The sequence below is a fragment of the Crinia signifera genome, chromosome 8 (assembly GCF_055691185.1).
Source record: "Crinia signifera chromosome 8, ASM5569118v1, whole genome shotgun sequence".
In the NCBI taxonomy this organism is placed as follows: Eukaryota; Metazoa; Chordata; class Amphibia; order Anura; family Myobatrachidae; genus Crinia; species Crinia signifera.
This window is the reverse complement of record NC_139224.1, coordinates 176,846,266-176,907,213: the sequence shown is the minus strand read 5'-3', so window position 1 is coordinate 176,907,213 and position 60,948 is coordinate 176,846,266. Positions and strand designations below refer to the sequence as shown.

The window sequence follows — 60,948 nt, the reverse complement described above, 5'->3', positions numbered from 1 at the left end:
GGGGGTGCGGGAGTCGGAATGTCTGACTGTGGACTGTGGAGCCAGGGCGGTCGGGAGACATTCCGGTCAGCCAGGCTCTGGGGACAGAACGTTACGCCCCATTTAAGAGGATCCTGAAATTTGTTAATTTTTTATCTCCCAGCTAAACAAAGATTGACCCCAACAGGTTACACTTCAGCCAACAAACAGAAGCTGATTGGCTGGGATCCCCTGTCCACTATCCGCCCTCCAGGCAAACCCCCCTCAGTCACCTGCAAAAAGAAACAGGTATTCATTATTTTATATCTGCAGAGGATGGCGGAACATATCAAGGTAGGACCCAACCAATCTACATACAGAAGAGGACACGTGTTATATAATTACTAGCAACTTTATATACTGGAAATAGCAAGTCCACCCTGTGTGGTACAACAATGTGCGCTTCACTGTAATACCTGTAACTGCAGCAATGATTCCATCGCTAGTCCTGTAATATCACTGATACATACATACATTATTTATTTACTTATTTATTATTTATAAATGCTTCATACATACATACATACATACATACATGACACGTGACTGATACATACATACATTATTTATTTACTTATTTATTATTTATAAATGCTTTATACATACATACATACATACATGACACGTGACTCATACATACATACATGATACGTGACTGATACATACATGATACGTGACTCATACATACATACATGATACGTGACTCATATATACATGCATGATACGTGATTGATACATACATACATGATACATGACTGATACATACATACATGATACGTGACTGATACATACATACATGATATGTGACTGATACATATATACATACATGATACGTGGCTGATACATACATACATACATGATACGTGACTGAAACATACACACATACATAATACGTGACTAATTCATACACACATACATACAAGATACGTGACTGATACACACATACATGGTACGTGACTCATACATACATACATACATGATATGTGACTGATACATACATACATGATACGTGACTGATACATACATGATACGTGACTGATAGATACATACATACATGATACGTGACTGATACATACATACATGATACGTGACTGATACATACATACATACATGATATGTGACTGATCTCTTATATATTTATAAGACTCCCCTGTGTATATAACGTTCCCGCCCAGCGGGATACACAAACCCGCCCCCTTAGGGAAAAGTGTTCTATGTGTATAACGTTCTACACACCCCACCCCCTTGACATCACCTCCCCCCACCCAGCCAGGGCTACAGTACACGCCCATCATCCACTATTACTCCACAGCCACCATCCACCATTACTCCCGAACCCCCCCTCCCTCTGCCAGCAAACCCACACCCCCCCGGACACCCGCGACCCCCCCCCCCGCGCGATTCACGGCACGCCCGCGGACCCCCCTCCGGCGATTCGCGGGCCCCCTGTGACCCCCCCTCTCGCAATTCACGGCGACCCCCCGTCCTGCAATTCGCGGCGACCCCCCCCCCCCTGCGACCCCCCCCTCCTGCGATTCGCGAGCCCCCCTGCCGCGATTTGCGGCACTCCCCAGACCCCCCTCCCACGATTTGTGTACCCAAGCCCCCTCCCGCGATTTGCGGGACCCCCCCCCCCCGCTATTCATGGCCCCCCCCTCCCGCAATTCACGGCACCCCGCGCCCCCCCTCCCGCAATTCACGGCACCCCGCGCCCTCTCCCGTGATTCGCCGCAACCCCCTCCCGTAATTCACTGCGCCCCTCCCGCAATTTGCAAACCCCCGCCCCCTCCCGCGATTCAGGGCACCCCCCTCCCGCGATTCTAGTCCCCCTGCACCCCCTCTCTCGCAATTCACTGGAATTTGCGCCCCCTCCCGTGATTTGCAGACCACCGCCCCCTCCCACGATTCAAGGCACCCCCCCTCCTGCGATTTGCGCCCCCCTCCCGCGTATCACATGCATGATACGTGACTGATACATACATACATACATGATACGTGACTGATACATACATACATGATACGTGACTGATACATACATACATACATGATACGTGACTGATACATACTGATACATGATACGTGACATACATACATACATGATACATGACTGATACATACATACATGATACGTGACTGATACATACATACATACATACATGATACGTGACATACATACATGATACGTGACTGATACAGCAGACAATGTACACATGGATACTTTTACAGGACCCCGCTCACTCGGCTGTCTGCTGCTGATACTGGGAGGGGAGTTCATAAATGAAGAGCGGGGTGCTGGGGAGACGGGTTCGGACAAATGGGGAGGACACAAAGGAGACCAATATTGGTTCTCAAGGGAAATTGGAGTGAGGTAGGTGTCTGTGGTGTATGTGTGTGGGTGTATGTGTCTGTGGTGTATGTGTGTGTGGGGTGGTGTATGTGTGTGTCTGTGGGGGTGTATGTGTGTGTGTGTGTGTGTGGGGGTGTATCTGTGTGTGTGGGGTGGTGTGTGTGTGTGTGGGGGGGTGTATGTGTGTGTGTATGGGGTGGTGTATGTGTGTGTCTGTGGGGGGGGGTGTATGTGTGTGTGTGTCTGTGGGGGGGGGGGTGTATGTGTGTGTGTGTGGGGGGGTGTATGTGTGTGTGTGTGTGTGGGGGGGGTGTTTCAGGGACATTGAGTTCAGCAGAACTGTGTCCTCCTCACGTGGTGCCCGTGGTATATGGTCATTAGGTTGACATGCACTTGGTCGACAGGGTTTAGGTCGACATCTGAAATAGGATTGACATAGCGAAGGCCAACAGGGTCGGAAGGTCGACACAAGCATTAGGTTGACATGAGTTTTTTTCATTTTTTTTTTTTTTTTTTAGCCGACATGTGCCGGCAGGTGGTATTTCATGCACTGGGGCGTGGTGAGAGAATATAACAGTGTGCCGAGCGCAGCGAGCCGTGTGAGGGGACGCCGTGTGAGGGGACGCCGTGCGAGGGGACGCCGTACACTTAGACGGTGTCAATGTTAACTTTTGGTATTAATTTTTTTTTTTAAACTCATGTCGACCTTCCCATTGTCGACCTAATGCTGGCGTCGTCCTTCTGATCCTGTCGACCTATTTCGGGTGTCCACCTATGCCCTGTCGCCCAGTGAGCATAGACCCGTGCCCAGATAATGAAGCAGTTCCTTGTTAGTGATGCATTGCAGGATCCTCAGCTCTATGGGGGGGTGTAATACGAAGCCGCTGTTCCTGTGCGTTGTATTAGCTGCTCTCCTCCGCTGACCGATATCATACGATGACATTAGTGGGTGCAGGTGCGCCTGGTACGTGTTATATGTGTCTCATGCGCCTGGTACGTGTTATATGTGTCTCATGCGCCTGGTACGTGTTATATGTGTCTCATGCGCCTGGTACGTGTTATATGTGTCTCATGCGCCTGGTACGTGTTATATGTGTCTCATGCGCCTGGTACGTGTTATATGTGTCTCATGCGCCTGGTACGTGTTATATGTGTCTCATGCGCCTGGTACGTGTTATATGTGTCTCATGCGCCTGGTACGTGTTATATGTGTCTCATGCGCCTGGTACGTGTTATATGTGTCTCATGCTGGCCGCTATTATATAGCATGTAGTCCTCCTCACAGCTGGGTCACCTATTAGGCAGCCTTGGCCCTTGCTTGGGGCCCACGTTGCAGAACATATTTGTTTTTGTCGGTATTGTGACTGCCGACATCCCATCCGTCGGGAGGCTAAGCTCAAACTTGGGAAGGTGGGAAGGGTCCGAACCAGGGCTGGCTAATTTAAACCAATTTTTTTTTTATATGCTGTGACTACAGGCACAACACATTGACTTCATTTAAAAAAACCTATTATTAGGGAATCCCTGGCAATGTCCCACACTCTTGTTGCTTGTGGTCTTCATCTAAGTAACCTGAACTAAAGCAGTAAATCACACACACAACAAAGATATAGGGAGGCAAATCCAATAAGAGAGGTGCTAAATCTGCCTAGCATCAAGCTTCTCCCCCAACATTCCTATAGTACAGGAAAAAACCACACACATTAAACAGGCGTGTTTACTTAAAATCAAAACCTTGTGATATACCCAGTGCTAATGCTTAGCTCCTCTTTTTTTGTGTTTGTGTTCCTCTGAAAAGTACATTAATTATGTTTAGTCTAAAGGGGCATACACATGTAGAGATGTGTGCTAAGCTATTTAGGGTAGGCGATTTTCCTGTGCCCAGATCACCCATGGTGACCACATACACATGCAGAGATTTTGCTAAGCAAAAAAAGGCCGGGTACTGGTTCAGAATGGGGAATTGTGATCAGTATCTCCCATTCTGTACACACAGAGAGATTTGCAGTCACATGCTCAGCAATTTGACTAGATTTGGACTGCATGCACTAGTCCTGGGGTAGCCAACCCTAGTCCTCGAGAGCTACCAACAGTGCATGTTTTGCAGGTCTCCTCACAGAATCACAAGTGAGCTAATTAGCTCCATCTGTGTATCTTTTAAAATGTGTCAGTGATTAATGAGTGCAGCTGTGCAGCAGCTAGGTTGTCTGGAAAATGTGAACTGTTGGTAGCTCTCGAGGGCTAGGGTTGGCTACCACTGAGTAGTCAGATTGCTTAGAAAATAGCACAAAATCTCTCCGTGTGTATGCCCCTTAAAATAGGTTTTATTGGAAGATATTAAATAAATCTTATCAAAGCCTAATAAGTTTGTATTATATAGCGATGTCTCACTGTATTATTATCATAAACCGATTTACATTTTTCTTTTATTAAATAGTTAATGAATAAAAATTGGTTTTAAACCAAAAAGAGCATTTTTTTTGTTATATATTTTTTAAAAAAGCTCTGGTGCAAACCAATATACTGCCACGGGGCCTTCGTCCGATTCTTCCTCCTGTCACCGGGAGATTGGGCCTGGCTGATTTATGGAAGCAAAGCAGCTCATTTGCACATTAACAACAACATTCAGTACCATGGACTTCGGGGGCAGGGGTGGTCATCGGTGATGAGCGATATTGAATCACCCCCAAAGTCTTAGCTCTGCTAATTGGAATAAAACATGTCTACAACTAAGGAGGAATTGTACAGCAAGACGGGCCAGGGCTCGTCCCAATGACAGAATTGTCCTGCCAACTGTGGAGATGCTGCCGACGCAGCGTGCTACCGACTGACGCAACCCTGCTTTCTCTGCTCATATGTCGTGCTATAGAATCTTTATATTATTATGTTATTTGTTTCAGGACGCAGGTGCAGAGTTTGTGCGCACGGGCTATGGGAAGAACGCAGTGAAAGTCCTGCAGATTACAAGAGATGGCAAACAGCATTACATCAAGGAGATTGAAGCCTCCGTCCAGCTCACCCTGAGATCAAAGAAAGATTATTTGTCTGGGGATAATTCTGACATAATCCCCACAGACACCATGAAGAATACGGTCTATGCCCTGGCGAAACTGAAAGGGGTAAGGCCTGGTTATTTATACAATACACAATAAAAATAAAACTTTAATACATCCAAAGCCCACACATACTGATACTTACCTATCTTGAGCCCGTCGGTAGGTCCCTGGGTCCGCTGCCGGTGTCTTGGTTCCGGGCTGGTCCGGGGCTCCAGGGCTGAAGAGTCCTGGGTCCTGGATCCGAAGAAATCCATGGGGGACCTGTGGAAGGAAATCCTACTCACCCAGGTCCTCTGGCGACGATCTCATTTTCTCCGTTTCTGCCGCATCAGCCGCCGGTACCCATCAGACTTTGAGAGGCGCAGAGATGTTTCATTTTCCACGCCTCTCATCTAGGGAAGCCAATCCCGGGGCACTTTTTCAATCCCGGGTATCGGGATTGAAAAATGCTCAATCCCGGGATTCCCAGGATTGGCTTCCCTGATTAAAAAAAAATGCCCCGGCCGCCCCGCATATTCACTTACATGTGTGGCGGGTGAGGCCGGGTAGGGTGGGCTGCTGCTCCGGGAGCTGGGCAGGCGACGGGTAGGGTGGGCTGCTTCTCCGGGAGCTGGGCAGGTGGCGGGTAGGGTGGGCTGCTCCTCCGGGAGCTGGGCAACCGTGCGATCAGCGTGGTGGGCTGTGCGACCTGCGCAGCGTGACCTCTGACATAGTCACGCTGCGCAGAGACGCTCTGCCGGGCACGGGAGAAGCCGGGCAGCGTCTGAGCAGGGTCTCAGACGCTGCCCGGCATTAGACTGCGCATGCGCAGTCTAATACCGAAATCCCGGGATTGGAGAGTCCAATCCCGGTGTTTTTAGGGCCAAATCCCGGGATCCCGCCGATCCCGATCCCGGGATTGGCCACCCTACTCTCATCCGAATGATTCTATTGGCCACCTAGCGACCTTCTCGGCTCCTGATTGGCCGCTAGGCGGCCAATAGAATCATTCGGATGATAGGCGTGGAAGATGAAACATCTCTGCACCTCTCAAAGTCCATCGTGTACTGGCGGCTGATGCGGCAGAGACGGAGAATACGTAGAAGATGAGGGGATCTTCGCCAGAGGACCTGGGTGAGTAGGATTTCCTTTCACAGGTCCCCCATGGATTTCTTCGGATCCAGGACTCCGGACTCTTCAGCCCTGGAACCAAGGCACCGGCAGCGGACCCAGGGACCTACCGAAGGGCTCAAGATAGGTAAGTATCAGTATGTGTGGGCTTTAGATGTATTCAAGTTTTATTTTTCGTGTGTGTCAGTGTGTTTTATTTGACTATTTTTTTTCTGTGGAACTACAAGTGCCAGCGGGCCCTTTAATGCCCCGCATGCTGGGACTTGTAGTTCTCCAAGTCCCAGCATGCAAGGGCGGCTTGCTGGGACTCATAGTTCCACAGTAAAACACAATAGTTTTTATTCTATTTTTTTTTTACACTTTAATCAGCCCGGTGACCACCGCACAGGGCCACCGGGGACAGCACCAGGCTTCAGCCTGGTCAGGTAAGTCCTGGAGGGGGGGACCCCTTTATTGTGGGGGTCCCCACTTCCCCAGGACCCCTGACCGGTCAGAGGGCTGAATGCTTTGGCCGGGGGGACTTGTATAAAAAGTCTCCCCCCGGCTGTGGCATTACCCTGCTGGCTGGTTTGGCCTGGGGCTGGTTCTCAAAATACGGGGGACCCCTAGTCAATTTTCCCCCCCGTATTTTGGGAACCAGTCCCGGACCTGGAGCCTGGGGCTGGTTTTAAAAAATCAGCGAAGCCCTATTTGTCGGGTTTCCTGATTTTTTTAATACCAGCCCCGGCTCTTCAGCCTGGTGCTGGTTACAGCTGTGGGGGGGACCCCACATCGTTTTTTTTTTTTTAATGGGTAAGAGGGTGACTAAAATGTAGATGCATAACCCGTCTATATAGAAGTTTAGTCACCCTGCCGGCTGACTAATTTCGCGTATATAGCAGTTTGTTATAATTATGCCCTAACCCAGCCCATTATGATCATTTTGTTCACATATGACGTGTTAATAGCCCAAATCGAGACAGTGTGTACGGCGGTACAATCTTTTTCTTGCGTCTGTTTGGACGGGAGTACATCGGACGTCGCAAGTAAAATTGTACAGGTGTGTACGCGCCTATCGGCTGTTGTTTGTGGACGGGTCTACGGTCGGTCAGACGGTCAGAAGAAAACAGGGATTTTATAGATGTGTACCCAGCTTAACTCCGCCCTCTAGTCCCTGCATCCTTCCATATGCCCGCTGCAATGCCATCTGCCGGGCAGGCCTATAGGACAGAGATGGCCAACTGGCGGCCCTAAGGGCACTCAGCCCCTCCTGACCCCACATTCTTCCTGTGCTATTATCTGATCTGTGATTTATACACTTACCTGATAGGTATTACAGATAGGTGTCCCCTGCTGTGATTGATGTTCTAATTACTGAGCTTAAGGTAACGTGCGCCCCCTTTGGTGGTTATACGTCTACTAGGTAAAAGCACATCAAAATGACAGCTTCTGCAATATAAAGTACTTTCATTTTGAGCTGTGACAGTTTTTAGCCCACAAACTCTCCACCCTCAGTCCCTTTCTGCTCCTACCTCCAATCAGTCTCTGTCTTCACAGATATATATATATATATTGTGTGTATATGTGGCTTTCTGTTCACCGCTACAGTCCGCAGATACCCGGTAACCCCGCTGCCCTGTAGCCCCCAGCTCACTGTGACATCACTGATACATTGTATAACGCATCACTCCCCTTTATCTCATTTTATTTATTCGCTCATTTTGTGTTTTTTTAGGTAAAAACCATTGAGGACTTCTCTGTGGAGATCTGTAATCATTTCCTTAAAACGTTCCACCATGTGATGGAGGCCAACATTCATATTCAGGAGGCTCCCTGGAGACGTTTCGAGAAGGTACCCGGCCGCCATGTTCTCATTATCAGACTTATTATCAATGTGCGGTGATAGGAAATCCAAGCTTTATCATAACACCAGTAAATAAAAGAAGCGGAGTGATCGCGCCCAGCTTGTGGCGTAGCCGGGCCAGGCGCGGGGGATGTGCCGGTTTGTGAACAGCTTTCTTATACGCAGTTCAGAGCTCAGGCTTTAAAAAACATAATTTATTTATTAAGAAATGTGAAAAAAGTATAAAATGTATATTTATCAATTATATATTTTTTATATTATGTCTATTTGCAATAGAAATAGGTGCACTATTCAGTAAGGTATTTTATTATTATTTGTATCCATGATTACTCTTGTTGTGTAGGGTTCCAGATACGTCCTTGGTGACGCTTATCATTGTTGGGGTTACTAATAATAATAATAGTTACAACCCATTGACAGATACATATATCACATATTTGCTTTTATACCAGTGTTCTTAAACTCAGAATAAAGTTCCCAACACACTCAGCCCACTCAACTCCTAATTAATCCAATTGGTACTCCGAATGCAGGAGCCGGCACTCAGGGCCCAGTAACTGATACTCAGAATGTAGGAGTCGGCACTCAGGGCCCAGTAACTGATACTCAGAATGTAGGAGCCAGCACTCAGGGCCCAGTAACTTATACTCAGAATGTAGGAAACGGCACTCAGGGCCCAGTAACGGATACTCAGAATGTAGGAGCTGGCACTCGGATTCCAGTAACTGATACTCAGAATGTAGGAGCTGGCACTCAGGGCCCAGTAACTTATACTCAAAATGTAGGAAACGGCACTCAGGGCCAAGTAACTTATACTCATAATACTGGAGCCAGCACTCTGAGCCCAGTAACTGGTACTCAGAATGAAGGAGCCGGCACTCGGAGCTCAGTGAATGGTACTTACAATGTAGGAGCCGGCACTTGTAGCCCAGTGACGTACTCAGAATGTAGGAGCCGGCACTCTGAGCCCAGTGACTGGTACTCAGAATGTAGAAGCTGGCACTCGGAGCTCAGTGAATGGTACTTAGAATGTAGGAGCCGGCACTTGTAGCCCAGTGACGTACTCAGAATGTAGGAGCCGGCACTCGGAGCCCAGTGACTGGTACTCAGAATGTAGAAGCTGGCACTCGGAGCTCAGTGAATGGTACTTAGAATGTAGGAGCCGGCACTTGTAGCCCAGTGACGTACTCAGAATGTAGGAGCCGGCACTCGGAGCCCAGTGACTGGTACTCAGAATGTAGAAGCTGGCACTCGGAGCTCAGTGAATGGTACTTAGAATGTAGGCGCCGGCACTTGTAGCCCAGTGACGTACTCAGAATGTAGGAGCCGGCACTCAGAGCTCAGTGAATGGTACTTAGAATGTAGGAGCTGGCACTCGTAGCCCAGTGACGTACTCAGAATGTAGAAGCTGGCACTCGGAGCTCAGTCAATGGTACTTAGAATGTAGGAGCTGGCACTTGTAGCCCAGTGACGTACTCAGAATGTAGGAGCCGGCACTCAGAGCTCAGTGAATGGTACTTAGAATGTAGGAGCCGGCACTCGTAGCCCAGTGACATACTCAGAATATAGGAGCCGGCACTCAGAGCTCAGTGAATGGTACTTAGAATGTAGGAGCCGGCACTCGTAGCCCAGTGACGTACTCAGAATGTAGGAGCCGGCACTCGGAGCTCAGTGACTGGTACTCAGAATGTAGAAGCTGGCACTCGGAGCTCAGTGAATGGTACTTAGAATGTAGGAGCCGGCACTTGGTGCTCAGTGAATGGTACTTAGAATGTAGGAGCCGGCACTTGTAGCCCAGTGACGTACTCAGAATGTAGGAGCCGGCACTCAGAGCTCAGTGAATAGTACTTAGAATGTAGGAGCCGGCACTCGTAGCCCAGTGACGTACTTAGAATGTAGGAGCCGGCACTCAGAGCTCAGTGAATGGTACTTAGAATGTAGGAGCCGGCACTCAGGGCTCAATGAATGGTACTTAGAATGTAGGAGCCGGCACTCGGAGCCCAGTGACTGGTACTCAGAATGTAGGAGCCGGCACTCAGAGCCCAGTGACTGGTACTTAGAATGTAGGAGCCGGCACTCGGAGCCCAGTGACTGGTACTCAGAATGTAGGAGCCGGCACTCTGAGCCCAGTGACTGGTACTTAGAATGTAGGAGCTGGCACTCGTAGCCCAGTGACGTACTCAGAATGTAGGAGCCGGCACTCAGAGCTCAGTGAATGGTACTTAGAATGTAGGAGCCGGCACTCGTAGCCCAGTGACGTACTCAGAATGTAGGAGCCGGCACTCGGAGCTCAGTGACTGGTACTCCAGAATGTAGAAGCTGGCACTCGGAGCTCAGTGAATGGTACTTAGAATGTAGGAGCCGGCACTTGGTGCTCAGTGAATGGTACTTAGAATGTAGGAGCTGGCACTTGTAGCCCAGTGACGTACTCAAAATGTAGGAGCCGGCACTCAGAGTTCAGTGAATGGTACTTAGAATGTAGGAGCTGGCACTCGTAGCCCAGTGACGTACTCAGAATGTAGGAGCTGACACTCAGAGCTCAGTGAATGGTACTTAGAATGTAGGAGCTGGCACTCGTAGCCCAGTGACGTACTCAGAATGTAGGAGCCGGCACTCAGAGCTCAGTGAATGGTACTTAGAATGTAGGAGCCGGCACTCGGAGCCCAGTGACTGGTACTCAGAATGTAGGAGCTGACACTCAGTCAACAGGTTGACACCAAGTGGTCGACGAAAGCTTGATGCATGAAAAGGTGAATTTATAAAAGTTTTTTTGTTGGCCAAAAAAAGTTCAAAACTCGTGTTTCCCTTGTCACGTGTCAATCTTTTTCATGTCGACCTTTTGTCAATGTCGACATATTTGCAAAAGTGCGGAACGCTTAACCCTGGGTACCGTCAGGAGCAAAACCCGGGTTTGCCCAATGTTACTGCTGTAAACATGATCCGCTTCCATCTCTTTGTCCTAGGATGGGGTGCCGCATGTCCATGCCTTTGTCTACTCACCGGAGGGGCTTCACTACTGTGACGTCAGCCAGCAGCGAGGAGGTAATGGCTGGATTCTGGTTCTGTGCATACATTCACTTTGTATTTATTAGTGCTCCCGGTCAGTCACACAATAGTACAAACATCACAATTATTGTGTAACCGACTTTTCCTCGCCAGGGACGGGGCCATGCAGGGATTTCTGATAATTCCGACACAACAGCAGAAACGACGTGTAGATTATTCTCTAAGTAGACAGAAGCTGTTCTGACATTCTAGGAAATGTAGATTAACACATATAGTGACCGTCTTAGAGTTACAGCGGCTTCTATAAGTACAGGGTGCGCAATCCGTGGTGCGCTGTGTCTAGTGGACAATCAGATATTGACCAGTAACCGTCACTTTACATATGGTTACTATTAAATGGTCCCCTACAGCAACATTCGCCTGAAATAAAATTATAATATAAATGTTACTGCGCAGACATTCTTATCGCACAATGGTGGCTCCGCCCTCTCTACTCTCCGAACATCCCGAGATGTCGGGCCTAGCCAAGGTGGTGTTGGCACGGTCTCCCGCCTCATACCGACAAAGGCGGCCATCTTGTAAATACTAATTTCATCCTGTTTTGAAATCCGAAACGTCAGAGATTCTGCTGTTTTCAACATATAGTTTTAAATTAATTGTGGATCCCAGATTCCCCTATAGATAACTAACTTAAAAAAATACATACTTTTTAAAACCCATGTATAGTGTTAGAAAAAAACAGGCAAGGCTGACAATCCTGTCCTGTTTTCTATTTATCCATAGACCGGGCCAAAAGGTAAGCAACTAATGGCTCTTCATTTAATGATACCTCCCAACTGTCCCGATTTTTGCGGGACAATAACTTTTTCAGGGGGGGGGGGGGGGGGGGGGGCGACAGACAATACCGGTCTCCTCTGTCTATTCCCAGACAGAGGAGACAGGGAGAATCCAGAAGCTCACAGATCACTGGCCAACCGCAGCGAGACGGGGGCACGGCCTATCACTGCCGACAATCATGTGAAGCCACACCCCCCTTTTTTCCACTACCACAGCCTTTTTTCAGGAGCTTGCCTGGCTTTACCGCCAAAAACCTGGGAGATATGCTTTAATGCTGGTTGTATACTACACTATGGCCCTTATTCTGATTCACTCGCAACAGCAAATTCCTTCTCAAATGGACAGAACCATGTGCACTGCAGGTGGGGCAGATGTAACGTGCAGAGTTAGATTTGGGTGAGTTATTTTGTTTCTGTGCAGGGTAAATACTGGCTGCTTTATTTCTACACTGCAACATAGATCTCATTTTGAAGTAAAACCCCACCAAATCTAACTCTCTCTGCACAAGTTGCATCTGCCCCACCTGCAGTGCACATGGTTTTGTCCATTTGAGAAGGAATTTGCTGTTGCGAGTGAATCAGAATAACCACCTAGGTGCACCCAGTGCGACATCGCAGCAATGGAAGCCAGTGAGGAGCCAGCAGGGATGAAGCGTTCCCTCAGGAGGTGAGAGGGGACTTTGCTCAGGGCGATTTCTAGCCAATTTGTCTCACAGTGCGACCACTAAAAAACACCACCAACACAATATTCTGCCCCCCCCCCCCCCACAGTAATACTGCTCCTAACTAATTATACCACATTACCCGCCGCCGGCCTATCTCTTCTTAGGCAGTGCCCATTTTGGGAGAGACATTTGTGACTTAGTTGATGGCTGCCTTGCTGTCACTCCATGATTTCACCTAAGGCAATATATTGGTCTGTCATCCTTCAGTGACGACTCAATGGTCAACCTAGTGATCGTGTTATGCCCCAATTCCTTCTCCCCCTACAAGGCCGGCAGTAAGTTCCCCAGCACACACGTCCCCATTATCTATATAACTACAATCCCGGCCTTCGTCAGACTGGAGTTTGCAGATTGTAACTAACGCCAATTTACCCCAAATAATATCCAAGCAGTTCTGCTCCAGTAACATTTGCCTGGTGCTAGCTCCTGATACCCGTGTCCCCTCTGCAGGCCGGCCGCTCATTTACTCTGGAATCAAAGAGCTCAGAGTCCTGAAAACGACGCAGTCTGGATTTGAGGGGTTTGTGAAGGACCGCTACACGACGCTGCCAGAGGTGAAGGACCGCTGCTTCTCTACCGTGGTCAACTGCAGGTGGCGCTACAGCACCGCTCAGGGGATTGACTTTGACTCCACGTGGTGAGTGTGTATACCAGCGCCATGCAGCCAGTGAGAACCCTGACACTAAGAGAAAAATTGTGTGTTGCGCAATTAGCAGCAGCTGGCACCGGGTAGTCGCTCCCCAAATTTAGCTAATAAGAAATAATGGTGTAGGGGCCAGCGCTGGCTGAATTATTTGCAAGACGGTTGGTTAAAAATTCATAATTTTAATAACTAGACATGAACCACATAAGACAAACACATTAAGAAAGTGCACAGAAATAAACCACAACATGTGTGGCCTCTGCTTAAATAGGGAGGCCGATAATAGATCCCAATGTTCCAACTGGTTTTATAATGATAATGATATTACCAATCCACAGGTGAAGTGCGTTGCTGGATTTCTTTGGAATAGATGAAAGATGATAATGGAGGAGATGGGAGATGGGCAATTATCCCTTATAAACTAACCCCCAACAGGAAGGGGGGTACTTACTAAAGTTCTGGTTTATACAAGGAGAGATGTTGCCTAGAACAACCAATCCGATACTATAGATTGTAAGCTTGCGAGCAGGGCCCTGCTACCTGTGACTGTCTAGAAATACCCAATTTGTTTTATCACTGTCTCCTATTGTAAAGTACAACAGAATATGCTGCGCTATATAAGAAACTGTCACTAAATCATTTAACTAGCACCTTCTAGAAGATCTTATAGCCAGATTCTGTTTGGTTGCTACTGGCAACAGCTTCTGGTGGCAATGGATCATATATCTCCCTCCCCCATTATACAATGCTTCCATCCCCCCATTTTACAATGCTTCCCTCCCCCCATTGTACAATGCTTCCCTCCCCCCATTGTACAATGCTTCCCTCCCCCCATTGTACAATGCTTCCATCCCCCATTGTACAATGCTTCCCTCCCCCCATTATACAATGCTTCCCTCCCCCCATTGTATCCCCCATTGTACAATGCTTCCCTCCCCCATTATACAATGCTTCCCTCCCCCCATTGTATCCCCCATTGTACAATGCTTCCCTCCCCACATTGTACGATGCTTCCATCCCCCCATTGTACAATGCTTCCCTCCCCCCATTGTGCAATGCTTCCCTCCCCCCATTATATGATGCTTCGTTCCCTCCCCCAATTGTACAATGCTTCCCTCCCCCCATTGTGCGATGCTTCCCTCCCCCCATTGTGTCCCCCATTATACAATGCTTCCCTCCCCCATTGTACGATGCTTCCCTCCCCCCATTGTACGATGCTTCCCTCCCCCCATTGTACGATGCTTCCCTCCCCCCATTGTACAATGCTTCCCTCCCCCCATTGTATCCCCCATTGTACGATGCTTCCCTCCCCCCCCATTGTACGATGCTTCCCTCCCCACATTGTACGATGCTTCCCTCCCCCATTGTACGATGCTTCCCTCCCCCCATTGTACAATGCTTCCCTCCCCCCATTGTACGATGCTTCCCTCCCCCCATTGTACGATGCTTCCCTCCCCCGATTGTACAATGCTTCTGAGGCACAGATGTTTTGCTAGCGCGCAATGGGCGGGTTGTACTAAGCAGCACATCCCGACACTTACTGGCCACATACTGGCATCAATCACGCCAGTCCTGTAATTACCCACAAATGCCGGCTCTCCCAGTATCAGCTCCTGTCAGTTTTCAAACACAGCCTGTAACATGGCAGCTTTGTACATATAAAAGTGTTACGATAAAATTCCCATGTTGGCGATGTTGGTGGCGCCGTGATGGCACAGCACTGTCTTCTGCTTGTACAGCTGACACAGCCAGCCAGGCTGTACAGGGGAAGCCACTTACTTCCTAGGCATTTCCAGACCCCCTGTGCCACCTACCCATCCCGTGATGGTCTCAGTCAGTGAGTGGGTGTCACGTTTAGCTGAGCAGAACGCAGCACATTGCAGAATCAGGAGAAATGTCACCTGTGCGGACCGGGACATAGTACATCTCGTCCCTGTCCCTAAGTGGGGACATCGGTCACTGTGATCAGCACAGAATAAGTAACTGAAGGAATGAGAAGAATCCGTGTCCCCGTGACCTAACAGTCTAAGCTGTAGAATACCCCGGGATATATAGGATTACATGATCCGGAATAGCATTATATGAATCACACGTTTCCCCAACGTTTAAATATTGCTTTGTTTTGTTGCTAAGGAGAATCATGCGGGACATTATCCTTGAGAAGTTTGCTGGTCCCTGCGATAAAGGAGAATATTCCCCGTCCGTTCAGAAGACCCTGTATGACATCCAGTTGTTGGGTCTGAGCAAGATTCCCCAGGTATTGTATCCACAGCATCGACGCGTTACGCACGCGTTTCGCAAAATATGATAAATGCAAATAATGAAACGCGTTGCTCCATTTTTTGAACACGCTTTTGGTACTTGTGTACAATCACAGCTACCATGATGTCCATCGCATAGAAAAAAATCTGATCGCATGCGATTTTTAACAGAAATGCATCCAAATGCATTGCAATTAGTATCAAACATGTTCAATGGCCCCCAAATGTCATTTTTCAGGCAGTACCACCCCCACTATCAACGCGAACCTGAAGCGTGGCGAGCGCAGCGAGCCCGCGAGGGGCGGCGGTACGCGTCCTATGACCTTTTTCATACCTCCACTATCCACGTCGGCGTGGAGTTGAGAATAGAAAGTGTGGCGAGTGCAGTGAACCCCGCGAGGGGACACGGATACCTTCACAGGTATACGCTTCCCCTCGCGGGCTTCACAGGTGTCCGCGTCCCCTTGCTGCGCTCGCCACACTTTCTATTCTCAACTCCACGCCGACGTAAATAGTGGGGGTATTAAAAGGTCGTAGGACGCGTACCGCCGCCCCGCGCAGGCTCGCTGCGCTCGCAACGCTTCGGGTTCGCATTGATAGTGGGGGTGGTACAGCCTGAAAAATGACATTTGGGGGCCATTGAACATGTTTGGTACTCATTTCAATGCATTTGGATGCATTTCTGTTAAAAATCGCATGCGATGCGATAGCATGCGATTTTTTTAAAAAAATGCTTAAAAACGGCAAAAATCGCATCCCATCGCATGCCACTACATATGGCATGCGATGGGAGCCGTGAAAGTACACAAGTACCACGCTTTTTATACTACTGTGATTCTTAATAAATGGGCCCCTAGGTGCTGCCTGAATGGGGAGATGGGGAACCCCATTGCGATTACTCCAATTAATAGGCATCTCTTTGGGTCCCACCCATATCTGAATATTGGTGGAATGAGGCGCTTGCCCTCTGCATGCCTAATGTTCCTGTGGAGGATGAGTCCCACGCACCATCTGCATCAGGCGGGATACAATGTATGCATTTCTAATCTGTCACCCTCTATAATGCCCCCTCAATGATTAGGGTCTTTGTTTTCTAGTTATTTTTCTGCTGCACGTTGTATAATCTCCATGTGATAATGTCGTTGTGCCATTTGTGTATGTGTAGACTAATGGGTTGGATGCTGGTTCCGGTCCCAGATACATCCAGTTGTGTTTTCTCTTGCAGCGGTCGCATCTTGTTCCTCTTTAAGGCCAAAAGTTCCAGTTCCTTCCTCTTTCTGTGGCCGCATATAGATAACCCAGGGCTGCTTCCGTATACTGTATCTCTGTGTCCATAATGTCAGCTTCTGGGAGTTCCTATACTTTCTTGTAGTGTGCAACAGTGTCATGCAGCATATGGGGGGATGCAGCCATGTGGAAGTGGAATGCAGCACATGGGGGGTGCAGTGTGCAGAGGAGTGCAGCGCGTGGGGGATGCAGTGTACAGAAGGATGCAGCATTTGCTTTGATGCTGATTCAGCGGGAATGCAGAAATGTCCCCCTACTGCTGAATCAGCCCCACTAGCAGACTGCATAAGAGGTGTAACGGTATGAAATCAGATGCTGTATTCTAACTTGTACCTGGGCTGCCATGTTTTCTGATGTCTTATGCGCACTGTCCATGCATTTCAGATTGAAGAAATCACCATTGCTTTGCCAAACAAGCATTACTTTACTGTGGACATGAGCAGGTTCGGCCTCAGCAACCAGGACGAGGTAATGATAATCCCGGCTACGCTATACGCAGGGACTATGAGGCACATTTACTATTACTCACGTTTCGGCTCATGTACTAAGCTCCCGTGTTTGCTGGATTGTGGTTTCCACTGGTGAGGTCCTGTGTATTTGGCTGCGGGGTTTGCCGAACATGAAGTCCTCGCGGACCAGTGACATCCATATGGGGCTTCTGTGTGTAACAGTTACAGAAAGGGTCAATTGTAAAAAAAACACAAAGCAGTAAATTTATTAAGATGGGAGTTCTATTGTAGATGTTTTACAGGTCGAACTACAGGTCCCAGCAAGCCTCTGCTGCATGCAAGTACCAGCATGTGGGGCACTATGTACTTGTAGTCCCGCCAGCAAAACAATTTACACGCACTGTGAAAAGTATACTCACCTATATTCCCATGTCGCCATTGGTCCTCAACATACACACCTAATCCAGTGTAGGATTGGTTCTTTGTTCCATGTAGGAATCACCAGCTCACTGTATTCCCATTAGGAACCTTGGGCCTTATTCTAGTTCACTCTTTCTGACAAAATCCTTCTTAGATGGCCAAAACCATGTGCACTGCAGGTGGGGCAGATGTTACTTGTGCAGAGAGAGTTAGATTTGGGTGGGGTTTTACTTCAAAGTGACATCTATATTGCAGTGTAAAAATAAAGCAGTCAGTATTTACCCTGCACAGAAACAAAATAACTCACCCAAATCTAATTCTCTGCACATTTTGCATCTGCCCCACCTGCAGTGCACATGGTTTTGTCCATCTAAGAAGGATTTTGTCAGAAAGAGTGAACTAGAATAAGGCCCCTTATTCTTATTGAGGTAGTGCAGCGCAAATTAAAGCCTTGATTTAAGTTTCTCCTGGAATCAAACAGCATCTATGAGACAGTGTTGGTCGCTGCAGTGTCATTACCGTGCGCTGGATTCAGAGCTGGACTCCTTTGCTACAACAGGTGCGATGATTGAGAAATCCTACACACTACAACATGTGCACAATATCCGCCTCAGGATTGTGTAGCAGGTCACACACAGGGACTGCGCACACCACAGTGATTCCCGACAGTCCAGGTTTTAGGGATATCCCTGCTGGTGCACAGATAGTATGATCAAACTGACTGCGGGACTCATTTAGTCACCTGTGCCTAAGCATGGAATTGATTAATAATTGGACTGTTGGGTGGCTAGAGGACTGGGAACCACTTACATGTAGACTAATACCCCACTTAGGGGTCTTAGCCTCGACTCTGGGAATGAAAAATGTCAAGGAGCTGATTCAGACCTCTTAGCAAGATGGACAAAACCATGCTGCACTGCAGGTGGGGCAGATGTAACAGGCGCAGAGAGAGTTACATTTGGGTGCATTATATTGTTTCTGTGCACGGTAAATACTGGCTGCTTTATACTTAAGGCCCATACACACTGGGCGACTTTGAGCTGAAAGTCGCTCAAAACACCCAGTTTGAGCGGCTTTCAGCTCAAAGCCGCCCAGTGTGTATGGCCCGGCGATGAGCGCTGCTGCGCACTCCTGCATCATCGCTGGGAATGCCGTTCATCTGCTGGTTATACCAGCAGATAAGCAGCTTTCAGGACGGCTTTGCATAGCGCTGCGCTATGCAACGCCGTCCTCTCCCCTCCGTCGGCGCCGGGCAGGGGGAAAGTCGCTCAGTGTGTATGCACTGAGCGGCTTTCCCCGCAGCGATGATAAGCATCATCGCTGTCCATACACGCTGGGCATAGTCGCCCAGTGTGTATGGACCTTTACACTGCAGTTTAGATTTCAGTTTGAACACCGCCCACTCAAATCTAACTCTCTCTGCACATGTTACATCTGCCCCATCTGCAATTCAGCATGGTTTTTTCCATCTGCAAAAATTGCAGCCTTGCTAACAGGTGTGAATGAGGCCCTCAGTCCCAGGTCCTTTGCATTCACACAAAGTGAAATCCCGGGGCTTTTGTGCTAGTTTGACAGCAGTTCTGTGTTTATTGGCTGCGCTCTTACACATTTGTGTTGTGCGTTAATCTAGCTTTAATGCTAGTAATCTAGTATTTCTGCATGGCGTTCCTGAGTGATTTTACTGATGGTAGATGGTGAATATTAGCGCACCCTATAGCCGCCATACATGGCGAATTACCTGCGATATAAGAGGGGAGCGATGTGCTCACTCCGTGTTTATAATACAGCACACGGCCGTAACTAACGGATACCACAATCTCCCTGACAGATCCTGCTGCCGGCAGACAAGCCGTATGGAAACATCACCGGTACCGTGCGGAGAAGAACCACATCCAAGCTGTGATCTAACATAACGGAGAAGAAGCGAAGAGTCAGCCCCGCCTGTCCATAATCTGAATTATTGATTATAGGAGATAAATAAAGGAGGTGTAATAGTAACTGACCCGTGATCCCTGTCTGTCACACTATATTGCCTTTGTTGCTGGTTTGTATTTATTAAACCCACTGGACGTGTCTGATTGGTTATATGGAGACGACTGTGTGACGATTGGTTGCATCACATCATGTGACACGCTTCGGACACATCGGTTTCTCAGTTTTCTGCACATTGATGCCTCAGCCGATGATGGATTTCACTTGTGTGACTTTAGTTGACAGATGTTAGTGACGCAGATGATTTGTTGGGAGAATAGCAACAGCTAGACCATGTAAACCTCCATATTGTTGCATTTTAGCTAAATAGCGATTTGAACAGGTGGTCGGAGGTATACAGCTTCCAGGATACTGATTGGTGCTTGACCCCCGCGTAATGGATGCTGATTGGTGCTTGACCCCCGCGTAATGGATGCTGATTGGTGCATGACCCCCCGCGTAATGGATGGTGATTATTAAGCTGGTCACATTTTACCAAAGCTGCTGATTGTGTAGGTGCGTCACACAATGGTTCTACATTTCACTGGCTGATGGCCACTCTGTCCGCCATGGGCTGGGTAAGGTAACACTGGCGCTGTGACAGCGGTGGCACAAGGAATGTTGCATATTATATGTTGTATATAGGGAATTGACATCACCAGTAACCACACAACACAGGGCGGTGGTGCCATAATATCCATTTATTTAGCGGCAGTAACAGGATCCTGCACACATCACTATACATCTATATCCTCAGCACCGGTATCCAGGAAGTGATGGGAATGACGCGAGGCAGCTGATTGTCACGGGAACGGTTCCGGTTACATGTGTTACAAAGCAATCTGTATTATCGCCCTCTCAGGGCCACGTGGCTGGTACACCCTTCTCCCTCGTAATGTGGCATCACTGGCACCTACTCACAATGGAAGACAATCCGCTAACTCTGCCGCATATGCCAAGTGCACGGAACAGACGCCAGATGCCGCACATACCAGTGGCTGTGGGTGTAGATGCAGCGGGTAATGCCCTCACAGGGATGGATCTCCGCGTGTATATGCAATAACTAATAGTAATCATTGTACGGGCAGCACACGGGAATGGCGTAATGGCAGGAAACCAGGTAATAGGCCTATAGAGGGTCGTTTTAGGCTTATTGGTTGTAACATTTTACTATTTAAGGTGGTCCAATAAAGGTATCGGGTCTGGGAGTCTCATCTCGCCCCAGACCCCTCAGTGCTCGTTGTATAATAATCCTCTGTACAAGACCATGTACAATGGTAGAATATCGTCAGAGGCGCATTATCTGGTGCAGAGCAATTAGCAGGAGCATGCAGAGCGCCATACAAAGCTGCTCTGCAATGGGATCTGCAGGTGCTGTGTTCTACCCCTGGGGCAGGCGTTGGCAACCTGCGGCTTTCCAGATGTTGTGAAACTACAAGTCCCAGCCAAAGTTTTAGCATTGCCTAATAGCAACATTGTGGCAAGGCATGCTGGGACTTGTAGTTTAACAACTGGAGAGCCGCAGGTTGCCGTCGCCTGCCCTGGGTCATGAGACCCAAACGAATAGATTGCCGTATAGCTCAGGTGCTGCTCACTATGCACAAATCAGATAATCATCAGTGAACAATGCCTATTCTGTTGTCGATGCCCCTCCCCCTGCGCTTCCTATCCACTGCAGCTGCCATTTTTGCCCTCTACTAGCAAATGAATGAATGCTGCCTCCTAATTAGAGGTCAGAAACGTACTGTACTGCACTCGTGTATGACTCCATCAATCACAGCTAGTATATACACTTATATCGTCTGAGAGCACCCGCTGCCCATGCCCTGTGCCAAGATGGCCGTCACATCCAAGCCCAGCCTACATAGGGACTAATGATATCGCTGCACATGGTGCCCCAGCCGGGAATACTGAATGACTGACACCAGTCCCTGTCCAGAGGGGCTAACAATCTAATCTCGGCAGACAGAGATGGCAATGCTAACCCTGGTGACGCTTACAGGACGTATCTGCATGAACACAAAATGGCCCCCGGTGCGCTCGCCGTAATATCTGGAGTGATTGTCACACTTCTCCAGCGCATTAGCCAGATACCCTGGAAGTAAAACGTGCCGCACTCACGCCACCAGCAATAGCCGGGAGCTGAGCGCCAACCACTCCCACTATAAAGTCATTCTTAGATATTTGAGGGAAAAATATATCTATATTTAGCATTACATAGAAACCAATAAACAAGTCTCTGCCCTGCAAAAATAAATGTCTCTCATTGAGAAGTTCAGAATGCTCATACAGCCTAGAAACACATGTTAGGGTGCAGCCACAACATTGCAACCAATCAGTCCACTGGAGGCAAAGGACACCATGATGTCACATGCTCCCTCTCCACAAAATGGCCGCCTCAGCTATGCCTGACAAGCAGAAAATAATGTTTACGTTTAGACTGTGTATTTTACTCAGTCAAAAATTAACTGTACAAATGTTTTGTAGGTCACACGATTGTCTTCTTGAAAGTCCTTAGAGAGCAAAATAGATTTATAGCTAAAAGAAATATGTACAAAGGGCCCAATTCAGCCCTGACCAAAGGTCCGCTGCTGCATGCACATTCCCGGTGATCAGGAGTCTGTGGCTGTGCAAGAGGTCGCCCACACTTCCCCCCTGCCCATCAGTGGCATTGAGAGGGTAAGGGGAGGTCTGCATACCCAGAAATGGGGAAGCAAAGACACATTGCAGGCATATACGTGGGACGGGCCCTGGGGTTCCTCAGTGCGCAGTCTGTGGAGATCATTCCCCACAATTCCTTGCGTGGTAACGTCTTGTCCCTTCATTATAAACAGGACACAACTTTTGAGAAGTGGAACCAATACCAAAATACTCAGATTGATGGAATGGTCACCGTCACACACTAAAGGCGGCCATTTTGTGTAGTGATTCCGTACTCCAGTCAGTCAATATGCGAGGAGCTAGCGACATCACCAGGCCAAAATGAAGCCCAATAATTTGCTAGACACAGAGGCACAAGGCCCTGAACATGGCGCAGCCCACAAAATGGTTTCCTCCGCTGTCTATTGCTGGGCCCTATTAAAGCTGTACAGTGCAGTGGTGGCGGCATTTAATTGGCGCATGTTCCTTAATCTGAGTAGACTGGGGCCATTGCTGTCTACTATGCCTATGCCCCTATCGTACAGTGCACATTTGCCAATACCTGACGTTCCCAGTTTATTTGCCCATAGGAGAAGTTCTTTCGATTGCGGCTGATTCATTATCAGGAATATTTAGGATATTTTGTACATAATGACTGAGTTCTCACTTTCCTGCAAATCATACAGAAGAGTCCTGCCCTCCGCCTATTGTGTAACCCGTCACAAGGACCCTCGCAGGCCGCCATGATCTGTCCCTCGGTCAGCGTATCGTTCATATTTGGCTTGGACTGTTTAACGAATCGGCATAGTGGCGGTCAAACAAAACGCGCCGCGGCCACATAAGAGGCGGCTGCTGGCTGCGTTATGGGGGGCTGCTCTTCAGGTGTTGCGTCTGCAGAACCTTCACGTGATATTCGTAGATCTTCAGCGCCGGGCCCAGCTTTAGTGACAGTCCGGTCAGTACATCATTTCTGGTCATAAGCAGAAGAGATTTCCCATCAATTTCCTGATAATAATAACAAGAGACGGAGAGAGGCGTCAGCGTTACCTGTATGCCGACACAGAGTGATGATCGCAGTATTACACACCAGCTGGGAATTAATTAATCATTAATGAACCAGCAGTGACACAGCGTTACCCTTAGTAACAAGGATAAAAGCCTGCAGCCCGTGGTCCACATATGGTCTCCTAGTCTGTAATCCAACCCCCCCTGTCCCAGCAACACAGTGCCCAGGACATTGGGGATTACTCTAGGAAATGATAGCGTACAAAGCTAAAAAGCACGCGAATGGGCAAAACCATACTGCACTGCAGGTGGGGCAGATGTAACATGTGCAGAGAGTTAAGCTGCCATACCCAGGTCCGACTTGTCTGAGGCACGTTACACCAGCTCCCTGGGAGGGCTCTATCTGATTTGGAACTTGATGTGTGTATAATAGATACATGCGATTTATCCCGGGGCGCTGCCGGGGGGAGTACAAGGGAAATCCGAAGTGCCAAATAGCCCCCGCAATGTGCTGCTCATGGTCCGATTCCAATTGATCTTATAGGATCCGATCCGCTGGGCACAGGAACGCACATCGGATCCGATCACATGGCAAGAACCTCTGATTTTGGCCGAATTCACCCGATATATTGGTCGGATCCGTCGGAATTGGCCCAAATCAGACCTGTGTATGGGCACCTTTAGATTTAGGAGGGGTGTTCAAACTGAAATGTAAATGATAGTCTAATAATAAAGTGGTACAACATCTGTGGGCTACATGCAGAAGCAGACAGTATTTACGCTGCACAGAAGTAATATCAATGTATTTGCTCCCCTGGCATTGCAGCAAGGCAGAGACTGAATAGGGCCCAATAACGTTCAGGATTCCCTCAGTGTAAAACTCAATGTCAGCACTTAATAATAATAGTTACTCAGGATGAGAGCGCCCTCTAGGGGGGAAATAACCTAGCACTGAGTTGTATGCTGGCTGCTTATATGACATTCAGCTCCAAGAAATGAGGTTATATTTTATTTATTACTCCTAAACAATGTGGATGATTCAGGTTGGTTTGAAAAAAGCAAACTCCTTTAACCCCTTCAGTGGTGTTTTTTTTTTTTGGGAACGCTCCCCACTGAGCGAGTTTTTTATGGGGAGCGCTCCCTTAAAAAAAATCTAACACTACCTCCCTGGGTCCGTGCAGCGCCGCTGCGCTGTCAATCAGCGGCTGCCCGGACCTGCTCCGCCGCACTGCGTACCTGTCCCCGGCAGCCGGCTTGTCATAAGCCGGTGTTGGGGACTTCAATAGAAAACCCGGAGGGGAAGGGGGAGCAGGCGGCGCCACAGAGGGGAGGGAGCCGGGCTGCAAACAGTGGCAATCCTGAGAATTTTCCGGCCTTGGCAGACTGGGCACTGAGACACAGCCTGGAAAATTCTCGGGATTGCCACTGAAGGGGTTAAAGGACAAAACCATGCTGCACTGCAGTGGGGCAGATGTAATATGTGCAGAGATAGTTACATTTGGGTGGGGTGTTTTCAAGCTGATATCTATATGGATAAAGGTGTCAGTATTTACTCTGCACATAAACACAATGAATCCCCCAAATCTAATGGGCAGAGATTTGTGCCAGAGATTCATAACGGGAGATTCAGAACGGGAGATTTCAAATCTGTCACAACTGTCACAGAAAGTGACGTCAAAAACTGCACATCATCACAAATATAATGTTATATGGTATAGACAGTAATTACCTAAATAAACTTATAAGTAAATAAAATAAATTTCCTTAATAAATAAACATTAGTGGCATAGTGCCCCCCCTCACCCCAAACAACTAAACATTGGTGCCTCCCCCCCTGAAGAGGGCAGGTGCGGTGGACAGGAGGCAGTGTCAGCCGGTACTCACTTCAGATAGCCATCGGCGGCGGGCTTGATGGCGGCGTTCTGCGGCATCTTCAGTTAAGGACAGCTCATCTGCCCGGGGCCACACATGCGGGACAACTGCTCTGCAATCTCCGGCGGGTCCGATCTGAATCTTGGGCAGATTCAGAACGGCGGGGGCGCGCATGTAAATCGCTGTGTGGGCTACACACATACACACACGCGCAGCGATTTACATGCATTCTCAGGTATTTTCTGAGTGATTTGTTAAAGAAAATGGCTGAATATCGCGCTGTGTGTGGGGCCCATAACTCTCTCTGCACATGTTACTTAGACAACAAACCCCACACACATGGATGATAGAACGCAGTTCACACTGGTACCACAACACAGCGCAGTCTGGGCCCGATTCAGACATGATCGCTGCTGTGCGAATCAACAGCGACCAACGGTCAGATCAGAATCAGGCCCATATACGTGTTTGCAGAAGGACGCAGGAAATCAGTTGCTATAATAAGTGTGGTGTAGAGAAAAGGGCAATGGGGCATCTCCCACCCTGCGAACAGCCCCGGCCTACACCTACCTGATCCCTAAATGCGCTGGCTTGTTCTTCAAATCCGGCAGCTTGGAAGTAATTGACGACGTCATCCACAGCCCAGTGCGCGGGGTCCGGCGGCCGACCGTTCGCCACCGATCTGCAGATAGAAGCAGGGAACAGTCACACACCATTCTATACTGTATTATGTGCAGGTCCCATAAATACACAGGCCGGACATATAACCAGTAACATCATATAGAACGTATACCCACAATGCACCTTGCCCTCCTGGGTTCTGTCAGCGTTGGTCTTGTTATCACATTTATCTGGTTTCTGCTGGGAACCGCCACAGGCCGCGTCTCCTCCACACACGCTACTGCCGCGGCCAGGTATGTGCAGCAGAATAACACACTGGTTTGGGCCTCTAGCTCCCTTCTGTCAGGAAATATCACATAAACGCAGACATGGGGAACCTGGGCTCCTCAGGGCATTACTTTGTCCTAGATTCTTACCCCGCGCAGTCCACAACCTGCGACAGCTTTACTCTACACTGCGCAGAGTCGTTTCCAAATACAGGTGCTGATTGGACAATTGTGGCTGGTGACATCACAGCACTGGCTGGTGACATCACAGCACTGGTGGCGGGGGGCAGTTCTCTGCATATGACCAATTTCACAGCTCTGCAAGTCAGTGTAGGAGGATGTTAGAGGATAAAACTATTTTGTGTGTTGCCGATAACCGTAATAATAATGCAGGAATTGTTCTCTGTTACTGGGTCACATCCAGCCCTTGGTGCGACGAAGGTCCCTGACATGTTGCTGGCTAAATGAATAGAACGTTCCCTACCACAGGTGTATCCACAGGGGTAGCACCCAGTCTGCACTGGTGTAAATCACAAGGGATTACTGTACAGGTGTGTGAACGAGAACAAAACAATCAGAACTCACTTCATGGCGTCCACAGACCCATTCTCCTTGCTCTCCATAGTTCCTGGATCCCGGAGTTGGCTGGGGAGGTCTTTGGTTTCTATACCTGTTGTACAGGAGAATACAGTAGGTGACTTGGATGTTGCCGGCTGAATGGATGACGTACCGGGGTATACTAGCATGAGACCCCACTACACACTGTGCCCCACCGCACACTGTGCCCCGCCACACACTGAGCCCCGCCACACACTGTGCCCCCACCACACACTGTGCCCCCACCACACACTGAGCCCCCACCACACACTGTGCCCCACCACACACTGAGCCCCACCACACACTGAGCCCCACCACACACTGAGCCCCAGCACACACTGTGCCCCGCCACACACTGAGCCCCGCCACACACTGAGCCCCAGCACACACTGAGCCCCGCCACACACTGAGCCCCAGCACACACTGAGCCCCGCCACACACTGAGCCCCAGCACACACTGAGCCCTGCCACACACTGAGCCCCGCCACACACTGAGCCCCGCCACACACTGAGCCCCGCCACACACTGAGCCCCGCAGTAACGATGATACAGTCAGTGCCTTGTGTCTTATTACAAATGACAGCTAAACAAATCCTGAGTGTAACTGAGGGGGAGGGAGTCACGCTTACATACAACGTCACATAAATGGATTATTAATGTTCCACTATATTGTTGGCAGAGAACATGAATGGAGAGCAGAATGGTACCCTGCTGCCAGTAATGTGGGCACCCCGGGCATAAATCATCTCTGCAGTCACGCCAAGCCGCCTGTATCAGCACAGAAAGTCCCGTGCGACTCTGCTGGCGCTGGTCATCTTTTTTGCCTTTCTACCTAAAACGCGTGATGTGATTAGGATGCACCAGGAGGCTGTACGGAGTCATATCATGTGCAACTGAGTCTGCATCTGTTCACGGATATAAGACCGGCACAGTCTCCTGGCGCCCACCGGCATTATGACTGAGAGGAGTTTTAGGCGCAAAGATGCATGGCGCCAGCAGAGTTGCCCGGGAGACGGCGGCTCATTTGCACCAGGTGTCTCGCGTCACATGGCGTATTGAGGACACATCATTGAGTTGTTAGAGGACACATCTACAATGTGATCCCATTCTTATATTCCGCAGCGCTCTACAGAGAATTTATAGTTGAACCCTCACATCAGTCCCTGCCCCAGTGGTGCTTACACTGTATATTCCCTATCACATGTACACACATTACAGAGAGCGTATCAGTCCCATCAGTCCCTGCCCCAGTGCTGCTTACACTCTATATTCCCTATCACATGTACACACACATTACAGAGAGCGTATCAGTCACATCAGCCCCTGCCCCAGTGCTGCTTACACTCTATATTCCCTATCACATGTACACACACATTACAGAGAGCGTATCAGTCACATCAGCCCCTGCCCCAGTGCTGCTTACACTCTATATTCCCTATCACATGTACACACACATTACAGAGAGCGTATCAGTCACATCAGCCCCTGCCCCAGTGGTGCATACACTCTATATTCCCTATCACATGTACACACACATTACAGAGAGCGTATCAGTCACATCAGCCCCTGCCCCAGTGCTGCTTACACTCTATATTCCCTATCACATGCACACACATTACAGAGAGCGTATCAGTCACATCAGCCCCTGCCCCAGTGCTGCTTACACTCTATATTCCCTATCACATGTACACACACATTACAGAGAGCGTATCAGTCACATCAGCCCCTGCCCCAGTGGTGCTTACACTCTATATTCCCTATCACATGTACACACACATTACAGAGAGCGTATCAGTCACATCAGCCCCTGCCCCAGTGCTGCTTACACTCTATATTCCCTATCACATGTACACACACATTACAGAGAGCGTATCAGTCACATCAGCCCCTGCCCCAGTGCTGCTTACACTCTATATTCCCTATCACATGTACACACACATTACAGAGAGCGTATCGGTCACATCAGCCCCTGCCCCAGTGCTGCTTACACTCTATATTCCCTATCACATGTACACACACATTACAGAGAGCGTATCGGTCACATCAGCCCCTGCCCCAGTGCTGCTTACACTCTATATTCCCTATCACATGTACACACACATTACAGAGAGCGTATCAGTCACATCAGTCCCTGCCCCAGTGCTGCTTACACTCTATATTCCCTATCACATGTACACACACATTACAGAGAGCGTATCAGTCACATCAGTCCCTGCCCCAGTGCTGCTTACACTCTATATTCCCTATCACATGTACACACATTACAGAGAGCGTATCAGTCACATCAGCCCCTGCTCCAGTGCTGCTTACACTCTATATTCCCTATCACATGTACACACACATTACAGAGAGCGTATCAGTCACATCAGTCCCTGCCCCAGTGCTGCTTACACTCTATATTCCCTATCACATGTACACACATTACAGAGAGCGTATCAGTCACATCAGTCCCTGCCCCAGTGCTGCTTACACTCTGTATTCCCTATCACATGTACACACATTACAGAGAGCGTATCAGTCACATCAGCCCCTGCCCCAGTGCTGCTTACACTCTATATTCCCTATCACATGTATACACATTACAGAGAGCGTATCAGTCACATCAGCCCCTGCCCCAGTGCTGCTTACACTCTGTATTCCCTATCACATGTACACACATTACAGAGAGCGTATCAGTCACATCAGCCCCTGCCCCAGTGCTGCTTACACTCTATATTCCCTATCACATGTATACACATTACAGAGAGTGTATCAGTCACATCAGCCCCTGCCCCAGTGGTGCTTACACTCTATATTCTCTATCACATGTATACACATTACAGTCACATCAGTCCCTGCCCCAGTGCTGCTTACACTCTATATTCCCTATCACATGTACACACATTACAGAGAGCGTATCAGTCACATCAGCCCCTGCCCCAGTGCTGCTTACACTGTATATTCCCTATCACATGTACACACATTACAGAGAGCGTATCAGTCACATCACTCCCTGCCCCAGTGGTGCTTACACTGTATATTCCCTATCACATGTACACACATTACAGAGAGCGTATCAGTCACATCAGTCCCTGCCCCAGTGCTGCTTACACTCTATATTCCCTACCACATGCACACACATTACAGAGAACGTATCAGTCACATCAGTCCCTGCCCCAGTGCTGCTTACACTCTATATTCCCTATCACATGTACACACACATTACAGAGAGCGTATCAGTCACATCAGTCCCTGCCCCAGTGCTGCTTACACTCTATATTCCCTATCACATGTACACACATTACAGAGAGCGTATCAGTCACATCAGCCCCTGCCCCAGTGGTGCTTACACTGTATATTCCCTATCACATGTACACACATTACAGAGAGCGTATCAGTCACATCAGTCCCTGCCCCAGTGCTGCTTACACTCTATATTCCCTACCACATGCACACACATTACAGAGAACGTATCAGTCACATCAGTCCCTGCCCCAGTGCTGCTTACACTCTATATTCCCTATCACATGTACACACATTACAGAGAGCGTATCAGTCACATCAGCCCCTGCCCCAGTGCTGCTTACACTCTATATTCCCTATCACATGTACACACATTACAGAGAGCGTATCAGTCACATCACTCCCTGCCCCAGTGGTGCTTATACTGTATATTCCCTATCACATGTACACACATTACAGAGAGCGTATCAGTCACATCAGCCCCTGCCCCAGTGGTGCTTACACTCTATATTCCCTATCACATGTACACACATTACAGAGAGCGTATCAGTCACATCAGCCCCTGCCCCAGTGCTGCTTACACTCTATATTCCCTATCACATGTACACACATTACAGAGAGCGTATCAGTCACATCAGCCCCTGCCCCAGTGCTGCTTACACTCTATATACCCTATCACATATACACACATTACAGAGAGCGTATCAGTCACATCAGCCCCTGCCCCAGTGCTGCTTACACTCTATATACCCTATCACATATACACACATTACAGAGAGCGTATCAGTCACATCAGCCCCTGCCCCAGTGCTGCTTACACTCTATATTCCCTATCACATGTACACACACATTACAGAGAGCGTATCGGTCACATCAGCCCCTGCCCCAGTGCTGCTTACACTCTATATACCCTATCACATATACACACATTACAGAGAGCGTATCAGTCACATCAGCCCCTGCCCCAGTGCTGCTTACACTCTATATTCCCTATCACATGTACACACACATTACAGAGAGCGTATCAGTCACATCAGTCCCTGCCCCAGTGCTGCTTACACTCTATATTCCCGATCACATGTACACACATTACAGAGAGCGTATCGGTCACATCAGCCCCTGCCCCAGTGGAGCTTACACTTTATATTCCCTATCACATGTACACACATAACAGAGAACATATCAGTCACATCAGCCCCTGCCCCAGTGCTGCTTACACACACATTACGGAGAGCGTATGGGTCACATCAGCCCCTGCCCCAGTGGTGCTTACACTCTATATTCTTTACCACATGTACACACATTACAGAGAGCGTATCAGTCACATCAGCCCCTGCCCCAGTGGTGCTTACACTCTATATTCCCTATCACATGTACACACATAACAGAGAGCGTATCAGTCACATCAGCCCCTGCCCCAGTGCTGCTTACACTCTATATTCCCTATCACATGTACACACACATTACAGAGAGCGTATCAGTCACATCAGTCCCTGCCCCAGTGCTGCTTACACTGTATATTCCCTATCACATGTACACACATTACAGAGAGCGTATCGGTCACATCAGCCCCTGCCCCAGTGCTGCTTACACTCTATATTCCCTATCACATGTACACACATTACAGAGAGCGTATCGGTCACATCAGCCCCTGCCCCAGTGCTGCTTACACTCTATATTTCCTATCACATGTACACACATTACAGAGAGCGTATCGGTCACATCAGCCCCTGCCCCAGTGGTGCTTACACTCTATATTCCCTATCACATGTACACACACATTACAGAGAGTGTATCAGTCACATCAGTCCCTGCCCCAGTGGTGCTTACACTCTATATTCTTTACCACATGTACACACATTACAGAGAGCGTATCAGTCACATCAGCCCCTGCCCCAGTGCTGCTTACACTCTATATTCCCTATCACATGTACACACATTACAGAGAGCGCATCAGTCACATCAGCCCCTGCCCCAGTGCTGCTTACACTCTATATTCCCTATCACATGTACACACATTACAGAGAGCGTACCAGTCACATCAGTCCCTGCCCCAGTGAGCTTACACTCTATATTCCCTATCACATGTACACACACATTACAGAGAGCGTATCGGTCACATCAGTCCCTGCCCCAGTGAAGCTTACACTCTATATTCCCTACCACATGTACACACACACAGAGACATTCTAGGGTTAATTTTTGTTGGGAGCCAAGTAGCCTATCAGTATATTTTTGGAATGTTGGAGGAAACCAGAGTACCCGGAGGAAACCCACGCAAGTACGGGGAGAATATACAAACTCCACACAGTTAGGACATTACTTGATTATAGCAGCCTGGGAAAATGTAGGGATCATCTCCCTTTAGCTTCAATTTAAAAACTAAGAAAACTGAATTTTAGGGTATTATCTCAAACGCTGTTTTTTTTTTTTTTTTTAACCCTTTTCAGTTTTTGTACATTATATATAATGTCAGTAGTGCTAGGGTATACATACATTACAGGCAGGCAGTAAAGTGGATATATATACACACACATACATTACAGTGGGGGCAATACTGGGGATATATATATATATATATATATATATATATATATATATATATATATATATATATATATATATATATCAGGGTTGCCGACTTTTTAATGCTCCTCTCCGGGAGAAGCCCGGAGAGGAGACTTTCCTTACCCGATCGGGGGCGGGGCTTGATGGTGACGTCATTAAGCCCCGCCCCACACTACGGGAAAATAGTAGAAATGACTGATATCCATGGAGGGGGCGGGGCTAAAATGACGCGATTGTGCCATTTTAGCTCCGCCCCCTCCCCTGAGACCCGCGGATTGTGGCATTCACATGCCGCGATTCGGGGGGTTCAGGGGGGTCCCCCAGGTTCCGGGAGGGTTGCCCACCTTTCCGGGGGGCCGGGAGGGGGACACGATTTTCGGGAGACTCACGGGAATTCCGGGAGGGTCGGCAACCCTGATATATATATATATATATATGAGTCAGTAATACCAGGGTATACATACATTACAGGCAGGCAGTACTGTGGATATATATATATATATATACACACACATACATTACAGTGGGGCAGTACTGGGGATATATATATATATATATATATATATATATATATATATATATCTCAATCAGAGTCAGTAATACCAGGGTATATCACAGACAGGCAGTACTGTGGATATATATACACACACATACATTACAGTGGTGCAGTACTGGGGATATATATATATATATATATATATATATATATATATATATATATATATATATATATATATATATATATATATATATGTATATCGGAGTCAGTAATACCAGGGTATATTACAAGCAGGCAGAGGAGGAGGCACAGAGCAGGGGGAGGCTGCAGTGCTCAGTATTGGGGCATCACTTGGGATAATGCAGGTGAAGCTCACCCCTCTTCATAGCTGCTGCTGCATATCAGGGGCCAGTGCTGCATACCAGGGGCCAGTGCTGCATACCAGGGGCCAGTGCTGCTGCTGCTGCTGAGCTTCCTCTCTCACATGCACAGTCCATAGGCAAGCTGCGATCCGGCCAATCAGAGGCCGCCCTTTGCCGCACAGCATGCCGGGAGTTGTAGTTTATAGCAGCATAGTGGTGGGGAATGGAATGATCCGTAGTAATAAGAACTACACACTGATCCCAGCAGCCGGCTGTCCCTCACCTGTGTCAGCTCCTCTCCTCCAGCATGTTCCCCCTGTCATCTATGCTCTGTGTGATCACATGTGACATGTATGTAGCTACAGATACAGCAGTCTGTGTGTGTGTGATCATTACATGGGCAGTGACATGTAACATGTATGTAGCTACAGATACAGCAGTGTGTGTGTGAGATATCATTACATGGGCAGTGATATGTAACATGTATGTAGCTACAGATACAGCAGTGTGTGTGTGTGTGATCATTACATGGGCAGTGATATGTAACATGTATGTAGCTACAGATACAGCAGTCTGTGTGTGTGATCATTACATGGGCAGTGACATGTAACATGTATGTAGCTACAGATACAGCAGTGTGTGTGATCATTACATGGGCAGTGACATGTAACATGTATGTAGCTACAGATACAGCAGTGTGTGTGATCATCACATGGGCAGTGATATGTAACATGTATGTAGCTACAGATACAGCAGTGTGTGTGTGTGTGATCATTACATGGGCAGTGACATGTAACATGTATGCAGATACAGCAGTGTGTGTGTGTGTGTGTGTGTGTGTGTGTGTGATCATGTAACGTATGTAGCTACAGATACAGCAGTGTGTGTGATCATCACATGGACAGTGATATGTAACATGTATGTAGCTACAGATACAGCAGTGTGTGTGATCATCACATGGGCAGTGATATGTAACATGTATGTAGCTACAGATACAGCAGTGTGTGTGTGTGTGTGTGTGTGTGTGTGTGTGTGATCATTACATGGGCAGTGACATGTAACATGTATGTAGCTACAAATACAGCAGTGTGTGTGTGATCATTACATGGGCAGTGACATGTAACATGTATGTAGCTACAGATACAGCAGTGTGTGATCATCACATGGGCAGTGACATGTAACATGTATGTAGCTACTGACCAGGTACAGCAGGGAGTGTGATTATTACATGGGCAGTGACATGTAACACTGTCAGGGGTGGATTTAGGGATGAGGGCGCCCCTAGGCACAACAATAATGTTCGCCCCCCCCCCCCCACACCCGCCCCACGCCTAATTGCATTATTTTTATTGATTACTTATAAGCCCTCATTTGATAACAGCCAATATAATGATTTATAAAAAAAAGCCACTAACGGTGACGTGTTCTTTATTATGAATACATATTACTACGTAGGACAGGTTGCAGGGGCAGTGTCTGCATGTCCTGTCCATTTACACTCTATTTAAGATGGAATCTGGAATACAGTACAGTACAGTGGGTATTTTGCAGTTATTGGTACATTTTGGGCTGACAGTACTATCACAGGCATCCAAGTGCCGCCCCCAAACATGTGCCGCCCCTAGGCCGGTGCCTCACGTGCCTAATGGGAAATTCGGCTTTGAACACTGTACATCTACTGTACACTGCATCGGCCTTATGACGCTGCCGGAAGGTCACCTGTACATCGTCCTTATGTCGCTGCCGGAAGGTCACCTGAACATCGGCCTTATGACGCTGCCGGAAGGTCACCTGTACATCGTCCTTATGTCGCTGCCGGAAGGTCACCTGAACATCGGCCTTATGACGCTGCCGGTAGGTCACCTGTACATCGGCCTTATGACGCTGCCGGTAGGTCACCTGTACATCGGCCTTATGACGCTTCCGGTAGGTCACCTGTACATCGGCCTCATGACGCTGCCGGAAGGTCACCTGTACATCGGCCTTATGCCGCTGCCGGAAGGTCACCTGTACATCGGCCTCATGACTCTGCCGGAAGGTCACCTGTCCATCGGCCTTATGCCGCTGCCGGTAGGTCACCTGTACATCGGCCTTATGACGTTGCCGGAAGGTCACCTGTACATCGGCCTTATGACGTTGCCGGAAGGTCACCTGTACATCGGCCTTATGCCGCTGCCGGAAGGTCACCTGTACATCGGCCTTATGACGTTGCCGGAAGGTCACCTGTACATCGGCCTTATGACGCTGCCGGAAGGTCACCTGTCCATCGGCCTTATGACGCTGCCGGAAGGTCACCTGTACATCGGCCTTATGACGCTGCCGGAAGGTCACCTGTACATCGGCCTTATGACGCTTCCGGTAGGTCACCTCTACATCGGCCTCATGACGCTGCCGGAAGGTCACCTGTACATCGGCCTTATGACGCTGCCGGAAGGTCACCTGTACATCGGCCTCATGGCGCTGCCGGAAGGTCATCTGAACATCGGCCTTATGACGCTGCCGGTAGGTCACCTGTACATCGGCCTTATGACGCTGCCGGTAGGTCACCTGTACATCGGCCTTATGACGCTGCCGGTAGGTCACCTGTACATCGGCCTTATGACGCTTCCGGTAGGTCACCTGTACATCGGCCTTATGGCGCTGCCGGAAGGTCACCTGTCCATCGGCCTCATGACGCTTCCGGAAGGTCACCTGTACATCGGCCTTATGACGCTGCCGGAAGGTCACCTGTCCATCGGCCTCATGACGCTGCCAGAAGGTCACCTGTACATCGTCCTTATGTCGCTGCCGGAAGGTCACCTGAACATCGGCCTTATGATGCTGCCGGAAGGTCACCTGTACATCGGCCTTATGTCGCTGCCGGTAGGTCACCTGTACATCGGCCTTATGACGCTGCCGGTAGGTCACCTGTACATCGGCCTTATGACGCTGCCGGTAGGTCACCTGTACATCGGCCTTATTACGCTGCCGGAAGGTCACCTGTCCATCGGCCTTATGGCACTCCCGGAAGGTCACCTGTACATCGGCCTCATGACTCTGCTGGAAGGTCACCTGTACATCGGCCTTATGGCGCTGCCGGAAGGTCACCTCTACATCGGCCTTATGACTCTGCCGGAAGGTCACCTGTACATCGGCCTTATGACGCTGCCGGAAGGTCACCTGTACATCGGCCTTATGACGCTGCCGGAAGGTCACCTGTACATCGGCCTCATGGCGCTGCCGGAAGGTCACCTGTACATCGGCCTCATGACGCTGCCGGAAGGTCACCTGTCCATCGGCCTCATGGCGCTGCCGGAAGGTCACCTGTACATCGGCCTCATGACGCTGCCGGAAGGTCACCTGTACATCGGCCTTATGGCGCTGCCGGAAGGTCACCTCTACATCGGCCTTATGACTCTGCCGGAAGGTCACCTGTACATCGGCCTTATGACGCTGCCGGAAGGTCACCTGTACATCGGCCTTATGACGCTGCCGGAAGGTCACCTGTACATCGGCCTCATGGCGCTGCCGGAAGGTCACCTGTACATCGGCCTCATGACGCTGCCGGAAGGTCACCTGTACATCGGCCTCATGGCGCTGCCGGAAGGTCACCTGTACATCGGCCTCATGACGCTGCCGGAAGGTCACCTGTACATCGGCCTTATGGCGCTGCCGGAAGGTCACCTCTACATCGGCCTTATGACTCTGCCGGAAGGTCACCTCTACATCGGCCTCATGACGCTGCCGGAAGGTCACCTGTCCATCGGCCTCATGACTCTGCCGGAAGGTCACCTGTCCATCGGCCTTATGACGCTGCCGGAAGGTCACCTGAACATCGGCCTTATGACGCTGCCGGTAGGTCACCTGTACATCGGCCTTATGACGCTGCCGGTAGGTCACCTGTACATCGGCCTTATGACGCTTCCGGTAGGTCACCTGTCCATCGGCCTCATGACGCTGCCGGAAGGTCACCTGTCCATCGGCCTCATGACGCTGCCGGAAGGTCACCTGTACATCGGCCTCATGACGCTGCCGGAAGGTCACCTGTACATCGTCCTTATGTCGCTGCCGGAAGGTCACCTGAACATCGGCCTTATGATGCTGCCGGAAGGTCACCTGTACATCGGCCTTATGTCGCTGCCGGTAGGTCACCTGTACATCGGCCTTATGACGCTGCCGGTAGGTCACCTGTACATCGGCCTTATGGCGCTGCCGGAAGGTCACCTGTCCATCGGCCTTATGGCGCTGCCGGCAGGTCACCTGTACATCGGCCTCATGACTCTGCCGGAAGGTCACCTGTACATCGGCCTTATGGCGCTGCCGGAAGGTCACCTCTACATCGGCCTTATGACTCTGCCGGAAGGTCACCTGTACATCGGCCTTATGACGCTGCCGGAAGGTCACCTGTACATCGGCCTCGTGACGCTGCCGGAAGGTCACCTGTACATCGGCCTCATGACGCTGCCGGAAGGTCACCTGTACATCGGCCTCATGACGCTGCCGGAAGGTCGCCTGTACATCGGCCTCATGACGCTGCCGGAAGGTCGCCTGTACATCGGCCTTATGACGCTGCCGGAAGGTCACCTGTACATCGGCCTTATGATGCTGCCGGAAGGTCACCTCTACATCGGCCTTATGACTCTGCCGGAAGGTCACCTGTCCATCGGCCTCATGACGCTGCCGGAAGGTCACCTGTCCATCGGCCTTATGACGCTGCCGGTAGGTCACCTGTACATCGGCCTTATGGCGCTGCCGGAAGGTCACCTGTCCATCGGCCTTATGGCGCTGCCGGCAGGTCACCTGTACATCGGCCTCATGACTCTGCCGGAAGGTCACCTGTACATCGGCCTTATGGCGCTGCCGGAAGGTCACCTCTACATCGGCCTTATGACTCTGCCGGAAGGTCACCTGTACATCGGCCTTATGACGCTGCCGGAAGGTCACCTGTACATCGGCCTCATGACGCTGCCGGAAGGTCACCTGTACATCGGCCTCATGACGCTGCCGGAAGGTCACCTGTACATCGGCCTCATGACGCTGCCGGAAGGTCACCTGTACATCGGCCTCATGACGCTGCCGGAAGGTCGCCTGTACATCGGCCTCATGACGCTGCCGGAAGGTCGCCTGTACATCGCCTTATGACGCTGCCGGAAGGTCACCTGTACATCGGCCTTATGATGCTGCCGGAAGGTCACCTCTACATCGGCCTTATGACTCTGCCGGAAGGTCACCTGTCCATCGGCCTCATGACGCTGCCGGAAGGTCACCTGTCCATCGGCCTTATGACGCTGCCGGAAGGTCACCTGTCCATCGGCCTTATGACGCTGCCGGAAGGTCACCTGTACATCGGCCTTATGACGCTTCCGGTAGGTCACCTGTACAACGGCCTCATGGCGCTGCCGGAAGGTCACCTGTACATTGGCCTTATGACGCTGCCGGTAGGTCACCTGTACATCGGCCTTATGACGCTGCCGGTAGGTCACCTGTACATCGGCCTTATGACGCTGCCGGTAGGTCACCTGTCCATCGGCCTTATGGCGCTGCCGGAAGGTCACCTGTACATCGGCCTCATGACTCTGCCGGAAGGTCACCTGTACATCGGCCTTATGGCGCTGCCGGAAGGTCACCTCTACATCGGCCTTATGACTCTGCCGGAAGGTCACCTGTACATCGGCCTTATGACGCTGCCGGAAGGTCACCTGTACATCGGCCTCATGACGCTGCCGGAAGGTCACCTGTACATCGGCCTCATGACGCTGCCGGAAGGTCACCTGTACATCGGCCTCATGACGCTGCCGGAAGGTCACCTGTACATCGGCCTCATGACGCTGCCGGAAGGTCGCCTGTACATCGGCCTCATGACGCTGCCGGAAGGTCGCCTGTACATCGGCCTTATGACGCTGCCGGAAGGTCACCTGTACATCGGCCTTATGATGCTGCCGGAAGGTCACCTCTACATCGGCCTCATGACTCTGCCGGAAGGTCACCTGTCCATCGGCCTCATGACGCTGCCGGAAGGTCACCTGTCCATCGGCCTTATGACGCTGCCGGAAGGTCACCTGTCCATCGGCCTTATGACGCTGCCGGAAGGTCACCTGTACATCGGCCTTATGACGCTTCCGGTAGGTCACCTGTACATCGGCCTTATGGCGCTGCCGGAAGGTCACCTGTACATCGGCCTTATGGCGCTGCCGGAAGGTCACCTGTACATCGTCCTTATGTCGCTGCCGGTAGGTCACCTGTACATCGGCCTTATGACGCTGCCAGTAGGTCACCTGTACATCGGCCTTATGACGCTGCCGGTAGGTCACCTGTACATCGGCCTTATGACGCTGCCGGTAGGTCACCTGTACATCGGCCTTATGACGCTTCCGGTAGGTCACCTGTCCATCGGCCTTATGACGCTGCCGGTAGGTCACCTGTACATCGGCCTTATGGCGCTGCCGGTAGGTCACCTGTACATCGGCCTTATGGCGCTGCCGGAAGGTCACCTGTACATCAGCCTTATGGTGCTGCCGGAAGGTCACCAGTACATCGGCCTTATGTCGCTGCCGGAAGGTCACCTGAACATCGGCCTTATGATGCTGCCAGAAGGTCACCTGTACATTGGCCTTATGTCGCTGCCGGTAGGTCACCTGTACATCGGCCTTATGACGCTTCCGGTAGGTCACCTGTACATCGGCCTTATGATGCTGCCAGAAGGTCACCTGTACATCGGCCTTATGTCGCTGCCGGTAGGTCACCTGTACATCGGCCTTATGACGCTGCCGGTAGGTCACCTGTACATCGGCCTTATGGCGCTGCCGGAAGGTCACCTGTACATCGGCCTTATGGTGCTGCCGGAAGGTCACCAGTACATCGGCCTTATGTCGCTGCCGGAAGGTTACCTGAACATCGGCCTTATGATGCTGCCAGAAGGTCACCTGTACATCGGCCTTATGTCGCTGCCGGTAGGTCACCTGTACATCGGCCTTATGACGCTGCCGGAAGGTCACCTGTACATCGGCCTTATGACGCTTCCGGTAGGTCACCTGTACATCGGCCTTATGACGCTGCCGGAAGGTCACCTGTCCATCGGCCTTATGACGCTGCCGGTAGGTCACCTGTACATCGGCCTTATGGCGCTGCCGGAAGGTCACCAGTACATCGGCCTTATGACGTTGCCGGAAGGTCACCTGTACATCGGCCTTATGACGCTGCCGGAAGGTCACCTGTACATCGGCCTTATGGCGCTGCCTGACGGTCACCTGTACATCGGCCTTATGGCGCTGCCGGACGGTCACCTGTACATCGGCCTCATGCTGCTGCCGGAAGGTCACCTGTAAGGTGACCATCGGCCTAATGACGCTGCCGGAAGGTCACCTGTCCATCGGCCTAATGACGCTGCCATAAGCTGTACATAGCTGCATACATACGCTGCCCCTCACATACATACTGTACATAGCTGCATACATACGCTGTCCCTCACATGCATACTGTACATAGCTGCATACATACACTGCCCCTCACATGCATACTGTACATAGCTGCATACATACACTGCCCCTCACATGCATACTGTACATAGCTGCATACATACACTGCCCCTCACATACATACTGTACATAGCTACATACATACACTGCCCCACACATACTATACATAGCTGCATACATGTCATTGCTGGCACCTGTGATGAGGCTAGGACCCACTGCCACTAATAATGGGATCTGCTATCGGCGGCACTAATGACTGGACCCGCTGCAGCCTAGGACACCACCTCCACTCTCCTCTCCTTCACCCTCTTACTCCGCTCTCCTCCCCTTCTTCCTCTCACTCCGCTCTCCTCCCCTTCTTCCTCTCACTCCGCTCTCCTCCCCTTCTTCCTCTCACTCCGCTCTCCTCTCCTTCACCCTCTTACTCCGCTCTCCTCCCCTTCTTCCTCTCACTCCGCTCTCCTCCCCTTCTTCCTCTCACTCCGCTCTCCTCCCCTTCTTCCTCTCACTCCGCTCTCCTCCCCTTCTTCCTCTCACTCCGCTCTCCTCCCCTTCTTCCTCTCACTCCGCTCTCCTCCCCTTCTTCCTCTCACTCCGCTCTCCTCCCCTTCACTCCACTCTCCTTGTTCCACTGCTCTTCTCCCTTATTTTCCCTGCTCTCCTTCTCCTCCCTCTATACTTTTCCTCTGCTCTCCTCTATACTCATAACTCCTTCTCCCCCTCTGCTTCTCCCTCCACTCTCCTCTTTATCTCTCCTTCTCCCTCTTACTCTGCTGGGTGTGGTGTAGCCGGGCAGTCGGGATACCGACGTCGGGACTCAGACAGCAGGGGGAGCAAAACAAAGCCCCTTGCGGGATCGCTGCACTCACCACGCTGCAGTCACAGTGGCTCGCCACCTATTCTATCTTCCCTCTATGGGGGTCGTGGATCCACATGAGGGGGAATAGCCGGTGGCCGTCGGGCTTTTAACTATCGGAAGCCCGACTGTCAGCCATCCGGCACCCTACTCTGCTCTCCTCCCTCACTCCACTTTCATTCTGATCTCTCCTTTTCCTCTGCTCCCCTTCTCCCTCATCTCTCATCCATCTCTCCCAGTGCCAGATTAAGCCTTCGGGGGGCCGGGGGCACTTTAGACAGGGGAGTCCCCTTGCACTTGTCATTACTGGCCGCAAACTGCCTGGGAGAATATTACACTGTCAAAACACAGAGTAAAGGCAGTATAAACTTGGTCAATGGGTAACTGCAGGGGGAAATAGATAGATAGACACACACACACACGAAAAGCCTGTGTTTGTCCCTCTGCACCTTACTCTGTAGGAGACCTCACAGTCCCAGTGCTGCCTCTAATTAAAAACCCTCCCATGACTAGGCTACTGCGGCTGTCCTCCATGGGCCTGAGAGCTCAGCACAAACCTCTCAACCTGCTCTCCTCCTTCCCTTCTTCTTCTCCATCCACTCTCCTCCCTCTTACTCGGCTATACTCCCTCATTTCTCCTCCCGCACTCCACTTTCCTTCTCATCTCCCCTTCTCTCATCTCTCCTCCTGCTCACTCCTCTCCATCTCTCCATTTCCCTCTGCTCTCCTCCCCTTCACGCAGCTTTCCTTCTTCTCCACCTCCATCCTCTGCTCTCCTCCCACTCACCTCTCCCTCTGCTTTTCTTCCCCTCCCTCGACACTCCTCTCCTTTTTCTTCTCAATTTCTCCTTTTCCCTCTACTCTACTCCCTCATCTTTTTCCCTCTGCTCTCCTAACTTCGCTCTCCTCCCTTTCATTTTGCTCTTTCTCCCCCTCCCTCATCTTTTCACTTCTGCTCTCTCTGCTTCTCACTCATCTCTCCTTTTCCCTCTGCTCTCCTCTCATACACCTGTCTGTCTCCTCCTTCTCCCCCAATCTCCATTTCCTCTGCTCTCCCTCATATCTCCTTCTCTGCTTCTGCATCCACTCTCCTCCTGCACTCCACTTTCCTTTTCATCTCTCCTTTTCCTCTGCTCCCCTTCATCTCTCCATCTCTTATTCCCCCCATATATTTTCCCCCAGCTCTCCTTTTCTTCTGCTCTCCTTTTCGCTCTGCTCTCCTCTCTATTTCTCATTTACACAGCTCTCCGCCTTCTCCCTCTGCTCTCCTCCCTCATATCTCCTTTTCCGTCTCCTTTTCTTCTGCTCTCCCCCTCTCATCTTTTCACCTCTCCTTTTCCCTCTGCTCTCCTCCCCCTGCTCTCCTTTTCCTCTGTTCTCCCTCATATCTCCTTCTCCCCCTCTGTTTCTCACACCACTCTCCTTTTACTTCCACATCTGCTCTCCTCCCTCTCACTAGGCTCTCTTCTCCATCTCTCCTTTACTCTCAGCTCTCTTCTCTCATACTCCGCTCTCTCCCCCATCTCTCCTTTTCCCTCTCTGCTTCTCACTCTGATTTCCTCTCCAGCTTTCTTTTTCCCTCTGCTGTCCTCCCTCGTCTCTTCTTTTCCCCTACTCACTCTGCTATCCTTCTTCCTCATCTTTTCCCTCCCCTTCTCCCCCTTTTTTCTCTCTCTTTCTCCACCTGTTTCCTATCATGCCCTTTGCAGTTTATCACCCCCATTTCATGAGAGCACTTGCATCCTGGCACCACTACCCTCCCTCCATCCCTTATCATGATGCCACCCTTGTCTTTTTTTTCTGGATCCGCCTTTGCACTGTACCTATACTTGACACACATACGTACACTGCTTCCATACATATAAACATCCCACCCCACTACTACCTACCCAGGGAGTGACTCGGGTGTGGTATGAGATCCCAACAGTAATTAGCCCTACTGCCCAGACTCAGACAGCATGGTGAGAGCAACAAAGCCATAAACGCTTCCCATTCATGCTGCCGGCTCGGAGCTGCTGCAGCACTGGTGTAGGGGGTGTAGTGTAGGGGGTGTGCTTGCTCAGTTCATGGGCCCCTGAAATGACTGAGCGCCATAGCAAGCACACACCTTATAGTTACCCCACTTCTAGATTGTAAAAATGCTTTTTTCTTCAACGGACAAAAGCATGTGGGGCAGTGTAAAGCCCCCATACATTAGGCCGACTTGTTCTAAGGACAAGTCAAACCCAATTGTCCTGTGAACCACCTGGCAGCTCCCCCGGAAACTCACATACAATTTGCCACTTGCTGTGCCATATTTCGCATGTGATAAATCACATAGAATTTATCACATGTAAAAAAAAAAAGGAGCTGAAGGGCGGTGAGGAGCAGTGAGGCAGGCAATGGGTGCAGCAGCAGTGCCAGTGAGGAGCAGTGGGGCAGCAGTGGCTATTATAATTTTCAAATAACGTTTGAAATGACTGACCATCTTCTGATTGGCTGAGATAGAGCATTCTCAGCCTCCATACATATACTTACAGAATTATGTACATTTTGTCCTGGTATAATGGGCTCAGTCTATCCCAGGCTACTTACCAGTCCTCTCCTGCAGGTTATAAGATGTTCCCACAGCCCTCACATCTAATATACTGATGTGCCAGGTTTTATACAGTCCGTTAGCACCTCACAAAGCATTGGGGACACCCAGCATTAACCTCAAGTATTCTAAAAATAACTGCACACATTACAAGTAATATGAGATTCTAAATGTTCTGTTTTTTTTTTAGGGTCTGGCCTGACATGTTTTGTATTAGCTTCATCCCTAAAGACTGGGGAGACTACGTAACAAAACCTCTAAAACAGGACCAGTTTCATTACCCGATTCTATCATTTTCTAGGATTTCAATCTAGATATTACTAGAATCTGATGGGTTGCTATGGCCAACATCGCTTCATGTAAATCTAACCCTGACACAAATAATTCTCCCAATAACATCCATATCACACAGTAATTTTGGAACTCCGCTCTGCACAAGATCTGCGTCTCTCTTCTGCACGGATCACCAGCTCCCATTCACTATTACAGGACTTTCATCTGGCTGCTCCCATCCTATGGAATGCCCTTCCACGCACAGTAAGACTCCACGGGTGCCGGATAGCTGACAGTCGGGATTCAGACAGTAATTACACCAACATCAGAACCCCGACACTCAGGGTCCCGACGGCCACCAGGTATTTTCCCTCGTGGGGGTCAACAACCCCCATAGAGGGAGAATAGAATAGGTTGCGAGCCCACAAGGGGCTTCATTGCGTTCCCTCCCAATGCCTGAGCAGTCGGGATCCCGACTGTTGGGGTCATATACCTCTAGCCTCCAAACGGTCAAGCGTTCCCTGAAACCTCACCTCTTCAGGCAAGCCTATCCTTTATATACCGCACACATAACCCTCCGAGGCACTTATGTATTATATAGCTTCCCTCCTGGACCTACAAGCTATGCTATTACTGGTGCCTGTCCTTGTGTTTCCCTCCTATATCCCTATAGATTGTAAGCTTGCAGCAGGGCCCTCCTACCTCCAAGTCTGTCTGTTGTTACCCAGTTTGTTTTATCACTGTCTACTATTGTAAAGCGCAACGGAATCTGCTGCGCTATATAAGACGCTGTAACGGAATCTGCTGCGCTATATAAGACGCTGTAACGGAATCTGCTGCGCTATATAAGACGCTGTAACGGAATCTGCTGCGCTATATAAGACGCTTTAACGGAATCTGCTGCGCTATATAAGACGCTTTAACGGAATCTGCTGCGCTATATAAGACGCTGTAACGGAATCTGCTGCTCTATATAAGACTCTAACGGAATCTGCTGCGCTATATAAGACGCTGTAACGGAATCTGCTGCGCTATATAAGACGCTGTAACGGAATCTGCTGCGCTATATAAGACGCTGTAACGGAATCTGCTGCGCTATATAAGACACTAACGGAATCTGCTGCTCTATATAAGACACAGTAACGGAATCTGCTGCGCTATATAAGACGCTGTAACGGAATCTGCTGCGCTATATAAGACGCTGTAACGGAATCTGCTGCGCTATATAAGACGCTGTAACAGAATCTGCTGCGCTATATAAGACGCTGTAACAGAATCTGCTGCGCTATATAAGACGCTGTAACGGAATCTGCTGCGCTATATAAGACGCTGTAACGGAATCTGCTGCGCTATATAAGACGCTGTAACGGAATCTGCTGCGCTATATAAGACACTAACGGAATCTGCTGCGTTATATAAGACACTGTAACGGAATCTGCTGCGCTATATAAGACGCTGTAACGGAATCTGCTGCGCTATATAAGACACTAACGGAATCTGCTGCGTTATATAAGACACTGTAACAGAATCTGCTGCGCTATATAAGACACTGTAACGGAATCTGCTGCGCTATATAAGAAGCTGTAACGGAATCTGCTGCGCTATATAAGAAGGAATGGGGGGTATACACTGCGCTGTCAAAAAAAGAGGGGAGTTAGTGAATAATATCCAATAAAGTAGTTAAATCACGCTGTGCACAATGATGGAGGACACGCTGTATATATCAAGAATAATATATATATATATATATATATAGACATCAATAAAAATAATCATAACAATTAGGTGGGTAAACAACAGAAATTGGAGTATAAAAACACACAACATATACATATTGCACTGGTATAAGGTTCTAAAAAAGCTTAATGGGTTAAAAGCAGACTCAATAGGATTCCTTAATAGTGGCTGCTGGCGTCCCAGTTTGAATTAACATTATTGCCTTATTTCTTTTAGAGACGGCTTGACAGCTTGAAAAAGTCTCCAGCTTTTGGGAGACGAAACGCGTTGCCCCACTTCCGCCAGTGTTACTAGCAGACGCGATTCCGACTTCCGCCCTTACATTCAGAGACCAGCCGCATCTACATCCGGCCAGCAGCTCTGCTTCCACCGGCGCCGTGGATCTGAGCGCTATACTCACACTGGTGTAGCCGCTCGCAGCAGAGAAAATTCCCCGGCACACGGACCTCTCACCATCTACGGAGGTACCGCTTCCACCTTTCTCCAGCCAGTGAGCAATACCCGCACTCCAACTAACGAGTGACATCCCGGGACTCCCGCTGTGTAAGCATAATACTAACTTTGCTTTTCCTGCTTATACTAACACGCAGGCACCACCGGTACTAATTATACCTGTAAGGAAACATTGCTTGTCAGCCCACTTGCTAAAACAGGTTGTTCGGCTTACTAACTCTCCTCTTGCCTCAGGATACCAGCCATTGGTCCCTATCAAGCGGCCGTCTCTGAATTATCATTATTGCCTTATTTCTTTGAAGCTGGGACGCCAGCAGCCACTATTAAGGAATCCTATTGAGTCTGCTTTTAACCCATTAAGCTTTTTAGAACCTTATACCAGTGCAATATGTATATGTTACGTGTGTTTATGTGTGTTTATACTTTCTGTTGTTTAGCCACCTAATTGTTACGATTATTTTTATTGATGTCTATATCTATATATATATATATAAAATATTCTTGATATATACAGCGTGTCCTCCATCATTGTGCACAGCGTGATTTAACCACTTTATTGGATATTATTCACTAACTCCCCCCTTTATTGACAGCGCAGTGTATACCCCCCCATTCCTCCATTCGTAAGAGATAGAAAATTCTTTCTTCTGAGACTCAGACTCAATACACTTGCAGCAGCCACAGAGAGTTTCTAAACACTACCTTTATACATGGAATTTTTATTATTATTTTTTGCAATCCATACATCAGCGCCGGGCTCCTGAGAGATCGGCTCATCCCCTTTCTCCCGGGTAAAACTTTCCAATCTTTTGCGCTATACAAGACGCTGAAACGGGATCTGCTGCGCTACACAAGACGCTGAAACGGGATCTGCTGCGCTGCACAAGACGCTGAAACGGGATCTGCTGCGCTGCACAAGACGCTGAAACGGGATCTGCTGCGCTGCACAAGACGCTGAAACGGGATCTGCTGCGCTGCACAAGACGCTGAAACGGGATCTGCTGCGCTGCACAAGACGCTGAAACGGGATCTGCTGCGCTGCACAAGACGCTGAAACGGGATCTGCTGCGCTGCACAAGACGCTGAAACGGGATCTGCTGCGCTACACAAGACGCTGAAACGGGATCTGCTGCGCTACACAAGACGCTGAAACGGGATCTGCTGCGCTACACAAGACGCTGAAACGGGATCTGCTGCGCTACACAAGACGCTGAAACGGGATCTGCTGCGCTACACAAGACGCTGAAACGGGATCTGCTGCTCTACACAAGACGCTGTAACGGAATCTGCTGCGCTACACAAGACGCTGTAACGGAATCTGCTGCGCTACACAAGACGCTGTAACGGAATCTGCTGCGCTACACAAGACACTGTAACGGAATCTGCTGCGCTATACAAGACGCTGTAACGGAATCTGCTGCACTATATAAGACCCTGTAACGGAATCTGCTGCTCTATACAAGACGCTGTAACGGAATCTGCTGCGCTATATAAGACGCTGTAACGGGATCTGCTGCGCTACACAAGACGCTGAAACGGGATCTGCTGCTCTATATAAGACACTGTAACGGAATCTGCTGCGCTATATAAGACGCTGTAACGGAATCTGCTGCGCTATATAAGACGCTGTAACGGGATCTGCTGCTCTATATAAGACACTAAGTAAATAAAAATAGTTATTTCTGTGTTTTATTACACAAAGCCTGTAGTCTGGGCCAGAGAACATGGCAGCGTGACTGTTGTGCCGGGTCGGGTCTGACTCAGGGAATATAACTCATTAGATAAATATGCCCACGCCACAGCGGATCCAGAAGCTATAGGGCTGTACCATAGACGCCCTTGTTATTCTCCTTACCATAGCCAGAGCTCGTCTTTCCACATCTGAGGGCCAAGTGATAGAAAATACAGTAGTTTTAGTGACATTACATCCTGCAATACTGAGCTGTGAAGTCAGGTGAATGAAACGACAACTAAACGCCTGTATAATTCATCGCATGTCCTCCGTCTAAATGAAATACAAAAGATCTTGAACTTTTTTTCATACAAAGAAATTTTTAAATTTATTGTGACGTATATATATATATATTTTGTTACATAAAATTTGCTACAGCAAAGTATCTTAAACTTTTCTTGCACACGAGACCACAACGCTCCTGGGCCGTCTTATTACACCACTGTGCAAAATCCACTCGCCGGCCCAAAGAGGTGCAGAGTGCCGACTTGTACATCTCCGAGGTGGTAATAAAAAGTCTTCTCAAAGTGCACCTGTCCGATACACAGCGCAGAAGCAGCCATGTTGTGGGCTGGTCCAACAGTCACTAGAAAGGGAGGCATGCGGTACCACAATGCAAGCCTCCGTGATGTCACCGGCTCCTAGTGATTGGTCAGGAATAGGTTAAGCCCATAAAGTGTCTGCCTCCGCCATGTCTAGGCCCCCGGTTACACTTTAAATAGATTAAAAAGGAAGTTGCGCCAGTGATCTAAAGCCTCCCAGTACATATCCACATGGATCCGTCATAAAAACAACTCATTCTTCTTTTTGTGCATATGTAGATGGTACACGAAAATGAGACAATGTTATTTGAAATGGTTGAAATGTGCTGTTTTAAAGACAAGTCACTGAGATAGAATATATATACATATATATTGACGTGTACAAACAAGAGTTCAGATGGACAAGCATAAACCATAGGGAACGAAGTGGCTTTGTCTGATGGAGGAGAACTAAAAAGAAAAATAACTGGAAGGCAGCACATTAGCCATCAGTCCGACATACAAAACGGTGCCCAAAACTACCGGCTGCTTCACATCGGGGACTTTGGCCTTTACGTGAAGCGGAAATCAGAAAAAAAATAAAAAACGGAAAAAAAAACTAGTTGCATCTTCTACCCTCCGCCTCCTGTCATGGGAACAAGTGACTGCGGCCAACTAGTGTTTCTTCTCCATTTACTAATATAGTATACAGAAATAAAACCTGCCAACAATTCTCGTCACACAGCCAATATATTCAGTGAGTGGTGCATTATTATTATTTTTTGCTTAACAGTTTTGTTTGCATCGGAGGAAAAAAAGCACCTAAAAAAAAAAATTTAGTTACGGAGTTGTAGCTACAGTCACTTTTATTTATCATCATGTTCCATTAAAAAAATACTGACCAATGTTTTTTTTTTTTTTACAGTTTTTTTTTTTTTTTTTTTTAAGAGAGCAGGCGGAGCATTATTAAAATCCATCTTAAACATAAGTGACCTGATTAAAGCCAGTATTAAACACTTTGAAAGACAAGACCAGCCAGATAGTCACTCCCCTGGTCATGTAACAATGTTCTGTCCCCCCCCCCCCAAAAAAAAAGAAATAATTATAATAATAAAAAAAATAATAATAAAGTACATGTGAAGGGGCAGTATACAAAACCAAGGCACAGGGGGCTAGCTAATTAAATGTTGCACTCCAATTTAGTTCTACCTATGATTGGTCAGTCTCGTGGAAGAGGTTACCTTTATTATTACGTGATTGGTTGGATCTCACATGAAAAGGAAAACAAAATAAAAGGTTTAACGCCAAACTAGGTCATGAGAAGTAGTCTGTACCTTCACACGGGGACTGACGGCAGAGGCGCGGCACAAACAGGAGGCAACAAGGTTCCGGCAGTTCCTACCTTGCTAAGTGCAACACCTCCCAGCGCAGTCACACAACACAAAAGTAAAAGGGACTGTGGTTGGGTCAAATATTACTTAAAAACGGTGAGAAGGTGGAAAAGGGAAAACAAGACGCAAAACGTAACAAAGAGGAGAGACGGAAACAAGGTCAGTGGTCTAGCATTCTGCCTACGGCACAACCCGTGCCATCGTGCCAGGATAACAAGGGTCAGTGCAAACTGCACGCATGGAAGATGGCGCTCTAGACTTCGGTCAGCTTTGCGGAATGAAGGAATTGGGTAACCGTTGTGACAAGATGGTCCTGGCTTCACCCCATCTGAGTGCAAAGATCCCAATGTGAGCCCTGATGCCGTGTCGTCCTAACACACATCCTAAAAGTCAGCAAACTCCTTTGCACATTTCTCAGTAAGAGACACGCGGATGTCCTCCTCCTCATAGTCATCAAAGTTGCTGGTGTCTCCGGGCCCTCTGCACTTTGGTATGAACGGCGCCTCCACCTGAGCGACAAGAAAACATTGGGTCATATACGACAGACAGCAATACGTGAATATGAGATCACGTACCAGTATCCGCGGTAACCCCTATGGCAGGCATGTCCAAACTATGGCCCTCCAGCTGTTGTGAAACTACAAGTCCCATAATGCCTTGCCACAGTATTGCTATTGGTTAATGCTAAAACTATGGCAAGGCATGCTGGGATGTGTAGTTTCAGAATAGCTGGAGGGCCACAGTTTGGACTTGCCTGGTCTATGGTATAGGCATTATACTTGCAAACAAAGACGACTCCTTAAAAAGATTAGGGAGATTTTATTCCCTATCACATGTCCAAGGAAAATAGAGTATAAGCAGCACTGGGGCAGGGACTGATTGGACTGATTTGCTCTCTGTAATGTGTGTGTACATGTGATAGGGAATATAGAGTGTAAGCAGCACTGGGGCAGGGGCTGATGTGACTGATACGCTCTGTGTAATGTGTGTACATGTGATAGGGAATATAGAGTGTAAGCAGCACTGGGGCAGGGACTAATGGGACTGATACGCTCTCTGTAATGTGTGTGTACATGTGATAGGGAATATAGAGTGTAAGCCGCACTGGGGCAGTGGCTGATGTGACTGATACGCTCTCTGTAATGTGTGTGTACATGTGATAGGGAATATAGAGTGTAAGCAGCACTGGGGCAGGGGCTGATGTGACTGATACGCTCTCTGTAATGTGTGTACATGTGATAGGGAATATAGAGTGTAAGCAGGGCAGGGGCTGATGTGACTGATACGCTCTCTGTAATGTATGTACATGTGATAGGGAATATAGAGTGTAAGCACCACTGGGGCAGGGAGTGATGTGACTGATACGCTCTCTGTAATGTGTGTACATGTGATAGGGAATATAGAGTGTAAGCAGCACTGGGGCAGGGACTGATTGGACTGATACGCTCTCTGTAATGTGTGTACATGTGATAGGGAATATAGAGTGTAAGCACCACTGGGGCAGGGGCTGATGTGACTGATACGCTCTCTGTAATGTGTGTACATGTGATAGGGAATATAGAGTGTAAGCAGCACTGGGGCAGGGGCTGATACACTCTCTGTAATGTGTGTGCATGTGATAGGGAATATAGAGTGTAAGCAGCACTGGGGCAGGGACTGATGTGACTGATACGCTCTCTGTAATGTGTGTGTACATGTGATGGGGAATATAGAGTGTAAGCACCACTGGGGCAGGGGCTGATGTGACTGATACGCTCTCTGTAATGTGTGTACATGTGATAGGGTATATACAGTATAAGCACCACTGGGGCAGGGACTGATGTGACTGATACGCTCTCTGTAATGTGTGTGTGTGTGTGTGTGTGTGTGTTAGGGAATATAGAGTGTAAGCACAACTGGGGCAGGGGCTGATGTGACCGATACGCTCTCTGTAATGTGTGTACATGTGATAGGTAATATGGAGTGTAAGCACCACTGGGGCAGGGACTGATGTGACTGATACGCTCTCTGTAATGTGTGTGTACATGTGATAGGGAATATAGAGTGTAAGCAGCACTGGGGCAGGGGCTGATGTGACTGATACGCTCTGTGTAATGTGTGTACATGTGATAGGGAATATACAGTGTGAGCACCACTGGGGCAGGGACTGATGTGACTGATACGCTCTCTGTAATGTGTGTGTACATGTGATAGGGAATATAGAGTGTAAGCAGCACTGGGCAGGGGCTGATGTGACTGATACGCTCTCTGTAATGTGTGTGTACATGTGATAGGGAATATAGAGTGTAAGCACCACTGGGACAGGGGCTGATGTGACTGGTACGCTCTCTGTAATGTGTGTGTACATGTGATAGGGAATATAGAGTGTAAGCAGCACTGGGGCAAGGACTGATGTGACTGATACGCTCTCTGTAATGTGTGTGTACATGTGATAGGGAATATAGAGTGTAAGCACCACTGGAACAGGGGCTGATGTGACTGGTACGCTCTCTGTAATGTGTGTGTATGTGATAGGGAATATAGAGTGTAAGCAGCACTGGGGCAGGGACTGATGTGACTGATACGCTCTCTGTAATGTGTGTACATGTGATAGGGAATATACAGTGTAAGCAGCACTGGGGCAGGGGCTGATGTGACTGATACGCCCTCTGTAATGTGTGTACATGTGATAGGGAATATACAGTGTAAGCACCACTGGGGCAGGGGCTGATGTGACTGATACGCTCTCTGTAATGTGTGTACATGTGATAGGGAATATAGAGTGTAAGCAGCACTGGGGAGGGGCTGATGTGACTGATACGCCCTCTGTAATGTGTGTACATGTGATAGGGAATATAGAGTGTAAGCAGCACTGGGGCAGGGAGTGATGTGACTGATACGCTCTCTGTAATGTGTGTACATGTGATAGGGAATATAGAGTGTAAGCACCACTGGGGCAGGGACTGATGTGACTAATACGCTCTCTGTAATGTGTGTACATGTGATAGGGAATATAGAGTAAGCACCACTGGGACAGGGGCTGATGTGACTGATACGCTCTCTGTAATGTGTGTACATGTGATAGGGAATATAGAGTGTAAGCACCACTGGGGCAGGGACTGATGTGACTGATACGCTCTCTGTAATGTGTGTACATGTGATAGGGAATATAGAGTGTAAGCACCACTGGGGCAGGGGCTGATGGGACTGATACGCTCTCTGTAATGTGTGTACATGTGATAGGGAATATAGAGTGTAAGCAGCACTGGGGCAGGGACTGATGTGACTGATACGCTCTCTGTAATGTGTGTACATGTGATAGGGAATATAGAGTGTATGCAGCACTGGGGCAGGGGCTGATGTGACTGATACGCTCTCTGTAATGTGTGTACATGTGATAGGGAATATAGAGTGTAAGCAGCACTGGGGCAGGGACTGATGTGACTGATACGCTCTCTGTAATGTGTGTGTACATGTGATAGGGAATATAAAGGCCCCCCCCTCCATTTGATTCTAGAGCCAAGGAAACGCGTCAGTAAGTGTCTAATCGCGTTTCACCACCTTGCCAGTCTGACAGGTGAATCTGGTATTGGCGGGTGACAGGGGAACATGTTGCACCACCTCCTTACTTGGTGGAGGAGGAATAATGGTCCGGTGCAATTCTTCATGGTTGGTACCTTAGTACCAGCAATGGGAAAGCCCTGATGTTACATCATACAATAATGTGCTAGATTAATGTAAGCCAGTTAGGGCGCTGCCACATCACGCTACTAAGTACACGAGACCGCTCTCACACGCGTGTAGTATTCACCTTTCTCTGGTAAATTGCAATCCAGTCTGTAGTGGCAAACCACTTGTGGTTCTTAATATCATTCACCCCGTTCTTCAGATTGCCGTATCGCTTGGTCAGATCTACTTGCAGCAAGTTCCTTAGTAAGTCTTTAAGATCTGAACTGAAGTGGGATGGAAACCGTACCTGAGGATAAAGGAAACGCCTGTTACACCACCGGGGTCAGGGGAACAATGGCGGACACTCAGGACATAATGTCTCAGCCGAGACTGGTGTGATCACCGTGCCAATATAGGTCAAGGAGAAACTAACTCACGTGGTGCATTCAGTTACCCCAAATGCTGGGGAGACGCCCCGAAATCAGAGATGAGATCAAGGGGAAAAATCAGGCAGCATTCATTCCTTTTAGCCAACCAAAAAAGAACTCACCTTTCCTGAAACAATCTTTTCGTATATCTGAATGGGCTGATCGGCGAAAAATGGAGGATAACCAGCCGCCATTTCATAGATTAAGACCCCGAGTGCCCACCAGTCCACCGCTTTGTTATAGCCCTGAGGAGAAAGGAGAGACCAGGTTTTATGTGACAAACTCTGGTTGGGGCACCGGTCACCAGGACAACGGCCCGTGCCAGGCTCATAGATTGCCGTAAGCCGCCAGTGGCATGCACAGATAGAAGTACTGCCAAAGGTTATGGGGGGTCAGAGAAGCTGATTGGACATGGGAGCTGTGGGTGCATGGAGTTGGGGGGAGGGTACTGGAAGGCTCTCTGTACAGACACGGCTTAGGAGGCATCACCTCGTACAGTACAGTTGGTAGACCAGGCCAGACCAATTCCATACAATGTAATAACCATTTGCTTGTTGCCGGTGCATCAGATACTTGCCTTGCTCAATATGATTTCTGGTGCCAGGTACTCCGGCGTTCCACATAGCGTCCAAGTCCTTCCCTTTACTCTCTTGGCAAAGCCAAAGTCTGTGACCTGTGGAAGAGAGATGAAGAGAAGTCACGTTCCACGTAGGGAGGAGACCAGCTGCTCTGCGCCATCAAACGTCAGAAGAACGGAAGTGTACGGGGATATTGTATGCAGACATCCAGTGATATAGGTAGAATATGAAATATATATATGTATGCAAAAGTAAAGAGTGCGCCAATATTTTAACTCTCCACCACCAATAAAAAACTGTAATGAAACATCACAATTTTCATTTAATACATAATAAAAATTGAATATATTAAAACTTTGTTTGCAGTTTGTGTCGTATTCGATTGAAACACCCAACGCGTTTCGTCACACTGACTTCCTCAGGGGTAACTTTCAATATGTTGTTAGTGTAGTGTATGGCAATACTACACACGGAACGACTTCCACTTTACAGACAAGATGGACCTCGAATGGATCCTACTGGGATGTGCGGTTATGCAGCATCGTTTCACTTAAAAGTTTTATATAAAAACCGGGTTCAATCAACAGGGAGACAAATCGTTCTTTCCCAAAATATGCCTTTAGCAAAGAGTGCTGGAGCTCACAGTCGGTCATCCACTGCATGCATGCATGCATACATACATACATACATACATACATACACACACACACACACACTTATCTACCTTTCACACACCTATCTATCCATCTATCACACACACACGACCAAATTGATCCTTAACAAAAAAGTGAAAGCAGATTTTGCAGGGACACTTGCTGGATATGGAGAGAGGGAGCTGTGAAGACAGATTGGAGGTAGCAGCAGATAGGGACTGGGGGTGGAGAGTTTGTGGACTTAACACTGTCACAGCTCAAAGTGAGAACATTGCAGGAGCCGTCACTGTCACAGGCTTTTAACTAGTATCAAATTAACATAAAAATAAGAGACTTCACATTTACTGTGAATATTACGCCCCAGCTGGTGCCTGGGGGCTCAGGGGGACGGTATAGGAAATACTCATGTACTGGATGTACTGTAGAACGTGAAACTATTAAGTATCCCCTGAATGTACCCAGGAGGGACCGCAGCAGCCACCTCCGATCCCTGCGGTTACCGCTCCTGCTTTGCTAATTGACATTTATTATGCGTTTATATAGCGCACACATATTCCGCAGCGCTGTACAGAGATTTCAACATTAACATCAATTCCTGACTTTACAATCTATATTCCCGACCACATGTACATGCACACAGACATTCTAGGGTTAATTTGTTGGGAGCCAATTAGCCTACCAGTATATATTGTGAGAGGAAGCCGGAGTACCCACGCAAGTACTGGGAGAATATACAAAATCCACACAGTTAGGGCCATGGTGGGAATAGAACTCATGTGGGAGGAAACCGGAGTAAACCCACGCAAGCACAAACTCTGCAAAGTTAGAGCCATGGTGGGGATAGAACCCATGACCTCAGTGCTGTGAGGAAGTAATGTAACCATTACACCATCCGTACTGCCCCGTATATATAACACATGGTGGGGATAGAACCCATGACCTCAGTGCTGTGAGGAAGTAATGTAACCATTACACCATCCGTACTGCCCCGTATATATAACACATGGTGGGGATAGAACCCATGACCTCAGTGCTGTGAGGAAGTAATGTAACCATTACACCATCCGTACTGCCCCGTATATATAACACATGGTGGGGATAGAACCCACGACCTCAGTGCTGTGAGGCAGTAATGTAACCATTACACCATCCGTACTGCCCCGTATATACCGTGTTTCCCCGATAATAAGACACTGTCTTATTTTTTTTTTTTCCTCAAAAAAGACCATAGGTCTTATTTTCGGGGGAGGGCTTATTTTAATAGATGCTCCATGTTACATGCCCCACTGTGCCTTTACAAAATGCCCCACTGCGCCTTTAAAAAATGCCCCACTGCGCCTTTAAGAAATTCCCCACTGCGCCTTTAAGAAATGCCCCACTGCGATCCATAATTTAATGTACCGGTATTTGACATTTTACATGGCCCCACCTGTTTGTTTTATTACCGTTCTTTAATGGTATGTTCGTTGATGGCGCTGTGTGGTGAGCAGCATCCATCCAGCCAGCCAGCCAGTCAGCCGCGTGATGTGCGCGGCGCGATGTGCGCGGCGTGACGTCACGCCGCGCCTACCGCAATGCATCCCTGGGATTGGGAGCTGCAGGTGAGTTAGAGGAGGTGAGCGGAGGGCAGCGGGGGTCAACGGGAGTCAGCGGGGGCTACACATATGGGGTACATAAAATTACATGGGGAAAATGATAGGTCTTAATTTCGGGGGAGGGCTTATTTTGGACCAGCGTCCAAAATCTGGGGTAGGGCTTATTATCGGGGAAACACGGTATAACACATGTGGGAATAGAACCCATGATCTCAGTGCTGTGAGGAAGTAATGTAACCATTACACCATCCGTACTGCCCCGTATATATAACACATGGTGGGGATAGAACCCATGACCTCAGTGCTGTGAGGCAGTAATGCTAACCATTACACCTTCCGTACTGCCCCGTATATATAACACATGGTGGGGATAGAACCCATGACCTCAGCGCTGTGAGGCAGTAATGCTAACCATTACACCATCCGTACTACCCCGTATATATAACACATGGTGGGGATAGAACCCATGACCTTAGCGCTGTGAGGCAGTTCCGTACTGCCCCGTATATATAACACATGGTGGGGATAGAACCCATGACCTCAGCGCTGTGAGGCAGTAATGTAGCCATTCCACCATCCGTACTGCCCCGTATATATAACACATGGTGGGAATAGAACCCATGACCTCAGCGCTGTGCGGCAGTAATGCTAACAATTACACCATCCATACTGCCCCGTATATATAACACATGGTGGGGATAGAACCCATGACCTCAGTGCTGTGGGGCAGTAATGCTAACCATTACACCATCCGTACTGCCCCGTATATATATAACACAGGGTGAAAATATAACCCATGACCTCATAACACATGGTGGGGATAGAACCCATGACCTCAGCGCTTTTAGGCAGTAATGTAACCATTACACCGTCCATGCTGCCCCGTATATATAACACATGGTGGGAATAGAACCCATGACCTCAGCGCTGTGAGGCAGTAATGCTAACCATTATACCATCCGTACTGCCCCGTATATATAACACATGGTGGGAATAGCACCCATGACCTCAGCGCTGTGCGGCAGTAATGCTAACAATTACACCATCCATACTGCCCCGTATATATAACACATGGTGGGAATAGCACCCATGACCTTAGTGCTGTGAGGCAGTAATGTAACCATTACACCATCCTTACTGTCCCGTATATATAACACATGGTGGGGATAGAACCCATGGCCTCAGCACTGTGAGGCAGTAATGCTAACCATTACACCGTCCGTACTGCCCCGTATATATAACACATGGTGGGGATAGAACCCATGACCTCAGCACTGTGAGGTAGTAATGCTAACCATTACACCGTCCGTACTGCCCCGTATATATAACACATGGTGGGGATAGAACCCATGGCCTCAGCACTGTGAGGCAGTAATGCTAACCATTACACCGTCCGTACTGCCCCGTATATATAACACATGGTGGGGATAGAACCCATGACGTCAGCGCTGTGAGGCAGTAATACTAACCATTACACCATCCGTACTGCCCCAAATATATAACACATGGTGGGAATAGAACCCATGACGTCAGCGCTGTGAGGCAGTAATGCTAACCATTACACCATCCGTGCTGCCCCGTATATATAACACATGGTGGGGATAGAACCCATGACCTCAGTGCTGTGAGGCAGTAATGCTAACCATTACACCTTCCGTACTGCCCCGTATATATAACACATGGTGGGGATAGAACCCATGACCTCAGCGCTGTGAGGCAGTAATGCTAACCATTACACCATCCGTACTACCCCGTATATATAACACATGGTGGGGATAGAACCCATGACCTTAGCGCTGTGAGGCAGTTCCGTACTGCCCCGTATATATAACACATGGTGGGGATAGAACCCATGACCTCAGCGCTGTGAGGCAGTAATGTAGCCATTACACCATCCGTACTGCCCCGTATATATAACACATGGTGGGAATAGAACCCATGACCTCAGTGCTGTGAGGCAGTAATGTAACCATTACTCCGTCCATGCTGCCCCGTATATATAACACATGGTGGGGATAGAACCCATGACCTCAGTGCTGTGCGGCAGTAATGCTAACAATTACACCATCCATACTGCCGTGTATATATAACACATGGTGTAAATAGCACCCATGACCTCAGTGCTGTGAGGCAGTAATGTAACCATTACACCGTCCATGCTGCCCCGTATATATAACACATGGTGGGGATAGAACCCATGACCTCAGTGCTGTGCGGCAGTAATGCTAACAATTACACCATCCATACTGCCGTGTATATATAACACATGGTGTAAATAGCACCCATGACCTCAGTGCTGTGAGGCAGTAATGTAACCATTACACCATCCTTACTGCCCCGTATATATAACACATGGTGGGGATAGAACCCATGACCTCAGCGCTGTGGGGCAGTAATGCTAACCATTACACCATCCGTACTGCCCCGTATATATAACACATGGTGGGAATAGAACCGGTGACCTCAGCGCTGTGGGGCAGTAATGCTAACCATTACACCATCCGTACTGCCCTGTATATATAACACATGGTGGGAATAGAACCGGTGACCTCAGCGCTGTGAGGCAGTAATGCTAACCATTACACCATCCATACTGCCCCGTATATATAACACATGGTGGGAATAGAACCGGTGACCTCAGCGCTGTGAGGCAGTAAATGCTAACCATTACACCATCCGTACTGCCCCGTATATATAACACATGGTGGGAATAGAACCGGTGACCTCAGCGCTGTGAGGCAGTAATGCTAACCATTACACCATCCGCACTGCCCCGTATATATAACACATGGTGGGGATAGAACCCATGACCTCAGTGCTGTGTGGCAGTAATGCTAACCATTACACCATCCGTACTGCCCCGTATATATAACACATGGTGGGGATAGAACCCATGACCTCAGTGCTGTGAGGCAGTAATGTAACCATTACACAGTCCATGCTGCCCCGTATATATAACACATGGTGGGGATAGAACCCATGACCTCAGTGCTGTGAGGCAGTAATGCTAACCATTACACCATCCGTACTGCCCTGTATATATAACACATGGTGGGGATAGAACCCATGACCTCAGCGCTGTGAGGCAGTAATGCTAACCATTACACCATCCGTACTGCCCTGTATATATAACACATGGTGGGAATAGAACCCATGACCTCAGCGCTGTGAGGCAGTAATGCTAACCATTACACCGTCCGTACTGCCCTGTATATATAACACATGGTGGGAATAGAACCCATGACCTCAGCGCTGTGAGGCAGTAATGTAACCATTACACCATCCGTACTGCCCCGTATATATAACACATGGTGGGAATAGAACCCATGACCTCAGTGCTGTGAGGCAGTAATGCTAACCATTACACCGTCCGTACTACCCTGTATATATAACACATGGTGGGAATAGAACCCATAACCTCAGCGCTGTG

General features: G+C 48.8%; 3 protein-coding genes across 6 annotated transcripts in view; 1 reads left to right on the top strand and 2 right to left on the bottom strand.

Annotated features, from left to right (window-relative positions):
* The first annotated feature begins 237 nt into the window (after positions 1-237).
* On the top strand, positions 238-19,999 carry LOC146026832 (uricase-like). 2 transcript variants are annotated; one of them, XM_083157863.1, is made up of 8 exons: positions 238-312; positions 5,266-5,484; positions 8,246-8,362; positions 11,338-11,416; positions 13,392-13,578; positions 15,718-15,841; positions 17,517-17,600; positions 19,830-19,999. In XM_083157863.1, the coding sequence occupies exons 1-8, from the start codon at positions 295-297 to the stop codon at positions 19,902-19,904; spliced, it is 903 nt and encodes a 300-aa protein (XP_083013989.1). In that variant the 5' UTR covers positions 238-294; the 3' UTR covers positions 19,905-19,999. The 2 variants fall into 2 exon arrangements, with proteins under 2 accessions (XP_083013989.1, XP_083013988.1); XM_083157862.1 differs by lacking the exon at positions 238-312 and adding an exon at positions 2,318-2,386.
* Positions 20,000-20,636: 637 nt separating this feature from the next.
* On the bottom strand, positions 20,637-33,801 carry SAMD13 (sterile alpha motif domain containing 13). Its single transcript, XM_083157861.1, has 4 exons — positions 33,639-33,801; positions 26,962-27,046; positions 26,060-26,171; positions 20,637-23,617 (listed from the first exon to the last, which is right to left on the bottom strand). The coding sequence occupies exons 1-4, from the start codon at positions 33,646-33,648 to the stop codon at positions 23,474-23,476; spliced, it is 351 nt and encodes a 116-aa protein (XP_083013987.1). The 5' UTR covers positions 33,649-33,801; the 3' UTR covers positions 20,637-23,473.
* A 15,748-nt stretch (positions 33,802-49,549) lies between these two features.
* PRKACB (protein kinase cAMP-activated catalytic subunit beta) overlaps positions 49,550-60,948 on the bottom strand; it is a 61,641-nt gene continuing 50,242 nt past the window's right edge. For all 3 annotated transcript variants that reach the window (XM_083157859.1, XM_083157858.1, XM_083157860.1), the window contains exons 7-10: positions 55,270-55,365; positions 54,815-54,937; positions 54,407-54,571; positions 49,550-51,125 (exon numbers count right to left, since the gene is read on the bottom strand). In XM_083157859.1, the coding sequence (XP_083013985.1) occupies positions 51,000-51,125; positions 54,407-54,571; positions 54,815-54,937; positions 55,270-55,365 (510 nt within the window). In that variant the 3' untranslated portion in view covers positions 49,550-50,999. The remainder of the gene's footprint in view (positions 51,126-54,406; positions 54,572-54,814; positions 54,938-55,269; positions 55,366-60,948) is intronic.

Excerpts from the sequence above, each read along its gene's own strand:
- LOC146026832 (XM_083157862.1), top strand. The coding sequence starts at position 2,333 with ATGGGGAGGACACAAAGGAGACCAATATTGGTTCTCAAGGGAAATTGG. Across the intron at positions 2,387-5,265 it reads TCAAGGGAAATTGGAGTGAG|GACGCAGGTGCAGAGTTTGT; the intron begins GTAGGTGTCTGT and ends TATTTGTTTCAG. Across the intron at positions 11,417-13,391 it reads CGTCAGCCAGCAGCGAGGAG|GCCGGCCGCTCATTTACTCT; the intron begins GTAATGGCTGGA and ends TCCCCTCTGCAG.
- SAMD13 (XM_083157861.1), bottom strand. Across the intron at positions 26,172-26,961 it reads GGGTCTGTGGACGCCATGAA|ATCGGTGGCGAACGGTCGGC; the intron begins GTGAGTTCTGAT and ends TTCTATCTGCAG. Across the intron at positions 23,618-26,059 it reads CCAGCGCATTTAGGGATCAG|GAAATTGATGGGAAATCTCT; the intron begins GTAGGTGTAGGC and ends TATTATTATCAG.